This window comes from Humulus lupulus, chromosome 3 (assembly GCF_963169125.1).
Source record: "Humulus lupulus chromosome 3, drHumLupu1.1, whole genome shotgun sequence".
Taxonomy (NCBI): Eukaryota; Viridiplantae; Streptophyta; class Magnoliopsida; order Rosales; family Cannabaceae; genus Humulus; species Humulus lupulus.
The window spans coordinates 98,356,526-98,428,614 of NC_084795.1; the positions used below are offsets into that span (position 1 = coordinate 98,356,526).

The window sequence follows — 72,089 nt, forward strand, 5'->3', positions numbered from 1 at the left end:
TGAGAATTCCAAAGTTCAGCATGCTTCACCTCTTGGGAAGTTTTCTCAGGAAGCGTACGAGTGAGGACGAAGCACGCTGGAAAGACTCGTATTGGCTTGTAGGGCCAGTTGGCATTCTAGGAAATAGCCATAGTGACGTGGGGCGTTACATCAATCATGGAAAAAATGGGATCCATTCTGATTGGGTCACGAAATTTTTTTACTATATCTCTACCCTGGAATATCGGTGTTGATTAATGGGCTTGTCCATGGTTAAATTATTCTCGAGCGTGGTCTTCGTCAGGGTGATCCCTTATCTCCTTACCTTTTCCTTCTATGTGTTGAAGGGTTGTCAGCTATGGTGAATAGAGATAGTACTCATAATGTGTTACAAGGCTTCCCTTGTGGGAGACAGAGGCCGACTGTCTCCCACTTACTTTTTGTCGACGACAGTCTACTTTTTCTGAAGGCTTCTAATGATCATTGTCATCGATTTAAACAACTTTTGTCTTGGTATGGGAAGGCCTCTGGGCAGCTAGTTAATTTTGACAATTCAGTTTTATTGCTTTGCTTGGGGTTGTGGGAGTGGAATGTCATGAGAAGTATTTGTGCTCCTTTGTTTTGATGGCCTAAGAAAAAAAGGTTTGTTCAATTCTTTCTGTGAAAGAACTTAATGGTTGGAAATTTGAATTATTCTCTATGGTTGTTAGAGAAGTGTTGATAAAAGCAGTCATTCAATCTATACCGACATGCATGATGAACTTGTTCAAACTTCTCATGGATTTTATTAGAGATGCTCTAGATTTTGGTGGGGCAGAAATGAGGTCAAGAGGAAAATTCATTGGTGCTCTTGGGAACGACTCTGAGAGCATAAGAAAGATGGTGGAATGGGTTTCAGAAATCCCCATCTTTTTAACAAAGCTCTCCTCGCTAAGAAAGTCTGTTGCCTATATAATTATCTATCTTCTCTTTCGGCCAAGGTGGTCAAAGGTCTTTATCATTATAATAAAAGTTTTAGCCAAGTTTCTTCAAAGAAGAAGGGATCCTTTGTTTGGAAGAACATTTTATGGGGGAAGGAATTGTTCGATGATGGCGCTATCTGGAGGGTGGGGAATGGCCACGACTTCTCAATTTATAAGGATAAGTGGGTCCCTAAAAAAATATTAATTTGGTCTTGTCTCCTCAAGTGCTTAATAATGAGGCGGTGGTGTCCTCTCTAAGATTGGAGAATGGTGAGTGGAATGGGGACCTAATTCAATGAGTTTTTAATCATGAGGAGGCCACTACCATCATTTCCATTCCATGGTCTTCTCGTGACTAGTGTGATAAATTAATTTGGGGCCATGAAAAATCTGGTTCTTACTCAATCAGGAGTGGGTACTGGATGGCTGTTCGACATTTGGGATTGGGACAAGCGTCATCATCTAACGGTGTCTCAAGTTGGTGGAATAAAATTTGAGCTTGAACCTTCCTCCTAAGGTAAAACTGTTTTCTTGGAAGGCCTCTTTAAATTGGATTCCTACTATGGTCAATCTAAAATAATATGGGCTCCATAATGATCGTATATGAATTTGTGTATGGTAGAAGTGGAAACTACCCACCATGTTGTTTGGGGTTGCTCATCTTTAGCTCCAATTCAGAATTTGTGTGGTTTTTCTTTGGGAGACCCGAATGTACTGTGCTCTGACTTCAATGGTTTCGTGCTTTACTTTATTTCAAACCTTTCTTCTAAAGAAACTGAATCAATCTGGGTTTCTTTGTTAAGGATTTGGTTTAGGCAGAATAAGATGATTCATGACAAAATAAGTTTGTCTCCAGAGTTGGTGGATGTTAGCAAGGCCCAGGACACATGCCCAATAGAACTGGATTCAAGCTTGATCCAAGACAGCATAAGAGGATGGATGGACCACTCGGCCCAAGTAGCAAAAGAAACAACTACTCGTGAAGGAAGAAACTGCAACAAAGAAGAAGAAAAGGGAATCAACAACACAGAAGAGAAGAATGAAGCGCGTAGCAACAGGGTGCGCGTGAGGCCTCGGTGGCTTCAGGACTTCGTTGGGCACTTGGGACGTTGAGGGAAGAGTGAAGAATTGTAACCCATTTCTGTTAGCATTATTTCTTTTGCTTGCTGAATATAAATAGAACTCTGTGTTTTGTAATGGGATTTATCTAGAATGAAAAGCATATTTGGCTGTGGGAGTTTGGCACTGACTCAAAGAGTGCGTTTCATCTATCATTGGTGCTTTCATTGATTTTTCTTTACCATGAAGAACGACGAGATTGCAGCTCTTTTGTAGGCTTTGGACCTCAAATGGGAGTAGCGTTCTGAGTCTCAAATGGAGAATTTCAAGTTTCTTTTGGAGCAGCACATGACGAAGACGGGAGAGAAACTCGCACAGGTGTCTCAACCATCGTCACCGGCTACTGCCAAGGAAGGAAGTATTGTGCGCGACTCTGGCTGCTCGGGAGGATGACGGTCCGTACCGAGACCGATAATAGATATCTGAATTCCGTTCTCAAATCTCTACGAGTTAAGGTTCTGAGGTTTGATGGCTCTAATGTGGATGATTGGGTTTACAAGATCAACAAGTTCTTTGATCTTCATAACATTGACCCGACAATGCGACTTTCTGTGGTTGCCTTCCATTTGGATGGAGCACCATCAACTTGGTTTCAATGGATGGAGAAGGGTGGGTCATTCTCAGATTGGGACTCTTTTCTGAAAGCATTGCAGCTGCGTTTTGGAACTTCAATCTATGACGATCCACTGGGGCGTATCTCTAAACTCATCCAAGGAGTTTGAATTTGAAGCTCTCATGCCCCGTATCACAGGTGTTTTAGAGGCAATGTTCCTCAATTTCTTCATATGGGGACTCAAATTGGAGATTCATAGGGAACTTCTCATGATGAAACCATCAGACCTTGTTGATGCTATGGATAAGGCACAATTATTCGAAGATCGACATGACGATTTAGCATCTCGGAATTAGTTTGGAGACAACCGTTCAGGCTGGTCTTCTCGCACACCACACTCGATTCAAGGAGCTGGTTCCTTTCCACCACCACCTCTGAAACAGGGACCCGTGTCTTCCACAGGTAACAACATTTCATCATCGATTATGCATACTTTTCCGATTAAGAAATTGTCTCCAGCTGAATTAAAGGACCGAAGAGATAAGGGCCTTTGTTTTACTTATGATGAGAAGTTTAACTTTGGCGACAAGTGCAAGAACAGGATGTTGATTTTGTGTGGTAATGATGATGAGGACTGTGATCCTTATAAGGATAGTGAATCTCAAGAGTTGGAGGAAGGAGCAGAAGAGGAAGTTAGCCTCAATTCCCTTTCAAATTCAATGAACCCGCAAATATTTCAAATCATGGCGAAACATGGGTCCGAATCATTGGAAGTCCTCATCGATACATGCAGCAACAATAATTTCATTCAAGAGGCTCTGACAACTCAATTGAAATTGGTCTGCGAAGATACAAAAAGGTTCAAGGTATATATGGATAATGGAAACTTCTTGCTCTGCTCGAAAATCTGTAAAGGGGTGGAGTTGGTCTTACAGGGCCATAGTTTTGTGGTTGATTTGTATATTCTGCCGATATGTGGGTTGGATGTGGTCTTCGGTATGCAGCGGCTTCAAACGTTTGGACCATGTGTTTATGACCATAAGGCTCTAACACTGGAATATACATGGAAGGGAAGCATAGTAAAGCTAGCGGGCTCGATAGAGGTAGCTGCTCATCAATTATCTTTTACACAATTTCATGCTCTTTTAAGAGAAGGAGAGTTCAAAGGATTATACAAGCTGTCCGCTGTCTGGGAAGATTCCAACACACTCAGTCCGGAATTGGCCACTTTAGAAGCTCATTTTCCTACTCAAGGGAAGAGTCTTCTCGCTGAGTTTTTCAATGTTTTTACAGAACCAAAACAATTACCCCTGCGTCGTGGTACCGATCATCAAATTTTTTTACAACTAGGGGCAGCACCAGTCAATGTACGACCCTACAGGTATCCGTACTTCCAAAAAGATATCATTGAGCAATTAGTGAAGGAGATGCTAGCTTTGGGATTCATTCGACCAAGTACTAGCCCATATTCATCACTGGTTTTGTTAGTTAAAAAGAAATATGGGACGTGGCAATTTTGTGTTGATTATAGGGCGCTTAACCGGATTATTGTCAAAGATCGATTTCCTATTCCCACTATCGATGAGCTGCTAGATGAGTTGGGTAATGCAACGGTCTTCTCCAAACTGGACCTTTGGGCAGGATACCATCAAATCTGAATGGATCACAGGGATGTACATAAAACTGCATTTCGAATTCATGAAGGCTGATGAGTCTAGTTTTTATGATGTCTTGGTGATGTTTTTAGTAGTCTTTTATTTTGTTTTTCCTTGTTTTAGTGCGGGTTTACGCTTTGTTTGGTTGTTTTTGTGAATATCAGGAAGAATTGAGCATGTGGAAGGAAATGCCAAAGAAAGGGAAGAAATAATCGAGTTTTTCATCATATTTTGATCAAGAATGGTTCTCAATACCATTTGGAAGTGTTGGTGAAATTTTGGGATGAAAACTTGAAGAATTGAAGAATTCCTTAAGAGCCACGGCATGATCAATGTAGGGCCGCGGCTAGGGGGAGAAACAGAAGCATGGTTTTTGAGGACATCTTCGGGCCGCGGCATGGCTAGGTAGAGCCGCGGCATGGATGGGCATTCTGCCCAGAAGACAATGATGCGGGCCGCGGCATGGCTTCAGAGAGCCGCGGCATTGAAAGGATAGTCTGCCCAGAAATTTTGACACGGGCCGCGGCATAGTGTATGTAGAGCCGCGGCCCGCCTCTCTAAAATCTAAAAAATCCTAGGTTTTAAAGGACGAAAAAGAAGAGAGAGAGGGGTACGGACGAAGGGAGGAGTTCTGGTGTTGAAGGCTCAAGCTTAGAGTATTTTTACATGTTTTTCTTCTTGATGTTATCTTTAAATTCTGTTGTGATTAGCACTATGACTATGAACTAATTTTCTGTTTAGGATGTTCAATTGAATCACTTGAATTTCTATTATGACCTAATGCAATTTTAATTTCCTCTTTTCCAATCTTCTTCAATTCCTTATAACATGTTCTTATAGATTGATTATTGATTGGCCATCTTTAGTCATATATATATATATATATGTTTTTAAGTCAAAATCTGAAAAGTGAGATTTAATTATGCTGTGGTTATATTGGACATAATTCTAATTTAGAACGAAAGTATCTGAATTAATTGTGTAACTGTTATTAAGTTGTGGAATTTAATGCTACCTTTGTGGTTCAATTTACCATAGAAATATAGGAAATTGTCACCTAGGTTGAGTTTATAATTCATATAATGATTATAGGCTGCTGTCTCAACTTGTTAATTGAATTAGGTTAAAATAAGAAGAATTCATACTTGGCATTAGGGAATAATAGGAAGGATAGTTGATGAGATTGAATATCCTAATTGTTTCTCAGTGATTGAATTACGAGTTTTTTTTACTATTAGTTATTATTCTATTTAATTGTCGATTATTATTTCTGCACTCTATCGATTCTTTTGCTGTATTTTACAAAAAAAAAATCAAGAAATTTTAATTCATCGAATAGAACAAGAGATTAATTGACTGGTAATTGATAATTCAGTCCTTGAGGACGATACTTGGTTTTACCATTTTATTACAAGTTTGCGACTGTGTGCACTTGCATAGCAAAATTATCGCAACAAAGGCCACTATGAGTTTGTGGTAATGCCCTTTGGGCTCACTAATGCTCCTTCGACTTTTCGAGCTACAATGAATCAACTCTTTCGACCATTCTTTTGTCAATTTGTTACAGTTTTTTTTTACAATATATTGGTATATAGTTAGAATGAGGAGGAGCATATTCACCATCTAGACTTGGTATTATAGCTGCTGCGAGGACATCATTTTTATGCTAAGGCTAGCAAGTGTCAATTCTTTCAACATACCATTGAGTACTTGGGCCACTTGGTCTCCTCACAAGGAGTGAGAGCTGACCCTTCTAAGATTAAGGCTATGGTGGAATGGCCTATACCTCAACTCTAAAGTAGCTACGAGGATTTCTCGGACTTACGAGCTATTATAGAAGATTTGTAGCTCACTACGCAGCTATTATGTCCCCTCTAACTGAGTTGTTACAAAAAGATAATTTCGAGTGGAGTACAGAGGCAACAACTGCATTTGAGACACTTAAGAGCGCCATGATAGTCACCCCGGTTCTACGATTACCTGACTTCTCAAAGGACTTTGTAGTGGAAACATATGCATCAAACGTGGGCACTGGGGGAGTATTAATGCAAGAAGGGCACCCCCTCACTTTTTTCAGCAAGAAAATGGGACCTTGATTCATCGGTGCCTCTGCCTATACCAGGGAGATGCGAGCTATAGTAAAGGCAATAAACATGTGGCGTCAATATTTGTTGGGGCGTCATTTTGTAATTCGAACAGATCACAAGAACCTCCGAGTTTTGTTAACTCAAGTCATCCAAACACCCGAACAACAACATTTCCTTCAGAAATTGCTGGGTTTTCAATTTTCCATTGAATACAAGGTTGGCAAACAAAACTCAGCCGCATATGTACTCTCTAGACAATATAAAACACCTATCTCCACACTTTCGCTAGCGATGAGTACTGGCAGCTTTGATTTTTTGGAAGAATTACGCCAAGAAAACATTACTTGTCCCGAGTTAAGGATACTCCATGTCCAATTGCAACAGGGAAAGTTAGATACATCTCTGTATTCTGTCAGGGATGGCTTGTTGTATTTTAGGCAGCGACTAATGGTAAGCAAGCATTCCAATTTGAAGCAACAGTTGTTGAGAGAATTGCATGCTTCTCCGATGGGAGGACATGCTGGGTCGGAACACACCTTTTTGCGCTTAGGGGCCAATTTTTTCTGGCAGGGAATGTGTCAAGAAGTGCGCAACTATGTACAAGCTTGCCTTACATGTCAAATGGTGAAGTACTCTCCAACAACCCCATATGGTTTACTACAACCATTAGAGATTCCTGTTTGGGAAGATTTGGCCATGGATTTCATTGTTGGCTTACCAAAGTCGTATGGTGTGACAAATATTTTTGTAGTGATTGATCGCTTCACTAAATATGCTCATTTTGGCGCACTTCCGAACAACTATATAGCTACCAAAGTGGCCGAGCTTTTCTCTAATATGGTGATAAGATTACACAACATGCCTCAGACAATTGTGTTAGACAGAGACCCGACTTTTACTAGTGCTTTTTGGAAGAAGTTATTTGAACTAATGGGAACCACTTTGAAGATGAGCTCAGCATATCACCCTCAAACAGATGGCCAAACAGAAGTCACAAATCGGTACTTAGAGCAATATCTTCAAGCCTTCACTGCTGAAAATCCGAAGCAATGGAGTAAGTATTTAACGTGGGCAGAGTATCATTACAACACCAGTTTTCACTCCGCCAGTGGGATGACCCCTTTCCAAGCTGTTTATGGCAAACCTCCACCCTCTATACCGTCCTATACTAGAGGCACTACTTCAATTCAAGATGTTGAGGAAGATTTACTCTCAAGAGATGCAATTGTGCAACAATTAAAGGACCACTTGCTACAAGCACATAATAGGATGCAACAACAAGCTAATAAGAAGAGGAAAGACATTCAGTTTCAGTTTGGGGACTTGGTGTTAGTGAAGCTGCAACTGTACAGACAAACTACAGTGGCACACCGCCTCAATTCGAAGCTATTCTGACGGTATTTTGGACCTTTTGAAGTCATTGCTCGAGCTGGACCAGTAGCTTATACTCTTAACCTGCAAAAGGGTAGTCGAATTCACCCAACTTTCCACGTTTCCTTGCTGAAACCGTATCATGGAGCCCCTCCAACCAGCTGCTACCCACTTCCAGAATTGAGTATTGCCAATAAACCAGTAATGACTCCTATGGCTTTCTTAGCTACTTGGATTCAGACTAGAAACAACAAAGCTACACGACAGGTATTAGTACAATGGTCCCTGAGTTCATATGAGGATGCCACATAGGAAGACTTCGACACATTTGTTAAGATGTACAACCTGCCCAACCTTGACAAGGTTATTTTGGTGGAGGGGAGTAGTATTAGCAAGGCCCAGGACACAGGCCCAATAGAACTGGATTCAAGCTTGATCCAAGACAGCATAAGAGGATGGATGGACCACTCGGCCCAAGAAGCAGAAGAAACAACTACTCGTGAAGGAAGCAGCTGCAACAAAGAAGAAGAAGAGGGAATCAACAACACAGAAGAAAAGAATGAAGCGCGTAGCAACAGGGTGCGCGTGAGGCCTCGGTGGCTTAAGGGCTTCGTTGGGCACTTAGGACATTGAGGGAAGAGTGAAGAATTGTAACCAATTTCTGTTAGCTTTATTTCTTTTGCTTGCTGAATATAAATAGAACTCTGTTTTTGTAATGGGATTTATCTGGAATGAAAAGCTGATTTGGCTGTGGGAGTTTGGCAATGACTCAAAGAGTGCGTTTCATCTATTAGTGGAGGAGTGGGCAGCTGATTTTTTAGGTGCTTATCAAACGGGAAACAGGGGTGGTAGTGTTTCCTTGCCATTTCCTAGTGCTGAAACATCTCCCTATTTTGTTTCGTCTTGGCTTCGTCCTCCTGCGGGGTTCTACAAAACAAACACGGACGCGCCCATTCGTAATGCTATGAGAGAGGTGCTTGGCTCAACGTCTTGGAAAGTGTCTGGTTGTTTTGATCCCGAGACTGCTGAAGCCATGGCACTTCGTCAAGCTATTTTCCATTGCCACTAGTTCGGCTTAGTCAACATCCAATTTGAATCTGATTGAAGGAATGTTGTTCTCAAGCTTAATAATTGCGTGGACCTGGATTCCTCTCTGGAATTAGTTCTAAAAGATGTTATTGATGCTTGTACTGTTTTCAATGATGTAATTTTTCTGCATTGTTCTAGGACAGTTAATGTTGTAGCTTATTCTCTAGCTAAATATGCCTTGACTGCTGCAACTAATACTGTTTGGTGGTCGGGTTATCCCGTTTGTATTCGACACATTATTATGGTGGATGCCATTGATTAATGAATCCCTTAGCATCAGCCCCTTCTTTGAGTGTTTTGCTCGGGAGGTGGTGTTCTATGAGGCTATCTTCTTTTAAAAAAAAAACACTTTTTAATTTTTATTAACCTTTTCAAAAAATTGATTTTAGTATTTAAAAATAAAAAATAACTTTTTTTTAGTGAGGAGCCAATCAAACTCTAAATTTGGATCTCTTTTTTATTTTATTTTCGCAGAGCTGGTGCGCTTCCTAATGAACTTGTTTGTTTGTTTAACAAGTCTTGAAAGGAGGGTGAGAGATTCCTAATGAACTTGTTTGTTTGTTTAACAAGTCTTGAAAGGAGGGTGAGAGACAAAGAAGGTTTGGAATTCCATCGGTCTCTCTTTTTGGAGTATCCGGATGATCTTTCTCATTTTTCTGACACTTTGTTTGTCCAGCCACTTATATTTCGCCATCTCATTTATATTTTATTACCAATTTACTTACTCTTCTAACGGTGGCTTGCCGTTTATTGACCAAAAAAAAACCAGGGACGAGAAATAATACAGGACAAAGGAACTTTTTGACGAAGTAAAGTATGTTTTAATTGGTATGCATATAACCAATCAGATTAACACACTATTTTAATAATACTTATTGATATAAATGACTTTTTAAGAGAATACTATATACATATATCAATCAGTTTGACTGAGTTAAGTTCTATGGCTGGTTCTTCATGAAAACTTTCAACGCTCCTTTATTTGCCCAACTTGGTTGAAATTTCTACGAAAAGAAAACTACCGAGACTCGGACCCTCTTTTCTCATAAACACATGCACGTGTATATAAAGGCAGCCTTCATTTAAACCAGGAACATATCTCGGTTGTTTTCATTTTAGTTATAACATTCTCTTTTATGTTTCTTTCTGCAAGGAAACGATCCATCCAATAAGTAGTAAGTACCGCTGACCAGATACCAAAGGGTTCATTTTCTTGCAAGAGTTGTGCTAATCTACAAAGGGCGTTGTTATATTATATTATATATATATATATTTAATACTTCTTAACAAGCGTCAATATGAAGTTCGGGAAGGAATTTTCGAGCCAAATGGTGCCGGAATGGCAAGAAGCATACATGAACTATAATTTTCTGAAAACCCTTTTGAAAGATATCCAAAATATGAAGCACAAAAATAGGCCACCGGCAGCCATACCGACGGGGCTAAATCGGAGACCGACCCTTTACAGAGCTTTTAGTGGTCTCATCAACAGACAGTTCAGCACGCGCCGGCACTCGCCATCTTCTGCCACCGGCCCTGGCGACGACATCGAAAGCCAAGCCATTCTCATCAACTCCACCAGAGAAGATGGCTCCCATGGTTACCATACTACCTTTCTCATGGCAGCTGAGGAAGGAGGAGAGTACGAGCTGGTATACTTCCGGAGGCTGGACGAGGAGTTCAACAAAGTGGACAAGTTCTTCAAGTCCAAAGTGGAAGAGGTGATGAAAGAAGCTTCTATGCTCAACAAGCAAATGGATGCTTTGATCGCTTTTCGAATTAAAGTTGAGAATCCCACAGGCTGGTTCGACAGATCTGTGGAGATGACTCGTCTGGCTTCTGATATTGCAGCTTCAACTGCTGCTTTGGCGGCCTCCACTCCTAGAAATATTCGAGCTAGCAGTAAGTTTGCATATTTATGATATCAGAGGTAGCCAACACTAGTTATTTGTATTTCAAATTATTATAATTGATTTTCCCTCTTTCGTTGTGGTGTAACAGGAAGAGTTAATTTCATGGACGCAATCGAAGAGGGAGGATCAAACAACCCTGAGGAGCAATCTGATGAATTGAGTGGCGATGATGATAATAAAGACGAGAAAGAGAAGAAGAATGTAAACATTGTGAACAAAAGAGTGGAAGCTCAGACACCAAGTAATGTCAGGAGAACTAGACCAGCTCCATTGGAAATTCTAGATCGTGTGACAATGAATCAAACACAGGAGACTCCTCGTTCCACCATTAAAGGCGTTCTCAAGGTTCCTAAGCAGACAGAGCTGACTTTCAACAGGCAAAATCTTAGAAAAGTTGAAGAGCAACTTAAGAAAGCTTTCGTTGAGTTTTACCAGAAGCTGAGGCTTCTAAAGAGCTATAGGTAAAAAGAGATAGCTTTGATACTTGTCTTTCCTGGATTATGTTAGTGTCTTTTCTTGAATTCTCTGGCTAACCATTTTGCTATGAATTTCTCAGTTTCTTGAATACCTTGGCATTCTCAAAGATCATGAAGAAGTATGATAAGGTAATTTGCTTTATCAAGAATAATAAACGCGTTTTTAATATCCATAGGTTGAGCCAAAATATTTGTTTACTTTAGCTTATTACTTATATTTTGGATTGTCTCACTTTAAAAGATTACTTCAAGAGATGCATCAAAAGCTTACATGAAAATGGTGGACAAGTCCTACCTTGGCAGCTCTGATGAGGTGAGAATTATCATTAAGTCACCGCTCTAATATTGAGTTTAATCTATCTGCAATTTGTTATTAGTTTTCCACATCTAATAGTACCTCTATGCACAGGTTACTAAGCTTATGGAGAGGGTTGAAGCTACATATATCAAGCATTTCTCCAATGCAAACCGCAGTAAAGGCATGTCCATCTTAAGGCCAAAAGCAAAAAGAGAAACGCATAGAATAACATTTTCGACTGGTAGGACTTCTATACGGTTGTTTATCTAGTAATTCAGACCTTTGTATAGTCAATTGAACCCTTTTTTAGTTATAGTTTTCTTTCTTTATAGATATGCTAATTATATTTTGTGGACAATTTTTCATAGGTTTCTTTTCTGGCTGCACTGTTGCTCTCATATTAGCCCTTATTTGGATCGTTCGTTCTCGCAAAATCATGGATCGGAATCACGAGCAAGGGAGACTTCAGTACATGGAAATCATGTTTCCCTTATACATGTAAGTTTAACTCATGGATTAATTTTTCAAGTAGCCAAAAATCTATTAAAAATCACTTAATTATTGAAACGTTTTGTACTGCAGATTTTTTGCGTTTATTGTGTTCCACATGGTTATGTATGCTGCGAATGTGTTCTTTTGGAGGAAATACAGAGTCAACTACTCCTTCATCTTTGGGTTCAAACAAGGAACAGAATTGGGCTACAGAGAAGTTCTGCTTCCCGCCTTCATTTTGTCTGCTTTAGCACTCGGCTGTGTTCTTTCGAATCTTGACATGGAAACTGACCCAAAAACACGAGATTACAAAGCTTTAACTGAGCTTCTCCCACTCCTGTTGCTTGTGGTAAGCGTTAATTTCATTACAATTCAACTAACACATCTCAGCTTCATAACATATATATATATATATATATGTATATATATAAATCATAGTTCTGAAATACACTATTTTTTCGCAGTCTGTTACTGTGATTATGATATGCCCTTTGAACATCGTCTATCGCTCAAGTCGATACTTTTTCCTCACCTGCTTGTTTCACGGCCTCGCTGCTCCTCTCTATAAAGTAAGAATATTTAGTGTATCAGACTTTTTTTGCTGTAAGACTAAAGAAAGTTACTTATGTGTAAACTTTGTTCTGTTATACAGGTAACACTCCCAGATTTCTTCTTGGCTGATCAGTTAACGAGCCAGGTTCAAGCTTTGAGAAGTATCCTATTCTACATTTGCTACTACGGTTGGGGTGACTACAAACTTAGACAAACCACTTGCAAAGCTAACCCTGTATACGAAGTTTTTTTTTATCTTGTTGCTGCTGTCCCATACATGTCTCGTCTCCTTCAGGTAAGCTTTTCCTTTATTAAATTTCTTAATTGAATATTGATTTCTCTCTTCAAATTGTTAATATTATGATATTGTACTAAACATTAGTCTTTTGTTCATTTTTCTTCAGTGCCTTCGTCGTTTGTACGAAGAGAAGGACCCAATGCAAGGTTACAATGGTATTAAGTACTTCTTGACAATCGTGGCAGTAAGTGTCAGAACAGCTCTTAGTCTCAACCAAAATTCGCTGAGTTGGAAAGTTGCGGCCTGGGTGTTCTCAATCTTGGCGGCCATTGTTTCAACTTATTGGGACTTGGTGATCGACTGGGGCCTTCTTCAGCGTTACTCTAAGAATCGATGGTTGAGGGACAAGCTTTTAGTCCCTCACAACAGTGTATATTTTGTTGCAATTGTAAGTTAAAACGAAATATAATACCTCTTAACAATTTTAATCCTAAAACCTTCATTTATTTACTGTTACTGATCGATTTTACTTATTTGATAAATGCAGGGCATGAACGTGTTGCTGAGATTTGCTTGGCTGCAAACTGTGCTGAATTTCCAGGTCTCTTTTTTGCATAGACAAACCTTAATAGCCATTGTTTCTTTGCTGGAGATCCTTCGTCGTGGCATTTGGAATTTCTTCAGGTAATTTAAAAGAATATATATACTAGGAATAACCTAAGTAATGTATTGATTGGTTTTATTTAAAAAAAATTATTCAACAAGTTTATTATGATTATCATATCAATTTTAAATAAATAATTAATATTATATATATAAAAAAATTACATAAACATATTAAAACAAACATTAATCATAAACATATATATATATAGGATAGCACTTCGGTGCAACCACCATTTTGGCTGCACCAGTGCAGCCAATGTACTGTTTCGACACTTATAAAAATGATTTTTCTAATTTTTTTTATGACGATGTACATTGTTGTCATTTAAGACATCTGCAAATATTCAAAAAATTCCGAATTTTTTACGGTACCGAAAACAAGGTTGTTGCATGCGTGTCTATTTTTTGTATGCGCGTGTAAAGTTCAACTGTTTGAACCTTGTTTTCGGCACTGTAAACTATTCAGAATTTTTTGAAAATTTGCAGAATGTCTTAAATGAAAACAATGTACACTGTCATACAAAAATTTGCAAAAAAAAATATTTGAGTGATGAAATGTGGTTTGGCTGCACCGGTGCAACCAAAAAGGTAGCTGCACCGAAGTGCTATCCTATATATATATAATAATATTTTAGATCATAAACTATACTATTTATTTATTGTATAAATCATTTATAATATTATTCAAATCACATATTTATAATTGGAGAATAAATTTGTTTATTATTAGTAGAAGATAAATATTATTTTAATTTCTTATACAGTCATACTATTTGTATACACGCGAAATTTATATATAATGCATTTATAATTTTTATTGTTAATTAGTATCAATATATATTTAGGTAATTAAGTGAATAAAAGAACATGTTTTCTATATGAATAATAAAAATTAAGATTATATATTATATATTATTATAATAATTATATTTTATAATATTTAAATTTATATTAATTTAATTATTAAATACATAGTCTTATATTAAATATTATTATAATAATAATTTATAATATTTAAATTTATATTATTATAATTAATAAGTATCTATTTTTAATTATTTTTAAAGATATATTCCATTAAATATTACATTAAAATTAAAAAAAAAACTTAAAACTAATAATTTCTCATTATTTACACACTTAAAATCAATCTAGTGATAACATTACTATTAACATATATATAATTAGACAACATAATAACTGGGTTTTGTTTGTGTTATCAGATTGGAGAATGAGCATTTGAACAACGTGGGCAAATACCGGGCATTCAAATCAGTGCCATTACCATTCAACTATGATGAAGATGAGGACAGAGATGAGTAGAGAATTTCTATAAATGGGAGCTTAAGATTATGACTTCACTTTCATTTTACTTTAATTTTTTTTTTTTCATTTTCTTCCTTTTTCTTTTTGGACAGCGGCAACTCCTATTACTATTCTTTCATTTTATTATTCCACTTGTAAATGTAAATCTTTAAGCATTCTTAATAAAAGAGTATTTACAAGCCCTGAAGCATCATATTTGTGTTGACCTCATAATAATAGTGTTATGCTACGAACGACAGCATCATCCCAGCCTTGAAAGGGAAATTTTGAATTAGAGGTTTATTCACTACTCACAACCGTATTCCACGCATTGCCACCTAAATAAGGATGGTTTTATTAGGTCATCACTAAATACTAATATTTAGTATATTGATAAAAAAAATCTATATTATTTATTGTATTAGTTTTATTTATTATCACTATTATTATTTTTGTAGCAATGATTGTTGACGGCGTTTGTCGTCAACTTAAATATGAAGAGCGCTAAACAAAGATTTCGCAAATAAGAAAAGAACAGTAGGATTTTTACGTGATTCAATAAATAAAATCTGCCTAGTGCACGAGTCAATATTATTGATTTGTGATACTCTCTCAAAACTTTCTCAGAGCAATTCAACAAAGTATTCTCAGGACAATCTTGTGTGTCTACAAATGAAATTCCCTAGGCTATTTATAGACCTGGTTAGGAGATATCTTCCACTAATTCAAGGAAGTTACAATCAATTATACAAATTTAAAATAAATGTAAATAAATACATTAAATGCATAATATTCCACGATAATTGTGATTTAATACCATATTACAATAAATCCCTAAGGAATAGGGATCTCCTAATAGTTGTTGTGTGCAAAACGCGTTGCTGACCTCGAACGCAAGGTTAACACGCCTTTCGAGATCAACCAACACCTCGAGCTCGTTATTCTAGTCAGCCTCATCCTTAGCCAGTGATTTCATCGAGCTCACTCTTCGAAGACCAATATCTTCGAGCTTACAACTAAGGCTCGAATAACACCCATATTTATTGGAGAAGAATCATTATTTCGAACTTGATGCTTAAGCTTGAACGTTTTAAACTTGTGCTTGATTGCCAACAAGAACAAGTCAGGAATCATGCAAATTTGTACAAGTGTCCAGCCACTGCTAGTCATTTTTGAGCTTACGCTTTAGAAGCCTACATTTTGAGGCTCATTTATGACTGTGTCGAAATTTGGGTGTAACATTTTGCCCCCTCAAAAGTGTTGGTTTGAATCCTATGAGAAAGAAACTTTCGAACTCCACTTTTCGAAAAACGTGCCACCTACCACACTCGAGTGTGGACACACGTTACTTGGGGATTGCACACCAGGAGTACACAAGGACTCCCAATTCCTGCACATGCCCTTTCCTAGGACCTTTTTGCCGCCAGTTTCTATAATTAAATATGATCCCTAGGATCCTCTTTTAATCCAAATCAATGGCCCAGACCCTTTTGGCGACATCCCCGCTAGGGTGTATATATACCCTCTTCATCTTCATCATTCTCAATTTTACTCTTCAGAAAGAAAAAACCAGAGAGAGAAAAGAAAAAACCAAGGTTTTCCTTGCATGTTCTCTAAGCCCAAAAGACAGAGTACATTTTCTTCCTTTGGCTTTGTGAAATCGTTCTTGCAGTCGCTCCTTCAATCAGTAATCTCTTCATATCCACAATCCAATTTGCGTAAGTTCTCTGATCTTCCTCTGGTATACATAGATACATATATATATTTTAACGTGTTTTATATGTTCATGAGGATAGCTCTCTGGTTTCTACCAGATTTTTAAGGCTTTTCTTTGTATCAAGAATTTCTTATTTGGGTAGATTTGAATCACGGTTCAGACCACAAAAACTTTGGGTAGAAACATGTAAAAATGAAGTTTTTCTGGTTATGAGGTATTTTTTGTCGTAAGTTTCGTGTGGCTTAAGAAATAGGGTTTTGGATTAGGGTTCTAATGCACGAATATAAAAAAGCATAGCCTTTTCGGGTAACTGCCAGCTTTTTCCCTAGAAATCCGGGATTCTCTTGTTTTAAATTGATAGTATCCATCCCACTCTCGCATGGGTGCACTCTCGATACCCAAACTTTACAATAGTTTGGGGTAGAAATCTGACCTAATCTCACCATTTCAAGCCTTCAGTCTCGATTAAGGAAATCTCGTTATCTCGAGCTTGGAACTCAAGTTATCAAGATAAATTTTTCCACTTTGAAATTATGGGCTCTTACAATTTTCTTTCTTGTTAGATGTCGCAGTCTTCAAAGAATTGGTTGAGGCCTGAACTTGCCATCCCTTACCATTCATCGACTCCAGTCCTGAATCACCATTCATACGAAATCAACGAATAATTTGCGATCATGATGAAAGGTGCGAACAAGAAGATATACGAACTCACTTCCGACGTCAAATTGACGAGGTCGAGGAAAGGAAAAGGAAGAGACTCCCAGTCACAGTCTATCCCAACCCGGATCCTGAGATCAGGCCTATTCCCTCAGATCTCAAACTAAAAATCACCATCGCCTTTCCACCTGGTGAGCTCTCATTCACTCTAATGGAGGATACTTCAGCATGTCCAACCACCTCCTAGGCTCTCTCAGCCTCTACCTCTAAGGAGGATTTTTTTGAGGTTGAGCACTACCGGAGCTCGGTTACTTCCACCAGTCATATATCCGAGCTACTGGCCTACCACGACCTTAAGCTTTCTGGTACACTGATGTGCCATCCTAAAACCTCCAACGAAAGGATTTGCTATACCCCGAGAGATGGCACTCCCGATCATAAGGTCAAGCTCGCTGCCTAGAGCTGCGAACATATGAGGGTTGGGGCCTTGCTGCCCCTGAAGAGCTACTTCAAAAATTTCTTGGATTATGCCGGCCCCGCCCCCTTCCAACTTCAGACCAACTCTTTCAGATTCTTTTCAGCCCTAAGGTCGTTGTACCACGAAATGAAGTGGGACAGGCCCTCAGCACAAGAGATATTGTATCTCTTTTGCCTCAAGAGCAACCCTTCTCGAGCTCACATAGGAGATGGGTTCTACTACCTATTGAGCTACCCGAAGGAGAAGCGGTTGTTCGAGGACATCCCAAACCATCCTCCAAATTTCAAGACGATATTCTTCTGGACGGATGGGTTCACTCCTTCCAACGCATTCATAAGTAATTCAACATGTCTTTTCTATTTTTCTTTGAACAATTGAGATCAAAATACTTAATCAATTCTTGCATGCAACCAACTATCACCAGCCTACTCCAACAAAGGCCATGAAGGAACATAGGGCAGCAATTCTCCAGCTCCCTTATGGTCGAAGGTTCCTCACCTATCTCCTCCATGAAGACAAGCTCCGAGCTTGTGGCCTTTTAGGCGAAGGAGAGTCCACGGATGATTCAGAGATCGAAAATACTTGAGGTGGGAAGATGTGCCAATCCCCACCGCTAAACTTCCCCCCAGAGGCCTTCGGGCTCACAACCCCATGTCATTGCCTCCCGCCTACACGAGCTACCATTCTCGGGCAATGAAGCCAATGACAAGGCCTCAATGCGCTCGAAGGATGGAGGTAAAGTAGTGTTGGAACACTCCATGTGGTCTCCGTCATTACTTAAGCACGAGCCCGACGTAATGATCCTATTCGAGGACCCTAGGGATAACTTCTTAGCATGGTCAAGGGTTGACCTTAGAGTTCGTAGGTTCGATAGCTGGCTAGGAAAATACCAGACCATGTATAGTTTAAATGAGGTATGGGATGGGGTAGTCATATTGTAACGCCCTAGGTAACCAAGACCGTTACACCGTGTGTTTAAAATAGTGCAAGACTTGCTAATCAAATCATTTGAACATAAAAGTGTTTCTAACCCATCCCAGGGCGATTACTTGAGGATCAACTCAGGGTCGAAAGTGTGATCAAGGTAAGCAATATAACATGTGTTTGTTGGGGGATTTTTTGATTAGTTTAAACTTTGGCTGAGGTTTAGAATTTAGGTTTAGTTTTGAGTTGTAATAAGTTTGTTGAATGGTTCTTGGGTTATAAATTATGCCTAGGTTGTGTTGCTAAGCATTATACACTCACTTGTGACTTAGGATCGTGGTTAGGACAAATTTTTGGTAAATTTGGCTGAGAAAAGATTTTGATCGTAAAATGGTTGATTTTCAGTCAAATAAGAGTTTGATACATGGGATCCCAAAAATAATGTTTACATGGTGGATACAACCCTCAAAAGTTAATACAACAGTAGCCAGCCAAAGTGGCAAAATACAAGTTTGAGCTCTAGTCCGTGTAATTCCCACGACCATGGCAGTTGAGGAGCTGCTGATGTACACTCTGCTTCCAAAGCTCTCCAACCCATGGTTGGTCCAGCTTTCCCTTTCCTTTACCCGCACCACGTAGCACCCGTCAGCCAAGGCTCAACAAGAAAACCAAATTCAACAAGCATAGATAACAACAGAATGTACATAGTGAATTTTGGATCAATCAGTTTTATTAACAACAGAATACAAGTTCTAAACTAGGCAACGATAATAGTTCAATCCAACCATATAAATCAAACTTTATACATTTAAATAGGGGTCGGTGCCCTTAGGCCAAGCCATCTAGTTATTTAGCTGACCTCGACTCGCTTAGGCCGAGCTGCGTTCAGTACGCTCAACATCAGCCTCGACTCCCTTAGGTCGTACTTTCACATCACACATAACAAATATACAGGTTACAGAACACATATGTTCATTTATAGGGAATCTCAGTCCCATTCACAACTTAGGTGCATTTTTCTTACTTTGAATCCCGAGCAAAGGATGTAGAGCGGTCCCAAGCACGATCCACAATCCAGAGCCTTAACGGTAACTGTAGTCACAAGGGACAATGGATAAATATCAAAATATAATCCAATTAAATGTTTTGGAAACAAATACTAGCCTCTGGAACCTTGAATTCTACTAAACCGGGTAGTAGAATTTGTCCGAAGTGCTTAGGTTTAAATCCCTGAGCTTAAAAGCCAACCTACGCTATGGCTGGCTAGGCAGGTCGTGACCTGGCCATAAGGGTCGTGGCGCGCCTGAAGTCAGAGGTGCCAACCTCTTGTTCCAAGGGGGAGGTGGGCCGCGGTGCGCCCACAAGTCAGCAGCCCTCCCAGGGATTTCTGGGGCACGCTGGGCGCGACGCCCATGAATTGGGTCGTAGTGTGTCCTCGTGAACCCATAAATTCTTGGGTTTCCTGCATTTTTCCGACAACTCAACTCAACAAAAATCCCTTGCAACCTTCAACCAAACCCAAAATCGAGTCTAGGACTCTTAACCACATAGCTTAGGCATAATAAATCACCCAAAAACCTACTGAAATTACCACCCCAAATAAATAATCAATCAACACTCAAAACCCAATTAAAACTTATCCTAGCAATCTGAATTCCCAGAAGAATCAAGACAAAATTCTTACCTCAGTTTATACCCTCAATCCACAATAATTCTTTGGCTAACCCTAGCTTGATATTCCCAGACTTCCCAACTTAAAACCAAGCTTCTCCCTTCAAGAATTCCTTTGACCTCAAAGCACAAGAGAGGGAGAGACAAGGAACGTGCAAGAGAGAGAGTGAGAGAGAGAGAGTTTAAGAGATTGTGATATGTTCTACTAAGTTCTGATCACTCCCTATAGTCTTTCAAGCCTATCCCCCTACAATAGACCAAAATACCCCCGGTAGTAACCCAACCCCTTTTCTACCCTTAAGGGAAAAACGGTCATTTGCCCCGTTTCTCGCTAATTCCTCGAGTCATCCTACAAATTCCCAATTAATCTCGACATGCCCAACTAATCACCAAACACTTAGTCGTCACTTGATAAATCCCAAATATACATTAAACTTCCCAGAATACCCCTAGGCTCACCTCGAGTCGGGTATTAAACCCTCGCTGTGACTATTCTGCTAATCCTCTCACTAAGATCGCCTCGAGCCGAACACTACAAATATATCCACATAATAATGTGGCCTCAATAATTTAACACATATAATCACATTTATGCCCTTAACGGGCCCAAATTACAAGTATGCCCTTAAAACAAAGAACGGGCCCACATGCATATTTAATACTCAAACACATGCATATAAATATATTCATATTATCATATAAATCATGCATTCCACGTAGTCGCGCATTCAATCATTAAATCACACATTATCCATGTATGCCCTCCTGACACGCTAATCAATGCACTAAACCCTATTAGCATTTTTGGGACGTTATAACTATCCCCTCGTACTGAGAATTTCATCCTCAAAATTTGCCTGAATAACTCGGGATACTGATCCCGCATCGCCGACTCTAACTCATAGGTCGCTTCCTCGACCTTGCTATTCCTCCATAATACTTTGAATAGAGGAATTGTCTTGTTCCTCAAAACTTTATGCTTCATGTCTAGGATCTGAATTGGCCGCTCCTCATATGAAAAATCTGTCTATAGCTCCAGATCCTCGTACCCTGATACATGGGTCATATATGAGACGTACTTCCGAAGCATTGAGGTATGGAATACGTCGTGAACCCCTGATAAAGACGGTGACAAAGCCAATCTGTAGGCTACCTGCCCGATCCTCTCCAAGATTTCAAAAGGTCCTACGAATCTTGGGCTCAGCTTGCCCTTTTTCCAAAATCTCCTCACTCCACGTAGTGGCGAAACTCGCAGAAATACATGGTCCTCGACCTGGAACTCAACGTCCCTACGCTTGGAATAAGCATAGCTTTTCTGTCTACTCTGCGAAGCTAGCATTCGAGCTCAGATCTTCTCAATAGTTTCATTAGTCTTCTGAACCATCTCCAGTCCCAAATACTTCCTCTCCCCCATCTCATCCTAATGAATGGGCAATCTACACTTCCTTCCATATAACATATTGTATGGGGCTACTCCAATCGTCGATTGATAACTATTGTTCTATGAGAACTCAATCAATGGAAGGTACATACTCAAAGAACCCTCGAAGTCTAGCACACATGCTCCACCATCCTGGGCAAACCTCCTAAAAAATCCATGGTAATATCCTCCCACTTCCACTTGGGAATACACAAAGGTTGTAACAACCCTACTGATCACTGATGTTCTGCCTTTACCTATTGACAGGTTAAACACTTTTCTATGTATTGAACCATGTCCTTCTTCATCCTAGGCCACCAATATAAAGTCCGTAGATCCTGGTACATCTTCGTGGTGCTTGGATGGAGTGAGTATGGTGTAGTATGAAATTCATCAAGAATCTCCCGTCTAATACCCATATCCATCGGAACACAGATCCGATCCTTGTACCAAAGTAAACCTGTCTCTGAAATGGAATAATCCTCAGCCACTCCAGCTAGGACATTTCCTCTAACTTCCAGTAACTGTACGTCACCCAACTGACCCTCTCTTATCCTCTATAGAAGGGTAGACTATAAAGTAATATTGGCCAACTGGCCCACAACCAATTCTATCCTTGCTCTAGTCATCTCTTATGCTAATTCCTTTGATATCTGCTTTGAGCTAAACAATTGTCCTGGGACCCTCCGGCTCAAAGCATATGCTACTACACTGACTTTCCTGGGTGGTAAAGGATGTCACAGTCATGGCACTTCACCAATTCTAACCAACGTCTCAGTCTCATATTGAAGTCCTTCTAGGTGAAGAAATACTTCAAATTCTTATGATCGGTGTATATCTCACACTTCTCTCCATACAAATAACGTCGCAATACTTTCAGTGCAAACACCACCGCTGCTAGTTCCAAATCATGGGTGGGGTACCGCTGTTCATATTCCTTCAGCTGCCGCGACACATAAGCAATAAACTTCTCATTCTGCATCAACGTGCATCCCAATCCAAGTCTCAATGCGTCGCAGTACACTACAAACTTGTCCTCATTTGAAGGAAGACTTAAAACCGGAGCAGTAATCAATTGTCGCTTTAACTCCTAGAATATACCCTCACATTTGTCTGAATAGGTGAACATCAGATTCTTCCATGTCAACTCAGTCAACGGTGTGGCAATCTTTGAAAACCCTCCGACGAATCGTCTGTAATATCCTGCTAGTCCAAGAAAGCTCCTAACCTCCGAGTTGTTCCTTGTCCTTGGCCAATCCCTAACTGCTTCTACCTTGGTCGGTTCCACCTTAATCCCGTCTCCACTGACAATATGTCCAAGAAATGTCACTTCCGGCAGCCAGAAGTCACACCTCTAAAATTTAGCATATAACTGATTCTCCCTCAATCTCTGCAATACCACTCGGAGATGTTGCTCATGCTCTGCCTCTGAATGAGAGTAAACCAGGATGTCATCGATGAAGACAATCACAAACTGATCTAAGAAATCCTTGAACACCTTGTTCATCAGATCCATAAATGTTGTTGGGGCATTGGTCAATCCAAACAACATGACCAACAACTCATAATGCCCGTACCTCAGGCGGAAGGTCGTCTTTAGAATATCCTCGTCCTTGATCCTCAGCTGGTGATAACCAGATTGAAGATCAATCTTTGAGAATACCGTCTTACCTTGCAGCTGATCGAACAAGTCATCTATCTTCGGTAGGGGTACTTGTTCTTGATAGTTAACTTGTTCAACTCCCTGTAGTCTATACACATTCTCAAAGTCCCATCCTTCTTCTTCACAAATAAAACTGGAGCACCCCATGGAGAGTAGCTAGGTCTGATAAATCCCAAGTCTAATAGTTTCTGCAACTATATCTTCAACTCCTTTAGCTCTATTGGAGCCATCCTATACGGTGCCCTCGACACTGGCTCTGTACCTGACGCTAACTCAATGACAAACTGAATTTCCCTGTGTGGCGGAAACCCAGGTAAATCCTCAGGAAACACATCCAAGAACTCGCATACCAGTCTAGTCTCTCCTGGCCCTGCTGGCATAACTCTAGTGGTACCCACCACAGTAACTAGAAAACCTATACAACCTCCTTAAAATAGGTCCCTAGCCCTCAATGTTGATATCATTGGAATGCGGGGTCCGTGCATAGTATCCACAAAATCAAAGGGGTCCTCACCCTTAAGCTCAAAAGTCACCATCTTCTTCCTGCAATCTATAGTGGCCCCATATCTGACTAGCCATTCAATTCCCAAAATCATGTCAAAATCATCCATACCCAACTCAATCAAATCTATTGACAGTTCTCTACTATCCACCATCACTGGCAGTGCTCTAATCCATCTTCTAGAAACTACCAGCTCCCTTGTAGGCAGTATAGTCCTAAACCCCGCGGTAAAATACTCAATAGGTCTACACAATCTATCAATCACTTTACTAGAAACAAATGAATGGGTAGCACCAGAATCAATTAATGCAATATATGAAGAGCCAGTGCTAGAAAGATGACTTGTCACTACCGAGGGACTAGCCTCAGCCTCTACCTGTGTCAAGGAAAACACTGAAGCTGGAGTCAAGCTGTCCACCTTCCCTAGTTCCTCTTTCCTAAACATCGGGAAATCCTTCTTGAGGTGTACCACAACTCCGCATAAGTAATAGGCCTTTGCTCAACATTCCCCCATATGGCACTTTCTGCATCTAGCACACTCCGGGTAGCTCCTCCATGACTCACCGCCTCCCGAAGGCCACCCTGGGCACCTCGATCCCTCCTATCTGGACCAGCAGTGGTCGAGGTGTGAGGGATCTTACTCTTCTCATCACTGGGGCCTCTGCCCCTACCACACCATGTAAATGGAGGCACTTCCCTGCGAACATCCCGTCTCGCAGTGTTCTCCCTCCAAATATTTTTCTCTGCCTCCTTAGCAAAGAGAGTCTTCTCAACATCCTGGGATAAGTCTTCTTCCCAGGTACTGAACAAACTTGTCCTGCCTAGCTACTTCTGTAGGCACTAGATCAGGTGCAAACATTGCTAGCCTATCAAATTTCAGGGCATACTCAGTAATTGTCATGTTGCCGTGCACCAACCAAGTGAACTCATTCACCTTTGCCGCCCTAACAACAATGTTAAAATATTTATTGTTGAACAAATCTCTGAACTCATTCCAAATTAGAGTAGAAATGTCTTGAGTCTGGGATGTCACCTCCCACCAAATGCGGGCATCCTCTCTAAGCATATAGGTTGCACAGGCCACCCTGTCATTACTTTCCACCCTCATAAATTCCAGGATGAAGGTGATCATACTCATCCACTATTCAGCCATAAGTGGATCTGATCCTCCCTCAAAGATAAGAGGATGATGTCTCCTAAATCTTTCATGAAATGGCTCCCACCTATTCCCAATCTCAGGCGACTGTACAGCTGGTGCCATAAGAGGTGGCAAGTTAGGGACAACACTCCTTAGTGGAGCCTACTGCCTCAAAAGGAAAATCTCTTCTTCCTGACTCTTAAGTCTTGCTTGCATATCAGCAAGCAGCTGCTGCCAGTTCTCAGGGACTAGTGGAGGGTTCTGGCCTTTCTCATCATCTCTAGCCCCGACCCCGATGCCGGCTAGTCAAATTGATCGCTTTGGATGCATAACTATCCAAGTTTATCTGTAATCAGCGACTCGACTGGTCAGGCAATGATAATAGGTTTATAATCGTCCCACGGTCCAACGCTGACACCCAACTAGCATCACATAGTCATAGTGCAAACAGACATTAAAACAAATTTTCACATACAGTAGCAATGCTAATAAGCACGCCTTATCATATTCACATAGCAGCCAAGGGCCAAGCCCTATCAGTATATCTCATGCTTCCTAATAAACGTGCTAATAAAAAATTTATATTTCATTTAAACATTCATACATATAATCACATATATTGTTACCAAACCCTGAGTCGAGCTTGTCTTTATTGGTGAGTGAACATGCCCAGCTAGTCTTCAAGAACCCTGAAACCTAGACCGCTCTGATACCTAGTTGGTAACCAAGACCCTTACACTGTGTTTTTAAAATAGTGCAAGACTTGTGAATCAAGTCGTTTGAACATAAAAGTGTTTCTATAGTTAACTGGCAGATTAGGGTTAAAAGATTTTGATCATAAAATGGTTGATTTTCATTAAAATAAGAGTTTGATACATGGGATCCCAAAAATAATGTTTACATGGCAGATACAACCTTCAAAAGTTAATACAACAGTAACCAGGCTAAGTGGAAAAATACTAGTTTGAGCTCTAGTCCTTGTAATTCCCCCGACCGTGGCGGTCGAGCAGCTGCTGATGTCACTTCGCCCCCAAAGCTCTCCAACTCATGGGTGGTCCAGATTTCCCTTGCCTTTACCTGCACCACGTAGCACCCGTGAGACAAGGCTCAGCAAGAAAAACAAATTTAACAAGTATAGATAACAACATAATGGACATAGTGAAATTTGGATTAATGAGAATACAAGTGCTAAACTAGGCAATGATAATTGTTCAATCCAAACATATAAATCTACCTTAATACAATTAAATAGGGGTTAGCGCCGTTAGGCCGAGCCCTCTAGTTATTTAGTTGATCCTGGCTCGCTTAGGCCGAGCTGCGTTCAGTATGCTCAACATCAACCCCGACTCCCTTAGGCCATACTTTCACATCACACATAACAAATATACAGGTTGCAGAACGCATATGTTCATTTACAGAGAATCTCTATCCCATTCACAACTTGGGTGCAGTTCTCTTACCTCGAATCCCGAGCAAAGGATGTAGAGCAGTCCTAAGCACGATCCTCAATCTTGAGCCTTAACGGTAACCCTATTCATAAACGACAATGGATAACTATCAAAATCTAATCAAATTAAACAAATAATAGCCTCCGAAACCTCGAATTCTACTAAACCAGGTAGTAAAATTTATCTCGAGCGCTTAGGTTTAAATCCCCGAGCCTAAAAACCAACCTAGGCTGTGGCTGCCTAGACGGGCTGCGACCTGGCCCTAAGGGTCGCGACGTGCCTAAAGTTAGAGGTGATAGCCTCTTGTTCCAGGGGGAGGTGGGTCACGACTTGACCCCTAGGGCCGCAGCATGCCCACAAGTCAACAACCCTCCCAGGGCCTTCTGGGGTACGTGGGCCGCGACGCCCATGAACTGGGTCGCGACGCGCCCCTGTGAACCCAAAAATTCTTGGGTTTGCTGCATTGTTCCGTCAACTCAACGCAACAAAAAGCCTTTGCAACCTTCAACCAAACCCAGAACCGAGTCTAGGACTCTTAACCACATAGCATAGCCATAATAAATCACCCAAAAACCTACTGTAGTTACCACACGAAATCAACAATCAATCAACACTCAAAACCCAGTCAAAACTCATCCCAGCAATCTGAATTCCCAGAAGAATCAAGACAGAATTCTTACCTCAGTTTATAGCCTCAATCCACAACAATTCCTTGACTGACCCTAGCTTTATATTCCAAGACTTCCCTGCTTAATACCAAGCTTCTCCCTTCAAGAATTCCTTAAACCTCAAAGCACAAGAGAGGGAGAGAGAGGGAAAGTGCAAGAGAGAGAGAGAGAGAGAGAGAGAGAGAGAGAGAGAGAAATTTTGATATGTTGTACTAAGTTCTTATCACTCCCTATAGTCTTTCAAGCCTACCCCCCTACAAAACAACAAAATACGCCCGGTAGTAACCCGACCCCTTTGTTACCCTTAAGGGAAAAATAACTATTTGCCCCGTTTCCTGCTAATTCCTCGAGCCATCCTACAAATTCCAAATTAATTCCAACATGCCCAACTAATCACAAAACAATTAGTCATTACTCTATAAATCCCAAATATACATTAAACTTCCCAGAATACCCTTAGGCTCACCCCAATCCGAGTATTAAAGCCCCGCTGTGACAATTCCGCTAATCCTCTCACTAGGATCGCCTCGAGATGAATACTGTAAGTATATCCACATAATAGCCTCAATCAATTAACACATATAATCACATTTATGCCCTTAACGGGCCCAGATTACAAGTATGCCCTTAAAACCAAGAACGGGCCCACATGCATATTTAATACTGAAAACACGCATTTAATCAATAAATCACATATTATCCAATTATGTCCTCTTGGGGCGCTAATCAAGGCACTAAACCCTATTAGCATTTTTGGGATGATACAACTATCCCCTTCTACTGAAAATTTCATCCTCACAATTTACTTGAATAACTCGGGATATTGATCCCGCATAGCCGACTCTAGCTCCTAAGTCGCTTCCTCGACCTTGCTATTCCTCCATAATACTATGACTAAAGGAATTGTCTTGTTCCTCAAAACTTTATCCTTCATGTCTAGGATCATAACTGGTCGCTCCTCATATGACAAATCTGTCTGTAGCTCAAGATCCTCATACCCTAATAGTGGGTCGTATTTGAGACGTAGTTCCAAAGCATTGAGATGTGGAATATGTCATGAACCCCTGATAAAGATGGTGGCAGAGCCATTCTATAGGCTACCTGCCTAATCCTCTCCAGGATCTCGAAAGGTCCTACAAATCTTGGGCTCAGCTTGCCCTTTTTCCCAAATCTCCTACCCCCACGCAGTGGCAAAACTCACAGAAATACGTTGTCCCCGACCTGGAACTCCACGTCCCTACGCTTGGTATCAGCGTAGCTTTTCTGTCTACTCTGGGAAGCGAGCATTCGAGCTCGGATCTTCTCAATAGCTTCATTAGTCTTTTGAACCATCTCCGGTCCCAAATACATCCTCTCCCTCAACTCATCCCAATGAATGGGCGATCTACACTTCCTTCCATATAACATCTCGTATGGGGCTACTCCAATCGAAGATTGATAACTATTGTTGTACGAGAACTCAATCAACGAAAGGTACTTACTCCAAGACCCCTCGAAGTCTAGCACACATACTCTAAGCATGTCCTCCAATATCTGAATTGTCCTCTCAAATTGTCCATCTGTCTGAGGATGAAAGGTTGTACTGAACTTCAACTAAGTTCCCATAGCCTTATGCAAACTTCCCCAAACACATGGAGGTAAATATGGGATCCCGGTCCAATACTATAGCCTTAGGATCCCCATGGACACATACAATCTCCCTCACATACAACTCTGCGTACTGATCCAAAGTATAGGTCGTTCTTACTGGCAGAAAGTGAGCTGACTTGGTTAACCTGTCTACTATCACCCACACTTAGTCATGTTGCCCCACCGTCCTGGGAAAACCTCCTACAAAATCCATGGTAATATCCTCCCACTTCCACTCTGGAATACCCAAATGTTGTAAAAACCCCGCAGGTCGCTGATGTTCAGCCTTTGTCTGTTGACAGGTTAAACACTTGGCTACGTATTCAACCACGTCCTTCTTCATCCAAGGCCACCAATATAAAGTCCGTAGATCCTGGTACATCTTCGTGGTGCCTTGATGGAGTGAGTATGGTGTAGTATGGAATCAATCAAGAATCTCCCCTTTGATACCCATATCCATTGGAACACAGATTTGATCCTTGTACCACAGTAAACCTATCTCTAAAATGGAATAATCCTTAGCCACTCCAGCTAGGAAATTTCCTCTATCCTCCTGTAACTGTTTGCCACCCACCTAACCCTGTCTTATCCTCTCTAGAAGGGTAGACTATAAAGTAATATTGGCCAACTGGCCCACAACCAATTCTATCCTCACTCAAGTCATCTCTTCTGCTAATTCCTTTGATATCTGCTTCGAGCTAAACAAATCTCTTGGGCCCCTCCGGCTCAAAGCATTTGCAACTACATTGGCTTTTCCTGGGTGGTAGAGGATGTCACAGTCATAGTCCTTCACAAATTCTAAACAACGTCTCTGTATCATATTTAAGTCCTTCTAAGTGAAGAAATACTTTAAACTCTTCTGATCTGTGTATATCTCACACTTCTCTCCATATAAATAATGCCGCTATACTTTCAGTGCGAACACCACCGCTGCTAGTTCAAAATCATGGATAGGGTGTCGCTGCTCATATTCCTTCAGCTGCAGTGATGCATAAGCAATAACCTTCTCATTCTCCATTAACACACATCCCAATCCAAGTCTCGTTGCGTCGCACTACACTACAAACTTGTCCCCATTCGAAGGAAGACTCAACACCAAAGTAGTAATTAGTCGTTGCTTCAACTCCTGGAAGCTACCCTCATATTTATCTGACCAGGTGAACTTTAGATTCTTCTGAGTCAACTCAGTCAACGGTGTGGCAATCTTTGAAAATCCTCCCACGAATCGTCTGTAATATCCCACTAGTCCCAGGAAGCTCCTAACCTCCAAGGCGTTCCTTAGCCTCGGCCAATCCCTAACTGCTTCTACCTTGGTCGAATCCACCTTATGTTAGGATTAATGCCCTAAAAGCATGTAAAGACATTTTATTGGTTTTAAGTAAAAGTGCAATTTTATTATATTTGAATGTTGTAATTATTGTTTTAATTAATTATATAATAATATCAAGAAAATTCCCTATTCATTCATGAGAATATGATCTTGTATTAGTACGAGAGAATTAAGATCATATATAATGAATAAAATAGTCAGTAACATATTAAAGTAAGAAATCTTTAATAAATGGTTACTAGTACGGTTTGCTAAGAATACGACATTCAAGTAATCTAGATTCGAATTACTGACGTGGATAGACATCTTAGTAAAGGTGTTGTATATAATAGAGATTATATATTACAAGACCGATTAGAATTAATTATCCTTATAAACTTGCGTTTGACGTAAAGATTTAATTATTGTCATAATAGATGATCATTTATGGATCAATCTAAATCCCGAGTATTCATGAACTCTTGTTTATGTTTATTGGATCTTTTGATTCACTCATTAAGGTCTCTTAGAATAATGACGCTAATGGCTTTTGTTTTGGAGATTCAATATCATGGATGGCTGGGAACATGAATTACAATATTGGAATTCATGCTTTCCTAACGGATCGAATATTGGTTCCCTTAAGGGTTGATTCTGGAACCGAATAGTTATTGATCTTAAATCTATAATTATATTATAGATTAATTATTCGCTAGTAAATTAATGGTACTTAAAAATCAAGAGGTAATTAGAAGGGTAAAATAGTAATTTTGACCAGCTCTAATTAACAAACCAATAAATGGAGGATAGAACTACATATATTGATTATATCAATGGACTACTAGAGAAAACTCTGTAAATATAATTCTATAAATACTTAGAGTGCAATTCCATATGTATAGTGGAGTAATCATGGAGTTAATAGATAAGATTATTATATTAAAGAGTTTCATTAATAATTTGGTTTATTTGAGCTTCGTATTATAGGTCCATGGTCCCCAGATCACCTCTGTCCTACACTATCAAGGGTAAGGATGTCAAAAGACAGATTTGTTAGGAGAAATGACTAAATTGCAAAGGAATTAATTTTCCAGGGCAAGGAAATAATTATTTGATAATTATGGGTAATTGAATAATTGTGAATAATTAATTAATTATTTAACTATATAATTTTATTTTGAAAAACTATATGTTAAAATTAATATTATTCTTGTTTGGATTAATATAAAGAGAGAAAATAATAAATATCTCATTTATAATATGATATTTATTTATTTAATTTAAAACTGATATTCTAAGATAAAGTTGATTTTGAATTAACTAATATTTATGTTGCAATAAATATCTTGTCTTAAAAGTTGATTAAATAAATAAATGAGAAAATTAGGGCAACCCTAATAGGGCTGGGCGACACACACTGTACAATACAGTGTGTAGCGCCTAGCATCAGTGTTTTTTTCCCCGAGATTTAAATTTTGAATTTAAAATAATTTTTTTTGATTAATTAGTTAATTATTCTTTTTAAATATGATTTAAATAGATAATTAAATGAAAATATCTAATCATTTTTAATTTGAATTATATTTTAATTAAATAAATATTATTTATTTAGATTAAATATCTTTTATAAATTTGATATATGTGATATTTCAAATGATGATGGTTAATCAGGCTCTCTCTCTAAAGCGATAGCTTTCTCTAAACGTGAAAACTATTCTAAACCTTCTCTCTGTCAAAAATTTCTAGATCTCATGTGTTGAGTACATCTAGGGAGTCACAAAAATCAACATTTTGAATCCTACGTGCCCACACACGTCCTTGTGTGTTTGAGGATTGGTCTAGAAGATTAGAGTGTGAGATCTCAAAACACTGGATAGGAAGATCGTTAGTTTATACAAAAAGACTCAAGGACACTTGTTAGGCTACAAGAGGTAATGCTTGATCTATTTGTATGTGATTTAATATTTATATATGTATATGATCTTGACTGGTACTAATATTTATTAAAATGGGTCCATATATTCCGATGCGTACCTTTGGTTTGATCATTTAATACCAACAAATTGTACCAGAGCAGTTCATACATATATATTAAATATTGTGTGGGTTTCTTGCATTTGTTTATGTATGTTGATATGTATATTGAATGGATGTATAAATTTTTGAATGTATGGCTGAATGATGGATCGTTAATTATATGGTGCTATTGGGTTAGGAATTTTATTATTTTTCTAGATCTTGTGTAAGCCATAAAGGGCATATGATATTTTGTAATTTTAATTCTTGATTTATAAATTGAAAAATCTGTACACAAAGAAAAACAAGAGGAAATCGAGCCATGCACATATGAGGAACATGGCTTGAGACCCTGCTCACCCTCGCACACAGCTAGGCCCGATCCTCCACCTGCTGTCGCGCGCGCCAGACACATTCGAGCCCCGTGGCTCCCAGCGTGCACCCAGTGCCCATGCATGCGCGCACTCGCCTGCCTCCGCGTGTGCCAAGCCCGCCTGCCTCCCTGTGCGCCAGGCCTTGGCCGAGCTATTGCACGCCAGCCTGCCGCCCACCCCAAGCCCTTGGCTCCTTATGTCGCCGGCCATAGGGCACCATTTTGGTGCCCAAAACCCTAATTCCTAAGTTGTTATAAAATATCTTTTATTTAATTAATTTTTAAATTATTTGGATTTAAAAGTTTAATTATCTTATTTTATTTTATTAGAAAATAAAATATCTTTTAGTTGGTTAAGAAATTTTAATGGCTTAAGTTTAAATAATTATTTGAATTTGATTATTTAATTATTTAAATTCAACTAAATTACAAAGATGAGAAAAATGGTTATTTAATTAAAATTTAGTTTTAATTAAATAAATTAACTACAAAATTTGTTTCTAATTAATAAGTTGGGCAAAACAAAGTTCCTAAAATTTAGCAAGAAAGCCTAAAGGAGAGGAGGAGTATTCTTGGAGAGTCTTGAAAGCTACATAGGCTTAGATTGCAATTTTATTTCTAATTTTTCCAAATGATTGTAAATCTTAGAAATACCCATTAGTACTCGGTTCATCATTTATTGTTTATTTATTTATTGTATTTATTTAAATAAATGTTCATTGATGTTTGATTGATAACATGATCATGCATTAGTCAATTACATGCCATTCATGAAACCCCACACAGTTTCTCATTATTCATGCATATTTTAGAAACATGATTATCTAGGATTGTCCTATTTGTTTATATGAATTGTTTCTGGTGAAATCAATTGTATGTAAACTACTAAGTATTAAATTAGTTAAAACTTGGTAAATCACACCATAATAAAGCAATAGTTTATTAATTATAGAAACAGACTCTATTATAATTATATTTTTTGTAATTAATTACATTCATAGGGTTATTAATAAACTAGTAATTAATTTAGAATTAATTGATTAGTTTAATAAAACACATTTAATCTTAAATAGTAAATGGGAGAAGGTGAACATCTCCATGTGACCTATGGCCTCCATTATTAGTACAACACCGTGAGACATGAATAGGGCCTTGAGGCAGCTTTGTTTCTGTCCCCCTAAGGAAGGTTTCTAGACATATCAATACTAAGGTTGGCTTCTTACGAAGATAGGAGGAAGTGATGTATTTTAGGCTTGGCCGACCCTAAGGCGGCACTCTCTATGTTAAGTCATGAAATCTGAAATAATGAGTTACACTTACAAATATGTAATTAAGCTTTTGCGGTGGATAATTAAATCTTGACAAAACCAGCGGTAATTTATATTTAAAAGAGAAAATAAATAGTTATTTTAAGTTTTAAATTATAAAGATAAGGTTGTCTTATAAGCTATCTGAATTTAACTTGACCGACCCTAAGGCGACACTTTATTTGTTGGGTAGTTTTATCGTGGAAAAGTAAATGTTAATTTATGTGTTTTAATTGTTGCATTCATGCATCATGTTTACTTTCCAAAACATTGATATTTTTTCATATGATAATATTATTGTTTTTCATTTGTTTCAGTAATGTCGAACGGTGGCAATCCAATAACCGCTTTACTTTCACTTGAAAAACTTAATGGTGATAATCTTATAAGATGGAAATCAAATCTAAATCTTATGTTAATCTGCGAGAACCACAAATTTGTCCTGACTGAGGAATGTCCTGAAGAGCCCGCTGCCACTGCCTCGAAGAATGTTCGGGACAAGTATGATGCCTGGATTCAATCCAATAATAAGGAAAAGTGTCACATGCTTGTGAGCATGAATGATGTTATGAGAACAAAGCCTGAAACCATGGAAACTACATTTGAGATAATGGATTCTCTGCAGGCCATGTTTGGGTAGCAATCTGATCAAAGTAGACATGAGGCTACTAGAATCTACATGACTACTAAGATGAGGAAAGGTGTTATTGTACGTGAACATGTTTTACACATGGTTAATGTGATGCATGAAGCAGAAATACATGGGGCCATCATTGATGAGCGTACACAAGTAAGCATCATACTAGAATTGCTCACTCCTGCCTTTTCTGCATCCACCACCAACTATATTATGAATAAGTTGGAATTCAACATGACCCAGTTGTTGAATGAACTACAGACATTTGAGTCTCTTAATGAATCCATTACTAAAGAGACTAAAGCAAATGTGGTAGAGGAGAAATCTTCAAACTCTGAGGAGAAATCCAAAAAGAGAAAGAAAACAATAATAAGGACAAGGGAAAGGGAAAAAAGTCCAATAAATGCAAGAAGGCACCAAAATCTAAGGAGAACAAAATTGACAACAACTCCAAGAAGAAAGAACCAAAACGAAAATGTTTCCACTGTGGAGTTTAAGGTCACTAGAAGAGAAACTGCAAGAAGTATCTCTCTGAGCTGAAAAAGAAAGATAAATATGATTTACTTGTACTTGAAGTTTGTGTAGTGGAAGACAATATGTCATCCTGGTTTTAGATTCAGGAGCCACTAACCATGTTTATTCTTCCATGTAGACACTTGAGTCATCAAGGGAGCTGGCAGATGGTGAGGTGACCATGCGAGTTGGAAGTGGAGCGCTCGTTTCATCAAGAGCAAAGGGAACAGTCTGTTTAATTTTTGCGAACAATTTTTTAGTTTTGAACAATGTTTATTTTATTCTAGGACTTTCTAGAAACTTAGTCTCTTTATCTATGTTGCATGAACAATTTTTTTATATTTCTTTTAGTAATAGTGCAATTGTTATTTTAAAGAATGGTTTCAAAATATGTCAAGCAGAACATAATAACAGACTGTATATGCTCAAACCAAATGAACGAACCCTCAATAATTTAGAATTATTTAAAGTAGCAAAACCGCAAGGTAACAAAAGACAAAAAGTTTCAAACAAGGATGACACATATCTTTGGCATCTTAGACTTGGTCATATAGGTCTAGATAGGATAAACTGATTAACAAAAGTTGGACCTTTGAGAGAACTAAGAGTTGGAACTCTTCCGGTTTGTGAATCTTTTCTAGAAGGTAAAATGACCAAACGTCCTTTCTCAACGAAAGGCAATAGAGCCAAAGAACCTTTCGAGCTTGTACACAGCGATGTTTGTGGTCCAATCAATGTACAAGCAAGAGGTGGGTATGAGTATTTTGTCACTTTTATTGACGATTGCTCAAGATATGGTCATACTTACCTTATGCTTAGGAAATCTGAAACCTTTGGTATGTTTCAAGAATTCAAACCTGAGACTGAGAAGCAGTTAGGTACGACTCTAAAGACATTTCTATCTGATCGAGGTGGAGAATATTTGGATTTAGAATTCAAAGATTTCTTGCTGGAGCATGGTATTCTATCTCAACTCACAGCACTAGGAAAGCCACAACAAAATGATGTTTATGAAAGAAGAAACAAGACCTTGTTGGACATGGTCAGATCTATGTTAAGTTACTCTTCACTTCCTCTCTCATTCTGGGGATATGCACTTCAAACAACGACGTACATTTTGAATGTAGTCTCATCTAAGACCATTAGAAAAATGCCACTGGAACCGTGGAATGGAAACACACCTAGTTTGTACCATTTCTGCATTTGGGGCATTCTTGCTCATGTTCTTAGACCTAAGTCAAGGAAACTTGAATCAAGGTTGGAAGTGTGCATTTTTGTTGGCTACGGTCCAGAAACAAGAGGTGGTTATTTCTATAGTCTCAAGGATCAGAAGGTATTTGTTTCAACAAATGCGACCTTCCTTGAACATGACTATATGAATAACTAAAAACCTCATAGCAAGGTAGTATTGGAGGAACTCAGAGCTGATAAGATTCCATCACAATCATCTTCATCATTAAATGATAAATGACAAAACGAGGAAACCATGATTCCATGAAAAGAAACCCCGGTGCAACGTCGTAGTGGGAGGATTGTGAGACATCCTGTTCGCTATGAACATAAGACACATGTCCTTGTTTCTGATACAGACAAGGATGATCCATTAACCTTTAAAGAGGCAATGGATGATCCTAAAAAGGAGAAATGGCAAGAAACCATAAACCAAGAAATGGAATTGATGAATTCCAATTCTATCTGGGAACTTGTGGATCCACCTGAAGATGTCAGGCCCATAGGGTGTAAGTGTATATACAAGAAGAAAAGAGGTGTAGATGGGAAAGTAGATACTTTCAAAGCGAGGCTTGTAGCCAAAGGTTACACTCAGAGAGAAGGTGTTGATTATGAAAAAACATTTTCTCCTGTGGCCATGCTCAATTCCATTTGTATCATCTTATCCATAGCGGCTGCCAATGATTATGAGATATGGAAAATGGACGTCAAGACAACATTTCCGAATTGCTATCTTGATCAAAGTATCTTTATGGTACAACCAGAAGGGTTTATAAAGAAAAGGGAAGATCAAAAGGTGTGCAAGTTGATGAAATCAATTTATGAATTAAAGCAAGCATCTAGATCTTGGAATATCACTTTTGATGAAACAATTAAAACATATGGCTTCGAACAGAATGTCGACGAAGAATGTGTGTATAAATACATCAAAGGAAAAGTTGTGGTTTTCTTAGTTCTTTACATTGATGACATTTTTCTCATTGGGAACAATGTAGTGACATTGCCAAACGTAAAGAAATGGTTAGCTGAAAAGTTCCAAATGAATGATTTGTGCGAGGTGAGCTACGTTCTGGGAATCCAAATCCTATGGGATAGGAAGAACAAGCTCTTGGCACTTTCTTAGGCTAATTATATAGATAAGGTGCTTGAAAGATTCTCTATGGAGAATTCCAAGAAAGGCCAATTACCGATCAGACATGGAATTTCTCTCTCCAAGGAACAATGTCCCAAGACACCTCAGGAGGAAGAGGATATGAGAAAGTATCCCTATGCTTCAACAGTTGGGAGTATGATGTATGCCATGTTGTATACTAGGCCCGACATATGTTATGCAGTTGGGATTGTAAGTCATTATCAATCAAATCCTGGTTTGGAACACTGGATTGCAGTAAAGCACATTTTCAAGTATCTTAGGAGAACAAGAGACTATATGCTGGTATATTCAGGGGGTGAGCTAAACCCTACTGGATACACTGATTTTGATTTCCAATTAGACAAAGATAGTCAAAAATTGACTTCTGGGTCAGTGTTCACTCTTAGTGGAGGAGCTATGGTATAGAGAAGCATTAAGCAATCCATCATAGTTGATTCAATTATGGAAGTCGAATACATAATGTCCTATGAAGCAGCTAAGGAAGCGATTTGGTTGAGGAAGTTCTACACTGATCTGGAAGTTGTTCCAGATATGGATAAGCCACTAATCCTATATTGTGACAACAATGGAGCAGTAGCTAATTCCAAGGAGCCTAGAAGTCACAAGAGAGGGAAGCATGTAGAAAGGAAATACCATCTGGTAAGAGAGATTGTACACCGAGGTGATGTGACTGTTATGAAGATAGCGTCGGAACAGAACCTGACTCACCCGTTAACTGAGACACTTCCTGTAAAGCCGTTCATGGTTCACGTGCGCAATATGGGATTAAGGGAGATGCCTCACTTGCTTTAAGGGCAAGTGTGAGATTGATAGGATTAATGCCCTAAAAGCATGTAAAGACATTTAATTAGTTTTAAATAAAAGTACAATTTTATTATATCTGAATGTTATAATTATTGTTTGAATTAATTATATAATAATATAAAAAAAATTCCCTATTCATTCATGAGAATGTGATATTGTATTAGTACGAGAGAATTAAGATCATATATAATGAATAAAATAGTTAGTAACATATTAAAGTAAGAAATCTTTAATAAATGGTTACTAGTACGATTTGCAAAGCATACAAGATGCAAGTAATCTAGATTCATATTAGTGATGTGGATAGATATCTTAGTAAAGATGTTGTATATAATAGAGATTATATATGACAGGACTGATGAGAATTAATTATCTTCATAAACTTGCCGTTTGACGTAAATATTTAATTCTCGTCATAATAGATGATAATTTGTAGATCAGTCTAAATCCTTAGTATTCATGAACTCCTGTTTATGTTTGTTGGATCTTTTGATTCACTCGGTAAGGTTTCTTAGAATAATGAGACTAATGACTTTTTTTCTGGAGATTCAATATCATGAATGGTTGGGAACATAAATTACAATATTAAAATCCATGCTTTCCTAACGGATCGGATATTGGTTCCCTTTAGGGTTGATTCTGGAACTGAATAGTTATTGAACTCAAATCTATAATTAGATTATAGATTAATTATTCGCTAGTGAATTAATGGTACTTAAGGATCAAGAGGTAATTAGAAGGGTAAAACGGTAATTTTGACCAGCTCTAATTAACGAACCAATAAATGGAGAACAAAACTACATATATTGATTATATCAATGGACTACTAGAGAAAACTTTGTAAACATAATTCTATAAATACTTAGAGTGCAATTACATATTTATAGTGGAATAATCATGGAATTAATAAATAAGATTATTAGATTAAAGAGTTTAATTAATTATCTGGTTTATTGGAGCTTCATATTATAGGTCCATGATTCCCAGATCACCTCTGTCCTACACTGTCAAGGGTAAGGATGTCAAAAGAAAGATTTGTTAAGAGAAATGACTAAATTGCAAAGGAATTAATTTTCCAGGACAAGGAAATAATTATTTGATAATTATGGGTACTCGATTAATTGTGAATTAATTAATTATTTAACTATATATTTTTTATATTGAAAAACTATATGTTAAAATTAATATTATTCTTGTTTGGATTAATATAATGAGAGAAAATAATAAATATCTTATTTATAATATGATATTTATTTATTTAATTTAAAATTGATATTCTAAGATAAAGTTAATTTTGAATTAATTGATATTTATATTAGAATAAATATCTTGTCTTAAAAGTTTATTAAATAAACAAATGAGAAAATTAGGGCAACTCTAATAAGGTTGGGTGACACACACTGTCCAGTACAGTGTGTGGCACCTAGCATCATGGTTTTTTTCTCTGGGATTTGAATTTTGAATTTCAAATAAATTTGTTTAATCAGTTATTTAATTATTCTTTTTAAATATGATTTAAATAAATAATTAAATGAATATATCTAGTCAGTTTTAATTTGAATTATATTTTAATTAAATAAAGATTATTTAATTAGATTAAATATATTTTATAATTCTGATATACGTGATATTTCAGATGATGATGGTTAATCAGACTCTCTCTCTCTAAAGCGATAGTTTTCTCTCGACCTAAAAACTATTCTAAACATTCTCTCTATCAAAAATCTCTAGATCTCATGTGTTGAGTACATCTAGGGAGTCACGTCAATCAACCTTTTGAATCCTACGTGCCCACACACGTCCTTTTGTGTTTGAGGATTGGTCTTGATGATAAGGGTGTGAGATCTTAGAACACTGGATAGGAAGATCATTGATTTATACAAAAAGACTCAAGGACACTTGATAGGCTACAAGAAGTAATCCCTGATCTATTTGTATATGATTTAATATTTACATATGTTTATGATCTTGACTGGTATTAATATTTATTAAAACGGGTCCGTATATTCCACTGCGTACCTTTGATTTGATCATTTAATACCAACACCTTAATCCCGTCTCCACTGACAATATGTCCAAGAAATGTCACTTCCGGCAGCCAGAACTCACATTTCTTAAATTTAGCATATAACAGTTGCTCCCTCAACCTCTACAATACCAGTAGGAGATGTTGCTGAAGCTCTGCCTCTGAACGAGAGTAAACTAGGATGTCGTGGATGAAGACAATCACCAACTGATCTAAGAAATCCTTGAACACCCTGTTCAAAAGATCCATAAACGCTGCCGGGGCATTGGTCAATCAAAATGACATGACCAAAAACTCATAATGTCCGTACCTCGTGCGGAAGGTCGTCTTCAAAATATCCTCATCCTTGATCCTCAGCTGGTGATAACTAGATCGAAGATAAATCTTCGAGAATACCATCTTACCCTGCAACTGATTGAACAGGTCATTTATCCGCTATAGGGGGTACTTGTTCTTGATAGTCAACTTTTTCAACTCCTTGTATTCTACACACATTCTTAGAGTCCCATCCTTCTTCTTCACAATTAAAATCAGAGCACCCCATGGCGAGTAGCTAGGTCTGATAAAACTCAAGTCTAATAGTTCCTGCAACTGTATCTTCAACTCCTTTAGCTCTGGCGGCAACCCCAGTATATCCTCAGGAAACACATCCAAGAACTCGCATACTAATCTAGTCTCTCCTAGCCCTGCTGGCATAACTTTAGTGGTATCCACCACACTAGCTAGAAAACCTATACAACCTCCTTGTAATAGGTCCCTAGCCCTCAACACTGATATCATCGGAATGCGGGGTCCGTGCATAGTACCCACAAAAACAAAGGGGTCCTCACCCTCAGGATCAAAATTCACCATCTTCTTCCTGCAATCTATAGTGGCCCCATATCTGACTATCCAATCCATCCCCAAAATCATGTCAAAATCATCCATACCCAACTCAATCAAATCTATTGATAGTTCCCTACTACCCACCATCACTGGCAGTGCTTTAATCCATCTCCTAGAAACTACTAACTCCCTTGTAGACAGTATAGTCCCAAACCCCGCAATATAATACTCACTAGATCTACATAATCTATCAATCACTTTACTTGAAACAAATGAATGGTAAGCACCAGAATCAATCAATACAGCGCTAGAAAGCTGATATGTCACTACCGAGGGATTAGCCTCAGCCTCTGCCTTTGTCAAGGAAAACACTCGAGCTGGAGTCAAGCTATCCACCTTCCCTGGCTTCTCTTTCTTCAACATTGGGTAATCATTCTTGAGGTGTCCTACCACCCCGCATACGTAACAGGTCTTTGCCCAAAATTTGCCCAGATGGTGCTTCTGCATCTAGCACACTCTAGGTAGCTCTCCCGTGACTCACTGCCTCTTAGGCGGCAACCTTGGGCACCCCAGGCGCTCCTATCAGGACTAGCAGTGGTCGAGGTGTGAGGGGTCCTCCAATTCTAATCACTAGGGCCTCCGCCCCTACCAGACCCTGTAAATGGAGGCACTGCCCTGCCAACATTCTGTCTCGCATCATTCTCCCTCCAAATCTTGTTCTCTACCACCTCCACAGTGAGGGTCTTCTCAACAGCCTGGGCATAAGTCGTCTTCCCAGGTTCTGATGTGATCCTCACATCTCGGGCTATCATCGCATTAAGCCCTCGAACAAACCTGTCTTGCCAAGCTTCATCTGTAGGCACTAGATCAGGTGCAAACTTTGCTAGCCTGTCAAATTTCAGAGCATACTTAGTAACTGTCAGGCTGCCCTGCACCAACCCAGTGAACTCATTCACTTTTGCTGCCCTAACGACAATGTCATAATATTTTTGGTTGAACAAATCTCTGAACTAATTCAATCTTAGAGTAGAAACGTCTCAAGTCTGGGATGCCACCTCCCACCAAATGCGGGCATCCTCTCTAAGCATATAGGTGGCAAACGCCACCCTGTCATTACCTTCCACCCTCATAAAATCCAGGAAGGAGGAGATCATACTCATCCACTATTCATCCTTAAGTGGATCTGGTCCTCCCTCAAAGATTAGAGGATGATGTCTCCTAAATCTTTCATAAAGTTGCTCCCACCTGTTCCCAATCTCAGGCGGCTGTATAGCTGGTGCCACAACAGGTGGCAAGTTAGGTGCAGCACTCCATGGCGGAGCCTGCTGCCTCAGAAGGAAAATATCTTCTTCCTGACTGTGAAGTCTAGCTTGCATATCAGCAAGCAGCTGCTGCCAGTTGTCAGGGACTAGTGAAGGGTTCTATCCCTGCTCATCATCTCTAGCCCCGACCCTGGTGCCGGCTAGTCGAATTGATCGCCTTGGATGCATAATTATCTAAGTTTATCTGCAATCAATGACTAGGCTAGTCAGGCAATGATAATAGGTTTATAATCATCCCACGGTCCAACGCTGACACCCAACCAACATCACATAGTCATAGTGCATACATACATTTAAACAATTATTCACATACAATAGCAATGCTAATAAGCACGCCTCATCATATTCACATAGCAGTCAAGGGCCAGGCCCTATCAGTATATCTCATGCTTCCTAATAAATGAGCAGATAAAACATTTATATTTCATTTAAACATTCAAACATATAATCACATATATGGTTATCGAACTCTGAGTCAATCTCGTCTTTAGCAACGAGTGTAAATGCCCAACTAGTATTCAGGAACCCTTAAACCTAGACCACTTTGATACAAAGTTGTAACACCCTGGGTAACTAAGACCATTACTCTGTGTGTTTAAAATAGTGTTAATTGGCAGATTAGGGCTAAAATATTTTGATTGTAAAATGGTTGATTTTCATTCAAATAAGAGTTTGATACAAGGGATCCCAAAAATTATATTTACATGGTAGATACAACCCTCAAAAGTTAATACAACTATAGCCAGCCTACGTGGAAAACTACAAGTTTGAGCTCTAGTCCCTGTAATTCCCCCGGCCGTGGCAATCGAGCAGTTACTGATGTACACTCCACCCCCAAAGCTCTCCAAATCATGGCTGGTCTAGCTTTCCCTTGCCTTTACCTACACCACGTAGCAACCATGAGCCAAGGCTTAACAAGAAAACCAAATTCAACAAGCATAGATAACAACAATATGTATATAGTAAATTTTTGTTCAATCAGTTCTATTAACAAAAGAATGCAAGTGCTAAACTAGGCAACGATAATAGTTCAATCCTAACATATAAAAAACCTTAATACAGTTAAATAGGGGTCGGCGCCCTTAGGTCGAGCCCTCTAGTTAATTAGCTGATCCCGACTCCCTTAAGCCGTACTTTCACATCACACACAAAAAAATATACAGGTTACAAAACACATATGTTCATTTACAAGGAATCTCAGTCCCATTCCCAACTTGGGTGTAGTTTTCTTATCTTGAATCCCGAGCGAAGGATGTTGAGCTGTCCCGAGCACGATCCGCAATGCCGAGCCTTAACGGTAACCCTATTCACAAGCGAAAATGGATAACTATCAGTATCTAATACAATTAAATGCTTTGGAAACAAATACTAGCCTTCGGAACCTCAAATTCTACTAAATCAGGAAGTAGAATTCATCTTGAGCGCTTATGTTTAAATCCTTAAGCCTCCCCTAGCCTAGAAACAAACCTAGGTTATGGATGCCTAGGCGGGTTGCGACTTAGCCCTAAGGGTCGCGACACGCCTCAAGTCAGAGGTGCTAGCCTCTTGTTCTAGGGGGGAGGTAGGCCGCGACTTGCCCCCTAGGGTCGTGGCGCGCCCATAAGCCAGTAGCCCTCCTAGGGGTTTCTGGGGCACGCTGGCCGCGCCGCGCCCCTTTGAACCCAGAAATTCCTGGGTTTGCTGCATTTTTCCCTCTACTCAACTCAACATAAATCACTTGCAACCATCAACCTAGCCCAAAACTGAGTCAAGGACTCTTAACCACATAGCTTAGGCATAATAAATCACCCAAAAACGTACTGAAATTACCACCCCAAATCAGCAATCAATCAACACTGAAAACCCATTCAAAACTCATCCTAGCAATCTGAATTCCTAAAAGAATGAAGATAGAATTCTTACCTCAGTTTATAGCCTCAATCCACAACAATTTCTTGACTGAGCCTAGCTTGATATTCCTAGACTTCCCAGCTTAAAACCAAGTATCTCCTTTCAAGAATTCCTTCAACCTCAAAGCACAAGAGAGGGAGAGAGAGAGAGAGTTTGAGAAATTACGATATATTCTACTAAGTTCTGATCACTCCCTATAGTCTTTCAAGCCTACCCCCCTACAAAAGACCAAAATACCCCTGGTAGTAACTTGGCCCCTTTGTTACCCTTACGTGCAAAACAGTCATTTGCCCCATTTCCCACTAATTCCTCGAGTCATCCTACAAATTCCCAATTAATCCCGACATGCCCAACTAATCACCGAACTCTTAGTCGTTACTCGATAAATCCCAAATATACATTAAACTTCCCACAATACCCCTAGGCTCACCCCGAGTCGGGTATTAAACCACCGTTGTGATTATTTCGCTAATCTGCTCACTAGGATCGCCTCTACCCGAATACTGCAAATATATCCACATAATAATGTGGCCTCAATCATTTAACATATATAATCACATTTATGCCCTTAGCATGCCCAAATTACAAGTATGCCCTTGAACGGGCCCACATGCATATTTAATACTAAAAGACATGCATATAAATATATTCATATTATTATATAAATCATGCATGCAACATAGTCACACATTTAATCAATAAATCACACATTATCCAATTATGTCGTCCCGGCACGCTAATCAAGGCACTAAACCCTATTAGCATTTTTGGGACGTTACATGCACAGTATGGGACCAACGTATATAGGGACCTTTCGAGAATATCCTCCACTTATGGAGAGGGGACTCCCCTAGAGTCATCAGAAGATAGGGAAATTTCTTGGTCTCCAAGCACAAGCTCAGCTAAAAGTACCAGTTAGGTTTCTTTTATCTTGGAATCTTGTTTTTTATAATATCCTTTTTTGATTTCTTAGATACAATCTTTTGTTTTTCAGGTGACATGGACTCAGACTTGGACAATGTCCTTAACAAGGCTGTGTCCTCGAGCATGAACAAATGCCAAAGAGTGTCACAGAAGGGAGGTCACCCCTCTAAGCTATCCAAGAAGACTGAGATAGTCCCCCTGGCGCAGGTGCCATTAAACCTAAGTCATGTTGCTGAACCCACAATGCTTTTCGAGGTCGAGCCAAGTCATGCCACTGAGCCCACAATGCCTTCCGAGGTCGTGCTTCCCCCAATAGCCCAAGCGAGTCAAGTCAAAGCTCTCATATGGGATCGCTTCCTATCGATCTTGATTTATGTGCTCGAGTTTATGGTCGAAAATGCTGCTGGAACCCATGGAGTCAATCTCGGTTCTGATGCTTTGACCCGCATGGGTCAAAGTTTCAGCAACCTCCGGGCCCCTCACTGGGAATTCCTAACCTCCTGCCGAGACGTCAACACTCTTTTCGACAAGAGTGGAGAGCTGTTCTCCTTGGTTAGTCATTTTTCCTAGCCCCCTTTCTTCTGTGCTAACTTTGATTTGTACTTTGCTGACCTTGAACCTTTTATTTGTTTTTGTGTGTAGGCATTCAAATCCTTTGTTCAACATAATTTCTTGCTGAATAGCGAGGTTACAAGGAGCAAAGCGCTTGCGTAGAAGGCCTGAGATGCCCAGTTGAGGCTTGAGGACGACCTCAAGGAAGCCCGACTGGAAATTGTAGCAGGGATGCAGAGTTCAAAAGGAATCCTGAGCTTGAATCGAAGCTAGAAGCAACCTTGAAATAGGTGTAAAGGATTCCCGAACTTGAATTAAAGATGGAAGCGACCTTGAAGGAGGTTGAGGCCAGGGACTTTGAGATCAAGCAGATTCGGGAACTCAACACCAAGCTAGAAGAGGATAAGAAGATGACCTTTGAGGTTATCGAGAGCAAGAAGGCTCGTCTTCTCGAGGAGTTTAAGACCGAAGAGGATCGCGCCATAGACATGGCGATGTATCAGATTTAGGCTAACAACCCCGACCTCGACACCAGCTTCCTTGCTAGCTTGGAGACCAAATTCATTGCTAAATGGCATGCTTGACTTAAGGAGGAAGTGGCCAGGCACGAGGCCGAGGAGACGACGGAGGCTTCTGGGACTGTGGCAGAAGAGGCAGCTAACCCTTGAAATCAAAATCATGGGCTGCGACCCATTATAACTTTTGTAATTATATTTTTTGTACCCTAGGGACAAAGACAATTTATAGCTCAATTCTAAGCTATTTTAATTATCTTATGATTTTATATCTTAATAGTAGTTTTTATGCTTTCAATTTTTTGGCTCGAAAGCCTTTTTGCACATTATCTACCTTTAGCTTTTTGCCTCAATACTATGCATCATATTTTAGGGTCGGAATTTTCTGAGCATGTTATGAATAAGGACCTACTTTTATACTTGTTTATTCGTACAAATATACGTTGGGTACAAGTTCGAATTTCAATACATTCATGCATAGTTTATCCGAAATGCTTTGATTTTGTTATTATCAAGGTCGAACTTTACTTTTACCATGTATTTGAAAAATACTCAACTGGTATGTAACCTTGTTAGTATACTTATATTTTGTTTTTCCAGTTACTTTTCCTCATCCTCGAGTATGGCCTCGAAGTTGCGAGGTCGAAACTTATTTGCAAAAAATTTCAGTAAAGTATATTTGGGATTTATCAAGTAACGACTTATAGTTTATAGTTGGTTTATCTAGAATTCAAACTTTTGACTGTCGATTAGGTCTTACTAGTTTGTTCCAGACTTGTTTAGTTCGCGTGTTTGGTTTATGATCCATACACTTATTTTTTTCTTCATGTTCGATTAGTAATCCAAACATTGTTATTAGAGTTACTTTTTATTTATGTTATATTTTTTCAAGCCTATGGTGTGATTGTATACCACTTATGCCCCTTAATATCCTATGATTGCAATCTTAGGTTATTGAATTTCGAGGGTTTGCAAAAAAGTATAACAATAAAATTACCACGTTTGAATGAAATTCAGTACTTTATTGATGAAAAGCAAAAAAACAAACACATGCTTGGTTAAAACGAATAAACATCATTCCTACATTACTGATAATAAGGCTGTAGATGTTCATCATTCTAAGCTCGCGAAACCAGTCCTCCATTTAGCCTCGCCAGCTTGTAAACTCCAGGTCGAATAATGGACTTGATCTGATAGGGTCCTTCCCAATTAGGCCCGAGCCCCCCAGCAGATGAGTCTCGTGTGGCCAAAAACACACGCCTTAACACTAAGCCTCGCATCAAAATTTCCTTTCTTGGACCCTCTTATTAAAATATCTCGTAGCCCTTTGCTGGTATGCAACATTTTTCAACTGGGCTTCGTCTTGTCTTTCTTCGATGAGGTCCAAAATTTCTTCGATATTGGATTGGTTCAAGGTTTGGTCATACACATCACGCCTTATGGTTGGGATTTCGACCTCGATGGGAAACATGGCCTTGCACCCATAAGCCAGGAGAAAGGGGTATGCCCCGTCGAGGTTCTTGTCGTTGTTATATATGCTCACATGACTTGGGGTAGCTTCTTTGGCCATCTCCCTTTGCTTCTTCTAGCCTTTTCTTCATAGAACTTTTTAAAGTTTTGTTAACTGCTTCGACATGGACATTTGCTTGGGGATGTACCACAAAAGAGAAACTTTTTATTATCACATTCTTTTGGCAAAAGTGTGTAAAAAAATCATTGTCGAACTGGGTCCCATTATTCAACACAATCTTCCTGGGCATCCCGTATATACGGATGATGTTTTCCACTACGAAATCTAGGACTTTGTTCGACGTGATGGTTGCTAAAGGTTCGACTTCGGTCCATTTTGTGAAATAGTCGACAACGACTACATCATATCATACTCCACCCTTTTCGGTTGGCAAGGGGCCTATGAGGTCGATTCCCCACACCGCGAATGGCCATGGGGAGCTCATCATGGTAAGCTTGATGGGTGGAGCTCGCGGTATCAAAGCGAACCATTGACACTTATCACAGCGTTTGACGTACTCGAATGAGTCTGCCTTGACTATTGGCCAGAAGTATCCTTGCCTAATCACCTTATTTGAAAAGCTATGCCCCCAGGTGTGGTCTCTGCAAAATCCTTTATGGATTTCTTCCAAAATATTCTTTTCCTCGGGGGGAGTTACACACCAAAGTAATGGCATAGAGTATCTCCTTCTGTACAATTTTCCTTCCAAAATGGTATATCTTGGTATTTTTTACATAATCTTTCTAGCCTCATTCCAGTCTGTTGGGAGACGTCCGGTTTCGAGGTAGTCAACTATCGGGGTCATCTAGGTGGGTTGCGAGTCAATCATGTTTATATCTTTTTCCTCAGGATCGGTTATGCTAGGGGTCGGTAAGAATTCTACTAGGACCACGTTGAGTGTGTCAACTTCGGTGGTCGTGGTGAGCTTGTCCAATGCATCTACATTCAAATTTTGTTCTCGGGGAACTTGTTCTATAGCGTAGAACTCAAACCCCCCCCCCCCCCCCCCCGAAATGATGCTTTAACTTTCTCCAGGTAAGCTTCCATTTTTATGCCATGAGCCTAATATTCACCCAGGACCTGATTAACTACCAATTGTGAGTCACTGTAGTAATGGATGGCTTTTGCTTTAAGCTCGATGGCTATCCAAAGACCCCCTAACAACTCCTCGTACTCAACCTCGTTATTTGATGCCTCAAAGCCAAATCTTAGCGTCAAGTTAAAGCGATTTCCTGTCGGGGTGATTAGAATAACTCCTGCCCTGATCCATTTTCATTAGAGGACCCATCGACGTAAAGTCTCCACAGCTCGCGGGCTGGGGTTATCACTTCCTCATTGGAGATCCCTGTACACTCGACAATGAAATCTGTCAAAGCCTGTCCTTTGATCGTTGTTCTTGGATGATAGGTAATCTCAAATTGTCTGTGCTCGACAACCCATTTCAACAATCTTCCAGATGCTTCAAGCTTGGATAATACTTGTCTTAATGGTTGATCAGTTAACACATGGATAGGATGTTCTTGGAAATAGGGTCAGAGCTTTCGAGATGCCTGCATTAGGCTCAAAGCCAGTTTTTCCATCAGTGGGTACTTCGATTCTTCCCCCAGTAACCTCTTACTGACTTAGTATACGAGTTTTTGTACTTTCTTATCCTCCTAGATAAGTACTACACTAATCACATGCTTGGTTGTGGGGAGGTATAAGTATAAGACTTCTCCTGCGATTGGTTTTGACAAGATCGGTGGTTCGGCGAGGTATTTCATAAGGTTTAGAAATGCGAGTTCACACTCGTTTGACCATTCAAACTTCTTGCCCCCTCTCAAAAGATTAAAGAATGGAAGACACATGTCTGTAGATTTCAAGATAAACCTACTTAAGGCCACCATTCGTCTAGTTAAGCTATGAACATCTTTATGTTTTTTAGGTGAGGGCATGTTAATTAATGCTTTGATCTTGTCGAGATCAGCCTCTATACCCTGAGCATTCACTATGAATCCAAGAAACTTACCTGAGAATACTCCAAATGAGCATTTTTGCGGGTTGAGTCTCATATGTATTTTCAGAGCACAACAAACACATCCAATGAGATCGTCTAAATGGTTACTGTTATGTTTGGAGTTGACTAACATATCATCCACATAAAGTTCCATGTTATTCCGTATCTTCTCAACAAACATCCTATTTACCAATCTTTGGTATGTGGCTCGAGCATTTTTGAGCCCGAAAGGAATTACGTTGTAGAAGTACAAGTCCTTGTTGGTCACAAAGTTCGTATGTTCTTGGTCGGGTGCATGCATGGCTATCTGGTTATATCCAGAATAAGCGTCCATAAATGAGGTAATGTTGTGGCTTGCAGTGGCATCTACGAGATGGTCGATTGGAAAGCAATCCTTGGGGCATGCCTTGTTGAGGTTTGAATAGTTGATTCAGGTTCGCCACTTGCCGTTGGGCTTCGGGACCAGCACAGGGTTTGCTATCCAATCATGATAGAAAGCATCTCGGATAAACCAATTTTCTTTTAACCTTTCGACCTCCTCTTTCAGGGCTTTCTTTCTATCGTCATCCACGAGCCTCCTTTTTTGTGTCTTCAGGGGGAAGCTTTTATCTATGTTGAGTGCATGGCTCACAACACTCGGACTAATCTTTACCATATCTGAGTGCGACCATGCTAACACATCCTGATTTTCTTTCAAAAATCAAGTTAATTGCTATTTTTCATTTTCGGAAAGAGTTTTCCCTATTTTTACCACCCTCGTGGTATCTTTCTCATCGAGCTTCACTTCTTCAAGATCCTCCATTGGTTCGAGATTGGCCCTCTCTTACACCCTAGGGTTGATCTCTTCTTCTATCTCGAAGACGAATCCATTCATCTCTTGAATAACCACAAGCTCTTATGCACTTGTTTGGCTCTTCCCTCTCATGGAAACGCTATAACATTCCCATGTGGTAAGCTGGTCTCCCTTCAGCATCCTGATGCCACTAAACGTTGGGAACTTGATGGCCAAATGCCTAATCGATGATACTGCCCCCAGCCAAATCAAGGCTGGTCTACCGAGCAATACGTTGTAGGCCGAAGGGGTGTCCACTACCACGAATTCCATCATCTTGATCACCAAGACTAGATAGTCTCCCAAGGTTACGGGGAGCTCGATGGATCATGTACAAGCAATCCCTTCCCTTGAAAATCCATACAACGTTGTTGCACAAGATTTCAAATCTCGAAGTGTGAGTCCCATCTTTTCTAGAGTGGCCTTATAAAGGATATTGACAGAACTCCCTTTATCTATCAGGACTCTTCGCACTCTTTTGTTCGTGAGCTGAAGTGTGATGAAAAGGGGATCATTATGGGGAAACTGGACATGTGAGGCATCCTCTTTTGTAATAGTAGTAGGTTGAGATTCAACTCTTTGTTGCTTTGGAGCTCGTGGTTCAGGTTCGTAGGGAGAACCGTCTCCAGTTTGGAGCTTGTTTACATATCTCTTCTGGGAATTTCTGCCTGATCGGGCAAGGTGCAGTCCCTCAAAGATGGTTACCACATCCTCTCCATCTATTGGGGAAGGTCGATCATCCTTCCTTGCTCATGAATTTTTATTCTTCTCGGCATGTTGCGCAAATGCTGCCCTTTGTCCAGACGATTCTTGATTGGTATTTTGGTTTCTTACGTACTGCTCAAGATCAAGCCTTCGATCTCATCTTTCAGTTGTCGGCATTCATCAGTGGTATGTCTGACGTCCTGGTGCAATTTGCAATACTTGTTGGAGCCTCTCTTTGACTTCTGATTTCGCATTGGATCAGGCTGTCTAAATGGGACTTGATTCTCATTTGCAAGGAAGATATCTTCCCGAGTCTCATTGAGCTCAGTGTAAACCGTATAAAAAGAGAAATACTCATCTACCTTTTTCTTTTTCCCCCTGCCTGCCTTAGAGTTATTCCCTTCATTTTTCTTCCTTTTTGAAGGGTTATCTCCTGAGGGTCGTGACGTTGATGGGGTAGGCGAGGTCGAGGCTTAGTTAACATTCTTCGTTGTAGTTATGGGCTGAGGGGTCAGTTTTAACTCTGACCTCGCCTCCTCTACATTAACAAATCTATGAGCCCTTTTGTTGTACTCGGTTATTGTCCTTATCAGTTTTCTCTGCATATCATCCCACGGGGGACTTCCTGGTAATATACCAGCTTGTATAGCCATAAGGTGACCACTGTTGTCGACGTTGCGGGCTCGTGCCACCTCTATGTTAAACCTTGCGAGGTAACTTTTCAATGATTCACCCGACTATTGTCTGACATTGGTCAAGGTCGAGGCTTTAGGCCTGACGCCTACCATGGCTTTGAATTGTTTTTTGAATTCCTTCATGAACTGATCCCAAGATGAGATCGAATGTCTTCTAGGTTATTTGAACCAGTTTTTTGTTGGTCTTATCAAAGTGGTCGGAAATAACATGCACATGAGCTTGTAGCCAACGTTGCTGGCTCACATCATGGTATTAAATGTGCTTAGGTAGTTGTATGGGTCTGAGTTCCCGTCCAATGGAGCTACGTGGGGTATCTTGAACCCATGAGGGAATGGAGTGTTTGAAATATGTGGAGCAAAAGGCTCGAGCTTCTTATCGGAGTCATCATCCTTGTCCATGTTCCTTTCATTTTGAAGGAGGCTGAATGCTTTTTCGAGCTAATTAATTCTCTCCTGGACTAAGTCCACTAGAGGTTGAGCTTGTGCTTGGGGTAGCTAGTTATTGTTTATAAAAACTCCAGCTCCCTACCCCGGCATAGGGTTATACTGATTCCCATATACCAGCTGCATAGGTTCCTTTCGGTTTTTCAAATGATCACGTAAACCGGGGCTTGCGGGATAGGCCTGCCCTCGGGTCTGGTTAAGATGATCTCGAAGAAGAGCATTATTGCCATAATTCTCAGTATTCCTGGGTTATGTATCATATACACTTACAGACCTAGTGAGGTCAAAGCTCCCACTCATCAAAGTAATGTTTCTTTCTGGTTGATGGGCTCGATGGTTACGAGGTGGATCTTTCACTGGCCTTCTTGCTTCAGTTGTTTGTGATCTTGACATGTGGATTTCCACTGGTTGGGAAGCCCTATGTCCTCGAGTTGCCTCTTGTTTGGCCCTATGTCCAGGTCGGGTTCAACGGTTCCCGTCTTGGCTGCCACTGTGAGATGGCCTTTGTGGAGCCGGCTCCCTTGCCCGGTTCCTATGAGGAGCAGGCTGGGGTGCCTCTCGGAGTGGTGAAGGGTGTCTTATAGGACATGGTGGATACCTTATAGGCGATGGTGATGGCCTCCCATTTTTGGGCCTAGAAGGCCCAGAAAGGGCCTGGACTGGTTCTGAGTTATTCTTGACAGATTCAGGGTTAAAGCTCTATGTTTCCGGGGGTGCTCAGTTATTCCATGTTCCTGCAGTTACCTCCATAGCCGGGTTTCCAGTAGTACTGGCTTGAGTATTCCTTATAGGGCATTCATCATCAGTATTTGCCCTAGGCCTGCTAAGCTCCTTATTAGGCCTTTCTGGCGGTCGTGCTCCCGCGGGGACATCCTCTGGGCCTTCGGGGTGGTGTCTGGACCTCAACGACCTGCTTGGCAAATTCTTCATTGCACCTTGTGGCGTCTGCCAAATTACTGATGCAATTAGCGATTCTCCAGTTCCACGATGGGAATATACCTCTCAGGATTATAATAGAGGTCCTCGTCAGGCCTGGAAGCAGGCAGCCCCCGGGAGTTAGATGATGCACTCCCCTCGTTTGGGCCATGGTCTGCCATTGGTTGCTTCCCAAGCCTTTGTGGGTAATCTTCACTGTGAGGAGTTTTCTCCCCAGGTATTTGGGGCAATGGTCACCCTCCAGCTCATGGGTTGTTTGCGGCGGCCATTGGTAATGTAGGAGGATTTTGACTAATCAATCCAAAGATTTGCTTAATGCTCTCAGTGAAAGCACCAAACTGTCGACGCCATTTTTCGTCAACTTAAATCTGAAGAGCACTAAACAAAGATTTAGGAAATAAGAAAAGAATAGTAGGATTTTTATGTGGTTCAACAGTTAAAATCTGCCTAGTCCACGAGTCAATATTATTGATTCGTGATACTCTCTCAAAGCTTTCTCAGAGCAATTCAACAGAGTATTCTCAGTACAATCTTGTGTGTGTCTACAAATGAAATTCCCCAGGCTATTTATAGACCTGGTTATGAGATATCTTCCACTAATTCAAGGAAGTTACAATCAATTATACAAATTTAAAATAAATGTAAATAAATACATTAAATGCATAATATCCCATGATAACAACAAATCCCTAAGGAATAGGGATCTCCTAACAATTGTCGTGTGCAAAATGCATTGCTGACCTCCTATGCAAGGTTAACATGCCTTTCGAGATTGACCAACACTTCGAGCTCGTTATTCTAGTCAGCCTCCTCCTTAGCTAGTGATTTCATCGAGCTCAATCTTCGGAGACCAACATCTTCGAGCTTGCAAATAAGGCTCGAATAACACCCATATGTATCGGAGAACCAACACTTGTTAATTTATACTAGTGTACAACCAAAACTTGTTATTTTCGAGCCTACATTTCGAGGCTATTTATTTATTCTTGAAATTTCGGTGTAACATTTTGCCCTTCAAAAGTGTTGGTTCGAATCCTCTGAGAAGCAAAACTTTTGAACTTCACTTTCAAAAAACGTGTCCACCTACCACACTCGGGTATGTACTCGTGTCATTGGGGGATTGCATACCGAGAGTACTTGAGTACCTTCCTATCTACACATGTCCTTTCATATGGCCTTTTTGGCCGCCAACTTTTTGGAATCAAACATGGTCCATCGGATCGCATTTTAACCCAAATCAAGGGCTCAAATTTCCCTAACCTTTGACATTCCTTTTGCCTATTTAAACCCTCTCTTCACCTTCTTCTTCTTCATTTTTGCATTTCTACCTTTCAGAAAGAAAAAGTACGAACCAGAAGAGAAACACAAACCAAAGAAAACAAGAACCAGAGTTTTTTCTTTTCATGTTCTCCAAACCCAATAAACAAAGTTCCCTTTCCACCTTCAGCTCTGTGAGATCATTCCTACTATCCCTTCTGCAATCGATGATTTCCTCGTATCTGCAATCCACTTTGTGTAAATTCTTTGATCTTTCCTTGGTATTTTTCGTAAATAGCTTATCTAGTTCTTGGGTTCTTGACCATTTGTGGGAAAATAAGGCGCTTTGATCCATTAATTTATCATATAAATGGTAAAAATAGTATTTTAGGTAAAATTTTAGGAAAAATGGTGCGTCTTTTCTGGGTTTTTAAAGAGTTACATAAGGGTTTTGTATAGAGTAAGGAACATGGTTTAGAAATAGGGTTTAGGTGCATGTTTTCAAATGACGGCCCCTATTTGGGTAATTACCCACTTTTTCCCAAGAAATTCAAGATTCTTTTAAATTGATAATAACCGTCCCACGCTTGCGTGGGAACAATCTCGATGACCCAAACTTTATAAAAATTCGGTGTTGGCATTTCAGTTAATCTCACAATTCAAGCGTTTAGGCTCGATTACTGCGATCTCATTATCCCGAGCTTACGAGCTCAAGTTATCAACTATAAAATCATTTCATCTTCTCTTTTTTTTTTTTTGGTTTTTTTTTTTATAATGGGCCCTCTCCATTTTCTTCCTTGTTGGATGTCGTAGTCTTCTGAGAATTTGTGGGGGCCCGAGCTTGCCATCCCTTACGAAAAATCATCTCCCCGACCTGAATCGCCTTTTATGCGAAATCAATGGCTAATTTGCGAGCACAAGGAGTGGTGTGAGCAAGAAGATATACGAGCCCACTTTCAACGTCAGATCGACCAGGTCAAAGAGAGAAAAAGAAAGAAGCTCAGAGTTCTGGTATATCCTGATCCGGATCTTCAGATCTGGCCAATTCAGCTACACCCCAAACTCAAAGTCACCATAGCCTATTCTCCTAGTGAACTCGCGTTCAGCCTCATGGAGAGTTCTTCTAACCAACCATACACAACCCCCAAATCCCTTTCCATCCCGATCTCAGAGAGTTATTTTTTCGAGGCTGAACACTACCAAAGTTCCATAACTTCGACCTGACAGATTTCTGAGCTACTTTCCTACCATGGGTTGAAGCTCTTTGGCTAGTTAGTATGTCGTCCCGCCATCTTCGATGAGAAGAGCTGTTTTGCCCCTGGAAATGGCGATCCTGAGAGGAAGGTTAAGCTTGCGGCCTTGATTCGTGAACACTTGCAAGCAGAGACTTTACTGCCTGTAAAGGACTACTTCCAGAGCTTTCTGGTTTATGCTGGCATCACCCCATTCCAACTCCAAACTAACTCTACAGGGTCCTGACCGCTCTGAGATGGCTGTACCAGGAGATGAAGTGTGAGGTGCCCACATCACATGAGATCCTCTATCTCTTTTGCCTCAAAAGCAACCCTTCTCGAGCTCACGGGGGAGACGGGTTCTACTACCTTTCGAGCTAACCCAAGGAAAAGCGGTTATTCGAGGATATCCCTAATCATCCTCCTAATTTGAAGCTCCCCTATGGTTAGCGATCCCTCACCTACCTTGTTCACGAAGACTAGCTCCGACTTTGCAACCTTCTTGGAGAGGATGAGTCCACTGATGACTCGGGCAATCATAAATATGCGAGGTGGGAAAACGTCCCATTTCCCACTACCAAGCTACCCGTGAGAGGCAAACACGTGGGCTCGAGCGTGCATATCCCTATACCTCACCCAATCGAACCCTTGGGCTTTGGTAATGAGGCACAGGATGAGGCCTCAGCAAGCTCATCGGGAGGAGGTAAGGTTGTGCTCGTCCCATCTATGTGGTCTCCCACTCTTCTTAAATATGAACCTAATGTAATTGTTCTTTTTAAGAACCTCATCAATAACTTCTTGGCCTGGTCGAGGGTAGACCTTAGAGTCCATAGGTATGATAGTTGGTGAGGAAAGTACATAACAATGTATAGTTTAAACGAGGTTTTGGATGGGATAATTGTGCAGTATGGTACAAATGACTATAGGGACCTTTCGAGGATGTCCCCTACTTTCAGGGAGGAGACTGCAATAGCCTCATCAAAAGATAAGGGAATTTCCTGGTCCCCGAGTTCGAGCTCAAATGAGTCCTCCATTTAGGTTCCTGATACTTAGTCATTTTTAATATCGAAATGTGTATAATTTTCCTTTTCTCAACTTAACTAATCTTCTTTATTCTTTTCAGGTGAGATGGATTTTGACCTGGACAACATTTTGGGGCAGCCTCCTAAGGCTCAAGGCAATAAGCGGGGACGCGCCACATCGAAGAAGGTGTTGGAAAAACATTCAGAGCACGCAGCGGAATTGGTGTGGTGGGCCCAATGTAATAAGGACAAAAACAATAAAAAAATTTCATTAATCATATAAACAGTCTATATTACCAAGAACACAATCCAGAAACATTAACAAACAATATTATTAATCATGCAACAAATATATAATTATACAATATATTTATATATAAAATATAAACACAAAAATTCAAGAACATAAACTATTACCTCTTGAAGCCTATCAAGTGTCCTTGAGTCTTTTCGTATTTTTATTGATCTTCCTATCCAAAGCTTTCAGCACTCAAACCACGATCTTCCGAAGTATTCTCTATACCTCAAGATGTGTGTGGGCACATAGAGAACATGGGTTTGTATTTTAGGAATCACAAGTATTTCTCAACACATGATAACTTAGATTATGGTTTGAGAATGGCTAGAATAAACAACAAGAAGAATAAAGAGTTTTTGTCTGACCAAAATTCTAAGAGCTATTCTGAATTGTGTATTGTTCAATGTTATTTCTTCTCTTTATTCTATATCATATATATAGGGATATTCCTATTACCTTATTATTGCTAATAATAATAGTAATATAATAATAATATCATAATGATGATATGATTTGATTTAGGTAAATATCTAACTTACCAAATTTGAAAAAACTAATTTTAAATTATTAATTATTTAAATAAATAAAATAAAAACAATACTGATACAATATCAGTGCAATTGGGACACACATGGCACAGTCCTTGGACTGTATCATGCGTGTACTGCTATTCCATTTTCAGGGATATTGTAATTTTCATTTATTTAATTATTTAATTAAAATCGATCTTCCACAAAATAAGGTATGTATCTTTTTAAGGAAAAGATGACAACCATATTTCAAAATTTAAATTTTAAATTCAAAATTCATATTGATGATCATCATTATCATCATCTTTTAAAATTCAATAAATCAAAAACTATTTCTGACTTACCAATTTTATTTTCTCCCACTCAAATAAAATAATTAATTTCAAAAATTTATTTATTTATATATATATGAAATTAAAAAATTTATCTATTTAAATTAATAAATATATTTTCGAAAATTAATAATTAATTCCAAATCATTTATTCGACCTCAATTATCATTTAATTGCATACTTGACCCGAATAATAAAATTCTTCTCAAATTCCCAAATTACAGTTATACCCTTATATAAACTCTTACCTTGATATGGTGTTGATAGAGCCACCTTGGGAACCTATTCACCTATAATATCAAGCTCCAATAAATATTACATTATTAATCAAATATCTTTGATTAAATAATCATATTTATTAATCTCATGATTACTCCACTATAAATATGAGATTGAACTCTTGATAATTACAGACATATATTACTGAGTACCTTATTTAAGAATAAAGTGTCCATTGATATAATCATTACATAAAACGTTAATCCTCTATTAATGGTTCATAATTAAAAGGGAATAAAATTACAATTTTACCCTTTTAGCTATATCTTGTTCCTAGAGCACCATTGACTTTACTAGTGAAGGTTGTGTCACAACAAGTTTGTGACGTGAGCACTCATAACCTTTTTAGTTCCAAAAGCCAACCCAATAGGGAACCATTATTCAATCTATAAGAAGGTATAGATTCGATATCTGTTAAACGACATCCCCAACCATATACATCATTGAGTCCCCAAAATAATTGTTCTTAGCCTGATCATTCTGACCAACCTTAAAGCATTAATCAAAGGATCAGATGACATATATATGAGTTCATAGTAACCTCAGTATTAAGATCATAGTGTATATGATCATCATTTGACGTGTTTGATTAATACTATGAAACCGTGTTTAAACAAGTATTAACAAAGCACTTCTAGTCTAGTTCTACATACTCTCAGCATGCAAAGTATCTCCACTAAAGTGTCCTACATAATACTAGTGGACCGTACTAGCAGTAATTAATCTAAAGATTCCATAACTTTATTTTATTGCGAGTTGTTTTAAGTTTATTATCTTAATCTCGATCCTCTCATACCAATATGAGATTAAGACCACATAGATAATTTTTGGAATTTTCTGATATTAACTTAATATTATCATATTTTATCAGACATAGTCTATATATATATAATAAAAATTCAATTCAAGTATTTATTTCATTTAAAAAATTTGTCAACTACAATTGCTTTAAGGGCACTATTCCCAACAAAAGGGCACTCCTCCATCGAAAGCCGCAAAGGTGGTCGAGGATCCTCTCCTGATGACCTCGAAAGACGTCTCTAATGAGCCCAAGGTCCAAAATCCCGATGCTATGGGCATGATCGGGGACACCACTCCCGCAACCTCGAAAGCCATCATGAATGAGCTCCCGACCACTATGCCGTCTCCTTAGAGAAAGAAAACTCCTCATCCTCCTCCTCTCCTATTCCCCACTGGGGATAAAGGAATAAAGGTTGTGATCCCTTCGGTTCACAAGCCTGTGGATTCCCCGACTGTGGTTTGAAAGTTCATGGTTGCACCCTCACATGCGAGAATATCCCTTGGCAAACGTGGCTGGGAGCCTAGGGGCTTATCTATGCTCGGATCTGTTGTCTCGGGCAGGCCAATTGTGCAGCAACCTCGACGCCAACGTGTGGAAATTCCTAGGGGGGATAACCCCACACGCCTTATTGATCAAACTATGGAGTTCAGAGTTTTTGTAAGTCTGTTTCATTTAATTTTTACTTTCTTGGTTACTTGTTACACATTTTCTAACTATTGTAACCTTGAATTTTAGACCCTTCTTGGTATCTTACGCTAAAGCTCACTTTTTTCCTCAAAAATGGCCGCTGCCGAGACCTTGTTTTATGACAAAAACCAAGCTTGAATTCATGCCGAGGATGACATTAAGAAGGCCAAGAGAGCCCAGGCCAAAGCCGAGGACCTGCTCAAGGAAGCCATGGAGACCCGAGCCCGCACTGAAGCATCGCTTCAAGAGGCCTGAGAGGCCCAAGCCAAGCTCAAGGATGCTCTCAAAGCTTCCCAGGCCATGCTCATCTCTTTCGAAGCCCATGTCAACAACCTGAAGGCAGAGCTCGACACCAAGGCGGCAGATTTTGATGCCTCTAGGGCCGAGATCGATCACCTGAAGGTGGAAGTGAGTGGTGCCAAGGCAGAGAATGAACGCCTGAAGGAGGAAAAGAACTCAGCCTTAGAGATCCTCGAGGATGAGAAGAAACACATGCTCAAGGAATTCAAGGCCAAGAAGGATTGGGCTACAGATCGAGCCATGTACATGATGTGGTCTTTGAACCCTGAGATGAACACTTCATTCCTTCATGATAAGGAAGAAGAGTTCGTCTCTAGGTGGAAGGCTCAGTTGGCCAAGGAGGAAGTCAGGCCACCACCTTGGATGGGGGAGGCCAGGAGGAGAAAGGCATGGAAGCCGAGTTTGCATTTGTTTACAAATGATAAATTATATTTTGAATAGGGTTGCATCCCTTATTATCCTTTTTTTTTGTAATTAAGGATTCCTTTTCATGCCCTTTGGGTAAAGACAATTAAAACTCGAAGATAGAGTTTTTTTTACAAGTTTATATTTTAATGGTAGTTTTTTTTATTACACTTAGAATTCTTTCTCAAAAGCTTTACGCATATTATCTACCTTTATCATTTTTACTTAATAGTATGTCATATTTCTAGTTCAAAATATTTCGAGTATATTACAAAGTACATGCTTTTGTATTTGTTTATCTATACAAATACTATCATGCTTTGGTTCAAGCTTTTATGTATTCGTACATAGTTCATTCGATTGTACTTTTTTCGACTTCGTTATTGTCGAGGTCAAATGTTACTTTTATCGTGTATTTTTATTAGAAAGTACTTAGTGATGTGTAACCTTGTTAGTCTAGTTATATTTTTCTCTTCCATAGTAACTTTTCCTCATCCTCAACTATGATCTCGAGGTTGCAAGATTGAAACTTATTTGCAAAAATTTCCAGCCTGCCTCGACTTGTGATTTTTGTTAGTTTATCTAGAATTCCAACTTTTAATCATATTGATTAGAATTTTCTGGTTTGTTCTAGACTTGTTTAATCTGTGTTTGGTTAATAATCCATACACTACTATCATTTACTTCATGCTTGGTTAACAATCCACACACTGCTATTGATGTTATGTTTTTTCGAGCTCATGGTATAATTGTATACCACTTATGCCCCCTTAATATCCTATGATTGTAATTGTAGGTTATTGAATTTTGAGAGCTTGCAAAAAGTATAACAATAAAAATATACAAAAATTTGAATAAAAATCAATGCTTTATTGATAAAAAGCAAAATTAAATACAAGCTGGATTAAAAATGAATAAACATCATTCCTACATTACTGATAATAAGGTCATAGATGTTCACTATTCCAAGCTCGTGGGACCAATCCTCCATTCAATCTCACTAGTTTATAAACACCAGGTCGAATGATGGACTCGATTTGATATGGTCCTTCACAATTAGTCCCGTGGACACTCGCAGAATGGTCTTGTGTGTCAAAAAACACATGTCTAAGGACCAAATCTTCCAATCCAAATTTTCTATCTCGATCCCTCTTGTTGAAGTATCTTGTAGCCCTTTGCTGGTATGCAACATTCCTTAGTTGGGGTTCATCTCGTTTTTCTTCAATTAGGTATAGAGTTTCTTTGAGCTGGGATTGGTTTGAAGTCTGGTCGTATGTCGTGTGCCTTATTGTTGGGATTTCGACCTCAATAGGTAACATGGCATCGCAACCATAAGCCAAGGAGAAGGGGGTATGTCCCGTTGAGGTCTGTGTTGTCATTTTCTATGCCCATAGGACTTCTGGCAGTTCCTCTGGCCATCTTCCTTTAGCTTCTTATAGCCTTTTCTTAATAGAACTATTCAGAGTTTTATTTACTGCTTCGACCTAGCCATTTTTCCTGTGGATGGGCCACAGAGGAATTTTTTTTTATTATCCCTCTCTTTTCACATAACTTTGTGAACAAATCGCTTTGAACTGGGTCCCGTTATCAGATACGATCTTCCTAGCATCCCGCATCTACATATTATATTCTTCACCACGAAATCTAGAACTTTTTTTGAGATGATAGTAGCTAGAGGTTCAGCCTTGGTCCACTTTGTAAAATAATCCATAGTGACTACAACATATTTTACTCCTCCTATTCCGGTTGGCAAGAAACCTATGAGGTCGATTCCCCATATCGCGAATGGCCACGGAGAGCTCATCATGGTTAGCTCGATCGGTGGAGCTCATGGTATTGAAGTGAACAATTGACATTTTTCACAACGCTTAACATATTCGAATGAGTCTGCTTTAACTATAGGCTAGAAGTATCTTCGCCTAATCACCTTTTTCGATAAACTATGCCCCCTAGTATGGTCTCCGCAAAATCCTTCATGGATTTCTTCTAAAATATTTCTTGGGAGACTCTCGGTTTCGAGGTAGTCGATTATGGGGGTCATCCAGGTAGGTTGCGAGTCAATCATGTTGACATCTTCTTCCTCGGGCTCAGTTATACTCAGGACCAGTAGGAATTCGATTGGCACCACGTTGAGTGTGTCAGCCTCTTTGTTCGTGGCGAGCCTAGCCAGAGCATCCGCATTTTAGTTTTGTTCATGCGGAACTTAATATATGGGATAGAACTCAAATTCCCCGAACGCCGCCTTAAATTTCTCCAAATAGGCTGCCATTTTAATCCCACAAACTTGATATTCTCCTAAGACATAGTTAACGACTAGTTGGGAATCACTATAACAATGAATGGCCTTCTCCTCGAGCTCGGAAGCTATACGGAGTCCTGCTAATAGTGCTTCATACTCGGCCTTGTTATTTGATGCTTCGAAGCCAAACCGTAAAGCTGAGTGAAAAAATTTTCTTGTTAGAGTGATCAAAATGATTCCTACCCCGGACCCATTTTTGTTAGAAGATCCATCGAAGTAAAGTCTTCACAGCTCGTGAACTGGGGTTATGACTTCCTCGTTGGTTATTCTCGTACATTCAAATATAAAATCTGCTAAGGCCTACCTCTTGATCGTTTTTCTTGGATGGTAGGTGATCTCGAACTGCTCGAGTTTGACAACCCATTTTAATAATCTTTCGGAGGCCTCAGGCTTGGATAGCACTTGCCTTAATGATTGATCAGTCAATACATGTATAGGATGTGCTTGGAAATAAGGTCAAAGCTTTCGAGATGCATGTATCAGGCATAAAGCTAGCTTCTCCATTAATGGATATCTCAATTCTGCCTCCAGTAACCTCTTACTAACATAGTAAACATGTTTTTGCATTTTCTTTTCCTTATGAACTAGTAATGCACTGATTGAATGCTTAGTTGTGGCGAGGTAATAGTACAATACTCCCCCCGTGATTGGCTTGGATAAGATTCGTGGTTCGACGAGGTGTTTCTTAAGGATTTTAAACGCGAGTTCACACTCGTCCGACCATTCAAACTTTTTGACCCCTCTCAAAAGATTAAAGAATGGGAGGCATTGATCTGTAGATTTTGAGATGAACCTACTTAAGGTCGCCATTCATCCAGTTAGGCTCTGGACATCTTTATGATTTCAAGGTGAGGGCATATCAGGATTTGCCTTTATGCCTCGAGCATTCACTATGAATCTAAGAAGCATTCCCGAGGATACTCCGAATGACCATTTCTACGGGTTAAGTCTCATATTGTACTTCTGGAGCACAACGAAGCATCCAGGGAGATCGTCCACATGGTTACAGTTGTGCTTGGACTTGACTAGCATATCGTCCACATAAACTTCCATGTTATTCCCTATTTGTTCAGCAAACATCCTATTCACCAATCTTGGTATGTGGCTTCGGCGTTCTTGAGCCCGAAAGGCATCACCTTGTAGAAATACAAGGCTTAATATGTCATGAAAATTGTATGCTCTTTGTCGGGTGTGTGCATGGCTATCTGGTTATATCCAAAGTATGCATCCATGAAGGACATGATGCCATGACCTGCAGTGGCGTCTACGAGCTGATCAATTCGAGGCAAGGGAAAGCAATCCTTTGGACATGCTTTTATTGAGATCTGAATAATCAATGCAAGTTTTCCACTTGCCATTGGGCTTAGGAATTAGCCCAGGGTTGGCTATCCAATCAGGGTAGAAAGCATCTTAGATAAAATGATTTGCCTTCAACCTTTCGACCTCTTCTTTCAGGGCTTTCTACCTTTCATCGTTCAAGTGCCTTCTTTCTTGTTGCTTCAGAGGGAGGCTTTTGTCTATGTTGAGTGCATGTCTTATAATGTTTGGGCTGATCCAACCATGTCCGAGTGTGACCATGCAAACACATCTTGATTTTTCCTTCAAGAAGCGAGTTAATTCCTATCTCGGATCCTTGGGGAGGTTCTTCCCTATCTTTACCACCTTTGTGGTATCCTTTTCATTGAGATCCACTTCTTCCAGCTCCTCAATTGGACTGAGATTGACCCTATCCTCTTCTACTATAGGGTCGATCTCCTCTTCAACTTCGAAGACTGTCCCGCTTATTTCCGAGATGACAACAAGTGCCTGTGCACTTGTTTGGCCCTTCCCTCTCATGGAAATGCTATAACATTCCCAAGCAGCCAACTAATCTCCCTTCAGTGTCCCAATGCCACTAAATGTTGGGAACTTGATGGCCAAGTGCCTAACGGATGACACTGCCCCCAGCCCAATCAGGGTTGGTCTACCGAGCTGTACATTATAGGCTGATGGGGTGTCCACCACTATAAACTCCATCATCTTGGTTACCGAGACATGATAGTCTCCCAAGTTCGATGGAACCCGTGCTGACTATCCCTTCTCCTGAAAATTTGTACAACATCGTCGCACGGGCTTTCAAGTCTCTAATTGTGAGTCCCAACATTTCCAAAGTGGCTTTGTAAAGGATGTTAACAGAGCTACCATTGTCTATCAGGACCCGGCGCACCCTTTTATTGGCAAGCTTGAGTGTGATGACCAGACGGTCATTGTGGGGGAACTGGACGTGTGATGCGTCTTCTTCTATGAAAGTAATGGGTTAAGTTTCAACCCTTTGTTGTTTTGGAGTTCACGGTTCATGTTCATAGGGAGATCCGTCCCTCATCTTGAGCTTGCTGAGATATATTTTTTGGGCATTTTGACCCAACCCAGCAAGGTGTGGTCCTCTAGAAATGGTTACCACATCCTCTCCATCTATTGGGGGAGGTCAATCGTCCTCCATGGTGCGCGTGGTCATGTTTTGTTGGGAAGGATGTATAGGAGTTGCCCTCTGTCCAGCCGACGCTTGAGCCAGATTTTTGTTTCTTACATATTGCCCAAAATATCCTCTCGAGATTAGACCTTCAATCTCGTCCTTCAGTTGTGTGCATTCATCGATGGTATGGCTGATGTCTCTATGGAATCTGCAGTTTTATTGGTATCTCTCTTTGATTTTTGATTTCTCATTGGATCAGGTCGTCGAAATGGGACGTGATTTTTGTTTGCAATAAAAATGTTTTCCTGAGTTTCTGTAAGCTTGGTATAAACTGTGTAAATGGAGAAATATTTTTCTCCTTTTTTCTTTTTCCCCACATCTGCCTCTGAGTTATTCCCTTAATTTTCCTTCATTTTTGAAGGGTTGCGATGTTGATGGGGCAGTCGAGGTCGAGGCTGGTTTGACATTCCTTGTTGTAGTTATAACAGGCTGGGGGTGGGGGGGGGGGGTCAATTTTCATGCTGACCTCACCTCCTCTACATCGATGAGTTTCTGAGCCATTTTATTGAACTCAGTTATTGCCCTTATAGGTTTCCCTTGCATATCATCCCAAAGGGGACTTCCTTGAAATACCCCAGCTCACATTGCCATAAGATGACCACTGCCATCGACATTACTGGCTTGTGCCACCTCTATGTTAAACCTTGCCAAGTAGCTCTTTGATGACTCTCCTGGCTGTTGTTTAACATTACTCAAGGCCAAGGCTTTGGGTCTAACGCCTACCATGGATTTGAATTGTTTCTTTAACTGTTTTGCTGATCGTTCCTAAGACGAGATTGAATGCCTTCGGAACTTGTCGAACCATTTTTTTCTAGTCTCGTCAACGTGGTTGGAAATAACATGCTCTTGAGCTCGTAACCAACAATGCTGGCGCGCATTATTGTGTTAAACGTGCTTAGATGGTTGTACGGGCCTGAGTTCCCATCAAAAGGAGCCACGTGGGGTATCTTGAATTCGTAAGGAAAAAGAGTGTTTGATATGTGCAGAGCAAAAGGTTCGAGCTCCTCATCAGAGTCGTCTACGTTGTCCTTATTCCTTTCATCTTAAAGGAGTCTGGATGCTCTTTCGAGCTGGTTGATTCTTTCTTGGACCAAATCCACCAGAGGTTGAGCTTGCATTTGGGGCAACTAGTTATTGTTTGTGAAAACTCCAGCTCCCTGCCCCAGTACAGGGTTATACTAATTCCCTTATACTGGTTGCATGGGCTATTTTCGGCTATTAAAATGTGCCTGTAAATCTGGGTTTGAAAAGTTAGCCTGCCCTCGGTTTTGATTCAAATGATCTCAAAGATCAGGGTTGCTGTTCTCGTAATCCTTAGTATTCCTGGGCTCAGTATTGTATGCACTCACCGACCTGCTGAGGTCCAAACTTCCACTCATAAAACTAACATTTCTCTCTTGTTGTGTGGCTCGATGGTTGCGAGGTTGGTCTTCTACTGGTCCCCTCACTCCAGTCATTTGTGACCTCAACATATGGCTTCTCGCTGTTTGGGATTCCTTATGACCTCTAGGAGCTTCTCGTTCCTCCTTGTGTCCAGGTCAAGCCCTGTGGTTTCTATCTTGGCTACCACTCTGAGAAGGTCTTTGGGGTGCTCTTTTGCCCATTTGGTTCCCATTAGGAGCTGGCTGGGGTGCCTCTCGAACTGAAGATGGATGTATTATTGGTGATGTAGGATGCCTTATTGGCGTTGGCGGGGACCTTCCGTTGTTGGGTCTAGAAGGTCCAGAATTGGCTCGGACTGGATCTGGGTTATTCCCGACAGGCTTAGGGTTATTGTTTCGAGCTGTAGGGGGAGCTCGATTATTTCCTGTTCCAGTCATTACACTTACCGTCAGGTTTCCAATAGTAGCATTTTGAGTGTTTCTCCCAGGGCGACTGTTGTCGGTATTTTCCCTAGTCCTCGGCTAGGCTTGTTGGGCCCTTTGTTCGGCCATTCTGGCGGTCGTACTCCAGCGGGGACACCCTCTGGTCCTCCAAGGAGGCATTTGTGCCTCAGAAGCTTGCCTAGCCAATTCCTCATTTTGTCGTGTGGCTTCGGCCAGCTGTTCACGCAGTATGCGATTCTCCAATTCCATAATGGGCACGTATCTTTCATGATTATAGTATAAATCCTCGTCGGGCCTGGGGGTTTGAATAGGTGGCCCCCTGGAATCAGATGATGCACTTCCTTCATCCGACCCTCGATCTACCATAGGCTGCTTCCCAGGCCTTCGCAGGTAGTTCTCAGCCTGAGGAGTTTGTACTCAGGGATTTGTGGCAATGGTCGCCCACCATTTCCAGGATTGTTCGGAGTGACCATTAATGCTGTGCAGGAGGTTTTTGATTAAACAATGCATAAATTTTTTTAATGCTCTCAACAAAAGCATCAAACTGTTGACGTCATTTTTCGTCAACTTAGATATGAAGAGCACTACACAATGTTGCAGAAAAAACAAAAGAATTCACAAGCTTTTTACATAGTTCAGCATTTAAAATCTGCCTAGTCCATAAGTAAATATTATTTCTATTGACGCAGTTTTTCGCCAACAGTCGATTAAGAAATCTAATAATGATATTATTTCTTATTTGTAAACCGTAATGAGATAATAAGAACCTTTTCGTACACACACAATTGTTACGTGGTTCAATGGTTAAAATCCACCTGGTCCACGAGACAGTATTATTGCTTTTCTCTCACAATTTTTGTAGAGTTTCAGTAATACAAAAGGTCGTCCCCTTCCCTGTCCATTATCTCTGATATTTATAGGGAAAATTCTTGGGCTGGTTTGGGTAAGCGTGTGAATAAATATGTTATACATTTAATATATAGATTATGCCCATTTACATTGGGATATCATTTGATAATAGAATAGAATATACTCTTGCTATCTCAGATAATAAATGATAGATATAAAATACAACCTAGGCATTAATGAGCATATAAACAGCCTCCGAGTCTCTTGGGATCCTTCATTATGCATTCTGACAAGGTTTCCATGAGATGAATATCTCATCTGAGCTGGTGATCAAAGGTTATCTGAACCTTAGCTCGGATTAAGCTCAGAGCGTCCAAAGGTGGATTTGGCTATTATAAGTCTCGAACTGGATTGTTATCCTAAGAGGCGGTCTGATAATAACCTGCATGTCATGTTGTCGAGTTCCAACTCGAGCTGCTCACATCATTGTTAACCAGATGTTCTACTTGGCTGCTTTTCCACGTATTCATCTCCCAGCTGTACCTAAGTTGAGTGACTAGACTCGTGCTAATTTTCTCTCAATACTCTCTCAAAGCTTTTTTCAGGAAACAATTTGGCAGAGTATTCTCTAGTATAATTTGTGCATGTCTACAAATGAAATTCCCTAGGCTATTTATAGACCTGGTTGACAAAATATATTTTCCTTATTTTGAGAGGTTACAATCAATTATTTAAATCTGAAATAAATACAAATAAATACATTAATTACATAATATCCCATGATAATAGGGATTTAATTATTTGATAATAACAAATCTCTAAGGAATAGGGATTTCCTAATAGTTGTCGCATGCAAAATGTGTCGCTGAGCTCGATTGTAAGGCTGATGTGCTTTTCAAGACAGATCCAGACTTTGAGCTCGTCATTCTAGTCAACCTCCTCCTCATCTAATGACTTTGCTGACCTCAATCTTCGGAGAAGATTAGTGCCTTCGAGCCTGCAACTTACGCTCGAATAATGTCACTCATGCCCGAGTGTTCATAACTGACCAAACCTGGAATCTTGTCAATTTATACAAGTGTACAACCAACACTTTTTATTTTCGAGCTTAACCATTTCGAGCCTACATTTATTCTCAAAATTTGGGTGTAACACCATCCTAAGAGTATGTGCAGCTAATCCATGAACAGCCACAAGGGCCGACCAACGAACATGAATTAGGGACACTCTTGGAAATGTGGATAACATACTTGTTATATCCTCTAACAAACCCCCAAAGTCATTGTAAAAGGTAGTTCATTTAGCAAAAGCAGACACAGCTACTAGATAAACTTTTTCACCGAAAATTCTAGTAAGAGAATCCAATCCATTGTCACCATCAATGTCATAGATTCTGCTTGTATAATTGAGGAGCACAATACAAAATAGAAATATATATATAAAAAAGAAACATTAGTAAAGAAGAAAAATAAATAAGGTAGTATAACTTAAAATATAACAAATATATTAAAATTTTTGTATATATATAGATAAACATATATACTGGTCCCATTAGTAGGAAAACATCCATTTTTTGTAGTGTAAGAACAATCAGATGACAAATTTTCATAAAATTAAAAACTACTAACACATCAATAATGATAATAACATTAACAATAGTAATAATATTAATAAAAAATACTATATTGCTAAGTTTTACCAATTGAAATAAAAATGAAATACAATAAAAATATTCTTATGAGTTAGAAAAAACTAAATTTATAAAGTAGAAAGAAACAAGAAAGTAAAAAAAATTTATCTGTGCATGTCATAAAAATGTCATCATTTTATCTTAGTTGTGTATTGATGTCTCGATGAAAATAGTCAAATAACTAAAATTAGAAAAAGCAACCATCCTCTAAAGTTGTTGGAATTTCCCGTGACTTAAAATAACAACTCAAAATAACAAAATTTATAATAACAAGTAACTCCAATAACTTTGAATAACAATAATAATAATAATATAAGTACTTAATACACCAACAAACTACTATCATCAACTTGCAATAAATAATTACAAAGGAAAACTTATCGATTTTAAATAGAACATACTTCAACATAGAGATGCTTCGTAGTAACCGAAAGTTTGACAAAAAAATTAACTTAATAAAACAAGACATAACTCAACAAAACGGCAAACATGATATTAAAATAATATCATAGGTGGAGTTGCGACGTGCATCTCTTCTCTTCTTTTTAGTAAAAGGAAAATGGTCAGCCCATGTTAAAAAAATAATTGTGGAATACTGCAACTTCTCATTATTTTCACAAAATTTCCCTTATTTGAAAAGGATTAAAAGCCTTAGCAGATTTTTTATACATCACAATAGCAATCATCCATCATTCTCCCTCATACGAGTTGAACCAATCAAAATGAATAACAAAAATCACTAGCCAGTATTAAATCTAATCGATTATAATGTGTATTTAGTTTTATTTTATTTTCTTTTTTTGAAAGGTATAGGAAATATTCATTAAAGAGTCAAGCTTAAAGAAATGCAGTAAAGAACACAGAGATTTACGTGGTTTAAGTTATTAATTAATCCTAGTCCACAATGTGATTGTATTAGGATTTGAGTAGCTTATAGAGTCAAGCTTCTGTGGAGTTTCAGGCAATGTTTTAGCACTGTTTTGGATATAGCAAGTTTGAATCCTTTACAGTGTGAATCCTAGCCCTATTTATAGATGGCTCGAGTGATTGATTCCCAGAATGGGGGTTTATTACAAAAAATTCACCATTAATTGGGGTATAAACTCTAATAAATACAACCTAATGTAATTAAGGTTATGGGGGGCCTGTGCGTATCACATAGGGCCCATTTATGAGGTTTCAGCCCACCACTTTTTGGGGTTACACTCCCCTGACAGTGTCAGGGACATGCTGCTTATCGGTTGTATCGATTTGACACCAATACTAGTGGGAACAGTAACATTGTCATACATCTGATTGTGGTCCATGGTTGTTATGCATGACACCTAGCACAATTCTCCAGGGGTGGAGAACACTCCTCGCAAACGTTGAGGACTTGAAAAGATATGGAGGAGATTATAATGATCCTTGAGGCATGGTCCACCTTAGGATACCCTTTTTTGGGGGTGGAGCATAAACACTATGAATAGCCTATTGCGAGTAGGTCGGGCGAGTCTCACATGAACTAAGTAACGTCCTCTTAATCCAAGACCATTACATTGTGTAATTAAATAGTGCTTAACTCACTAAACGAGTCATTTAGACTTAAACCATGCAATTGAAACTAACCACAGGTTTAGGTACTAAAAATTTCAGTCAAAAGTCTACCATTTCATTAAAAATGTTTAATCTCAATACATGGGATCCCAATAGATTTTAAACCGAATACAAACCAAAAGTGTATACAACAGCCGACCTAGGCTGTAAAACCAGGGTCCAACCCTAGTTCCAACTGATAACCTCGGCCACGTCGGATGAGCAAGCCGCATATGTATCCTGAAGCTCTCCAACTCATGGCTGGTTCAACTTTTGTTTTCCCAAACCTACACCATTTAGCACCCCAGGAATCGAGGTTAGTTTTCTAAACATGTACAATAACTGGGCCAAGCCCTAAACACAGACTGGGTGCAGTTTTCTTACCTCAAGTACTGAGTAAATAGTGTGTGATGACCCCCGAGTAAAGTCCTTTCCTCCTAAGCCTAACGGTTCACCCTAGTCACAACCATAACAATGAATAACTATCATGAAATGAACTAATAAAGACTTTTGGACAAAGTCCTAGCCTCCGGGACCATGCATTCTACTAACTCGGTAGTAGAACCATCCTTGAGCCCTTAGATTTGGGTTCCCAGCTCCAAAAACCTTTTTTTTTCTTTCTCATTTCCGTTATTTGAGCCGCTGTGCCCTCCACTAAGGGTCGTAGCGCAACAAGTTCGAGAGCCTGAGCCCAAAACCACAGGGCATGTGCTGCGACACAACCCGCCTAGCGCCGCGGTGCAAGGCAGTTCCAAGCACCTACTTGTCCCTCTGAGTTCATAACGGTTGCGCGCGCGACCCTGCGAACTCAGAAAACCAGTGATTTTCATAATCTCCAATCCTCTAAAAACCATCCCAAAACATGTTTTTCATCTGTTTCGACCATAATAATGGTCACAGAAGCTCAGACATATTGAAACCAAACTTAAAACTCAATTGAATATCAAAGTTCACTAAAGCTTCAAAAACTAAAAACTAAACTCAAGGACATGAGTTCACCTTAGCTAAAA

The 72,089-nt window shown here is 39.6% G+C and overlaps 1 protein-coding gene across 1 annotated transcript; it reads left to right on the plus strand.

Moving 5' to 3' along the window:
- The first annotated feature begins 9,901 nt into the window (after nt 1-9,901).
- On the plus strand, nt 9,902-14,969 carry LOC133823007 (phosphate transporter PHO1 homolog 3-like). Its single transcript, XM_062255561.1, has 12 exons — nt 9,902-10,717; nt 10,817-11,189; nt 11,285-11,333; nt 11,446-11,517; nt 11,614-11,743; nt 11,871-12,000; nt 12,085-12,343; nt 12,459-12,563; nt 12,647-12,841; nt 12,951-13,232; nt 13,332-13,468; nt 14,674-14,969. The coding sequence occupies exons 1-12, from the start codon at nt 10,114-10,116 to the stop codon at nt 14,771-14,773; spliced, it is 2,436 nt and encodes an 811-aa protein (XP_062111545.1). The 5' UTR covers nt 9,902-10,113; the 3' UTR covers nt 14,774-14,969.
- Nucleotides 14,970-72,089: the final 57,120 nt, after the last annotated feature.

Coding starts and splice junctions, on each gene's coding strand:
- LOC133823007 (XM_062255561.1), top strand. CDS start 10,114: ATGAAGTTCGGGAAGGAATTTTCGAGCCAAATGGTGCCGGAATGGCAA. Junction 12,344..12,458: donor TCCCACTCCTGTTGCTTGTG/GTAAGCGTTAAT, acceptor ATTTTTTCGCAG/TCTGTTACTGTGATTATGAT. Junction 13,233..13,331: donor GTGTATATTTTGTTGCAATT/GTAAGTTAAAAC, acceptor TGATAAATGCAG/GGCATGAACGTGTTGCTGAG.